The sequence below is a fragment of the Henckelia pumila genome, chromosome 4 (assembly GCF_033568475.1).
Source record: "Henckelia pumila isolate YLH828 chromosome 4, ASM3356847v2, whole genome shotgun sequence".
NCBI classification, from domain to species: Eukaryota; Viridiplantae; Streptophyta; class Magnoliopsida; order Lamiales; family Gesneriaceae; genus Henckelia; species Henckelia pumila.
In genome coordinates, this window is record NC_133123.1 from 140,153,324 (window position 1) to 140,213,984 (window position 60,661).

Genomic DNA, 60,661 nt, shown 5'->3' on the forward strand with positions numbered 1-60,661 from the left:
CACAAAAAACTGTTATGAAATCGTCTAATGGATTAATTTTATGAAACAAATTTTTTATTCAAAAATTAATAATAAATATGATCATATTAATTTTAATACAAATAAAAAAATATCATTTTTTTCCTACCCGAAAAAAGCATAAATGGATAGCTTTTGTTGGGTTAGACCCAAATAAAGTCCAACCAATCAATAGAGCCGGCTCGTCTGTCTAAACAAATGATATTCCCACTTGCGGGGCATGGGACCCGCCGACCCGCATCCGGCGTTCCTTTGTCTCATCCATCAACAAAAGAAATCCTCTCCATTGCGATCCCCTGCAGTTCCACTCGATACCCATCACTCTCATAACGACTCTTTTAAGTAGGGGAGGGGGGGGGGGAAGAGAGAATCACGGGCCTCTTCAAATAAATATCTTCCAGTTCCCTCTTATTGGTATCGCAACTCCTCCTCCCCCATTCGCTTCCTCCCCATCTCATTCGATAACCACCCACATTTTTCACCCCCGCCCTGAAGATGAGAGAAATCCTGCACATTCAGGGAGGCCAATGCGGGAACCAGATCGGTTCCAAGTTCTGGGAGGTTATCTGCGATGAGCACGGCGTGGATCAGACGGGAAAATCCAAGGGAGAAGCCTCCGCCGACATTCAGTTGGATAGGATCAATGTCTATTTCAACGAGGCGTCCGGTGGGAGGTACGTGCCTCGCGCGGTCTTGATGGATCTGGAGCCTGGGACCATGGATTCTATCAGATCCAGTCGCTTCGGCCAGATCTTTCGCCCCGACAATTTCGTTTTTGGCCAGTCCGGCGCTGGGAACAATTGGGCCAAGGGACACTACACAGAGGGCGCGGAGCTGATAGATTCCGTGCTCGATGTTGTCAGGAAAGAGGCAGAGAATTGTGATTGCTTGCAAGGTTTGAATCCTCTTCGCTCCTTCATTTTTATTTATTATTATGCAATATTTTGTAAATGTGGTGGATATTGTACTCTTGAGAATGCTGAATGATACGTCTTGATTTTGTTCATGGTTTGGTGGTTTTCTGATGTTGTGTGTTTGGGATTTAGATTTAGATTTATCATCGACTGATTCGAGCTTTTTGTTAGCATTGCTTGCGTGAAGATCTTGTTATTGACGCTTGGAGGAATATCATTTAGGTTTGAAATTATTATAATGCTTTTACCGTGTCCATGTATTGGTGATTTTCAGATCTACGTTCCACTTTGAGGACTCACTGACTCAGAATGATGGGATCTATTATCATGGAAACCAGTGCTCGATTCTTATACATCTGTCATTTTTAATGTGATAATTGATTAGTTCGGATTTATCATATCAAGTTTGCAGGGTGGCTGTTGATCCTTGTAAAACTACGAATTGTTTTGGTAACGGAGACTTTAATAAAATGTTTGTATGAAAAGAGGTCGTCAAGGTAGTTGAAATCCTAGTTGCTCGATTCTGATTCTCGTTTTGAAATTTGGTCTGGAAGTTTATGTTAAAAGACATTATACACAGTTGACAAGTCATGCAAATGGCTCTGCCTTTGTTCTTAATGGGACATGATGTATCTGAATCATGTATTTGCTAATATACATTATTTACTTTTCTCCTTGGCCAGGATTTCAGGTGTGCCATTCACTTGGTGGCGGCACAGGTTCTGGCATGGGTACCCTCTTGATTTCAAAGATCAGGGAGGAATATCCGGATAGAATGATGCTCACCTTCTCTGTTTTCCCATCACCAAAGGTTTCTGACACTGTCGTGGAACCCTATAATGCTACCCTTTCGGTGCACCAATTGGTGGAGAACGCTGATGAGTGCATGGTACTTGACAACGAAGCGCTCTACGACATCTGTTTCCGGACTTTGAAGCTCAGCACTCCAAGCTGTAAGCAACTTTTCATTTACTTCGACAATGCATAGAGGCTTGAATCTTTTGTGCCAGACTGTAAGCTAATACCTTGTCGTTCTTGATCATATATTGGCAGTTGGCGACTTGAACCATTTGATCTCCGCAACTATGAGTGGGGTTACCTGTTGTTTGCGATTCCCAGGTCAGCTGAATTCTGACCTCAGAAAACTGGCAGTGAACCTGATTCCTTTCCCTCGTCTTCATTTCTTTATGGTGGGATTCGCGCCACTCACCTCTCGTGGGTCGCAGCAATACATCTCTTTGACTGTACCAGAACTGACTCAACAAATGTGGGATTCAAAGAACATGATGTGTGCTGCTGATCCTCGCCATGGACGCTACCTGACAGCCTCTGCCATGTTCCGAGGTAAAATGAGCACAAAAGAGGTGGATGAACAGATGCTCAATGTCCAGAACAAAAACTCCTCGTACTTTGTCGAGTGGATCCCAAACAATGTGAAGTCGAGCGTGTGTGACGTTCCACCTACGGGTCTTAAGATGGCATCAACATTCATTGGAAATTCAACTTCGATTCAAGAAATGTTCAGGAGAGTGAGCGAACAATTTACAGCTATGTTCCGCCGCAAGGCCTTCTTGCATTGGTACACCGGGGAAGGCATGGATGAAATGGAGTTCACCGAAGCTGAAAGCAATATGAATGATCTGGTAGCAGAGTACCAGCAGTATCAAGACGCCACAGCTGAGGACGTCGAAGAAACTGATGATGAGGCCGCTGCAGACCATTATGATGGCTGAAAAAGTCTAGTAACGTGGAATCTTTAAACAACTATTTTGTTGTTTTCTCTGCTATCAATTCATGTAATTTTCTTTTCATGTTTTATTTTTTTTGTTGCCTACCTTCCGGAATACTGGTTTTCCCTGTAATGTCTGATGTTGTGCAACTGTTTTCTTATTGATGTTTGTTATTATTTCTGTGAATTCACATGTTTTGGCTCTTGCCGAGCCTAGTTTTGGGTAAAAGTATTAATTTTACTAATCCTGAATTTTACCGATTTAAACTTAATTACGGATCCTGTAAGATATTAATGTGTTATCAACATGCCTATTCTTCCATCAATTGAAGCTCGCTAAGCTAGCAAAATAAGATCCTAGAGCAGTAGTACCAACATAAATTGACCCACCTTATCTTTGAAGGGGCCAAAAAATGACCCACCAAACTTACTGTTACAAGTTGAATGCAATTAACAAAATAGAGTTGTTTTCAAGATCTGATTCGTGGTAATTTTATACCACAAGCACTCCTCATAGACTTGATCTTGATTATTCCTCTCCTCATCCTCCTAGCCTCAGCAAATCTGACCCGTTTATCAGCAAGTGCTATGTCCACATCCAAAGGCTGAGATGCATCCACACCAAATGCCTCTTCAGCAGACAGGTTCAGATCTGGAATTATAGCTGGGCCCACTCGGTTGACCGGCTCAAGCCCATTATAGAATGAACCGATTTTGGGGGCTGTAATTGGCCCAAAAGAATGCTTAAATTTCGGAGCCGTCGGATCCGCGATGAACGGCTGTCGATGAGTCAACATCGTCATTCGATAATGTTGGGTTGGTTCCACTACAAGATTTGTAAACCCGATTGTTTCCATTTGAGAGTCTTCCTTATTTGGGCAAGTCTTAAGAATCTGTAAGAAGATTTAAATGGTAACCAAATAAAGCAGGATTAATCTGTTACCTTTACTGTGGATAAAATCAAATGACCATATCAAAGGCTGAAATTTTCATACCTGAAGCTTCATTGCTTTTAATTCCGAATTGTAATTCCTCAACTCATTGTAATAACTCCTCACTTTTCCTAACTCCTGTTTCAGTGGCAAAAGACCATAAAACAAAATAGAAATTAGAAAAAAATGTATATAGAAAAGAAACTAATGTGTAAAGGATTCAAAAAAAAAAAAGCTACGATTTTTTTTCATAGCAACCAGAGTTTTACTACTCACCCCTCTGAGTAAATCCCCACATTCCATCAACCCTTCAATCATATTATTATACTTCTCTCTCGACTGCAAATTAACCAATGGTCAAACTTGTCAATTACTGAGCCCAAAAACGCTATATCTAAGAAAATAACAGGATAATTTTCAGCAGATAAAAAAAGAGCCAATAAACAGGGAATATAAAAAATTGAAAGAGCAAACAAACTCAAAGAAAAGAAAAAAAACAGAGAGAGAAAATAAAGGAAAAAAGGAAAACACTTACCCTTTTCTTGGAACTTTTCTTCGAAGAATGCTTGGACTTTTCATCAGAATCACTCGGCAAGAAAGATAGAGGCGTCGTGGGACTGGAGGTCTTGGCGGCGGCGCACTCCTCCGCTTTAACCGGAGGCGTACTCACCAGCTTCACCTCTCCGTCAACCGACGCTGGCCGTGAAGTGGGTTGTTCAGGAGAACATGATGAAGCCTCAGCTAAGCTAGATCTTATCTTCCTGCGACCCCATATGAAATTTTTGCCCAATTCGGATACCATGAACAGATTTTGGAGTTCGAGCAGAATCTGAGAGACAGAGAATTCATCTTCTGTCGCAGAAGCAACCAGAGAGCTGCGTTGTTTACAGCTTGATGTTGGTGTGCCGCAATCTTTCATCTTCTTTTTTGCTTCTTCTTCTGTTGTTCAAATCTGATTCAGCGAAATTATATTACTTGATTAACTTGGCGATAAGGAGAATGGCGATGGGGAATTTAGAGAGAGAGAGAAGGAAAGGAAACAAAGCAAACTTTGGAGTGGAGGGGTTCCTAATCAAGGCAACAAGGGAGTTGGCTTGTGCCACGTGTCTAGTAATTAGAGATTGAGGGGCGCCTAGGGTTGCATGTCCTTTTTTTATTTATTTATTTGTTGATTAATTTCTTATATTTAAAACTCTTTTCTATTATAAATTTATATTTCTTCTAATTGATTTTAAATATGACACATTACATTTTATACAGGTGTGAAAGAAAGATAAAAATGAATTTGGACAACTTACTTACTTCATATTTTCTAGATAGATTATTAAATTTGAATAATTATCATCGAAAGTCTTCGTCGTAAGTTTTCAGAGAGAATTACGTACATTTTTCTGTTGTTATTTATATTCTCTCACTTTTGATTATATATGTTAACAGTAGATTTGTATTTTTAATCATATAATTTGCATGTTTTTTTTTACTATTTTTGATCTTGTTATGATAATTTTCAATTTTAGTCATGTAACTTATAATCTTATATTTTCATTTTTTGATTGTTTAACTTGTATTTGTTTTTATTTTTGGTCTTATTAAGTGCAAATTGCTCAAAAATCCCCAATGCAAATATGCTTTGCTCTATACTTCCTAGCCACTTTTTTGTACCACGTTTTTTGTTAATTTGTACCACATTTTGTATGGTTTTGTACCACATATTGTATTGTTTTGTACCACATTTTATGACTAGGAACCCCAAAGCAAAACATGTTTGCATTTGGGGATTTTTAAGCAAATTGCCCTATTATTAATTTATGACCCCCAAACACAAGATTTTGATTTACAAAATATCAAAATGAAAATAACATACAACTTAAAAGGATAAAAAATGAAAATATTATATTAGTAACATGATTACGAATGAAAATTCATCGTATCAGGACCAAATGAAAAATAAATTCAAGTTACAAGATCGAAAATACAAATTTATCATTGTCCATTAACATGACCAAATGAAAAAAATGTAAATAACATGATTAAAAATGTTCACCCTTAATGTTTAAGCAAAATTTCCGATAGCTCGCGAATAGCTATAGGTTCGAACATTTTTTAAGTTGAACTCAAGCAACAAAATTTAAAGTTTTTGAGTAACGAGTTTGAAATTGAATGTACTTATTAAATATTCAGTTCGATTCGGTTCTTTTATACCCCTGAACAAAAATGAGTTAAATTTCACTCATGAGAAGAAAATATAACTTATAATAATAAATGACCAAAATAAAAATAAGGTTAATATTTATCCTTCATGTATTCATTATGCTATTTCGTTAAACATATTTAGAAACTAGAATTCAGTCAAATGAATTTGAAAGATTGTTTATACTAGTAATCTAGAAATAAAGCTACTGTAATCCAAAGATGAAAAACGCACAATGATGCTGAAATTTGAGAATATTTGCAAATAGTTTCTGAAAATATTGTTCGAACCCTCTCGTTTTTTCCCTTTCTTTTATTCAAACTTCGATCGTGGTTGGTCACTTGGTTGTTAGCAGGTGGGCTCAAATGGTAAGTTTCAATTCTCTTGTGGACTGGGCTTCAATTTTAATATTTTGGACCACCAATTAGGTACGGTGTGAGTATGCTGTAGTTTAGTATGTCTCATGTGGATGTATTTTGGACCATGTTTTTTTTTTAGAAAACATTTTGGACCATGTTTTTAAATGATACTTAACGTGTTTTTTTATATATATTTAAGATAATAACATTTAAAGAAAACAAATTCTTTAATGAATAACATGTTATTTTTATTACATACGATGTAAAAATAAATAGAAGTGATTCAAAAGTAGGGGTGGAAAAAAAAATTCGCTTACCGAGGTTGCCGTACCGAAAAAATATCAAATTTACCGAATTTTCGATATACCATTTTTTTTGGATACGGTACGGTAATGATACCAAATTTTTCGATACGGTAACGGTATGAAATTTAAAAATTTTGATATATACGGGTATATTGATATACCAAAATTTTATATAAAAATTTAAAAATATATAATATTTTTAAACAATAAATTTATAAATTATAAAATATATAAGGATTTTTTTGGGTATAAAATGGTATATACCGATACCGTACCGAAATCTCTGTATATCTTAAAATTTCGGTATAATCGGTATGCTAGTTATATGTATGGAAATTTTTGGTATATCAAAATGTTCGGTACGATATCGATATAAAAAAATTGTATATCATAATTTTCGGTATGATATACAAGACGATATATATTTTTCGATACGATACAGTATACCACCCATATTCAAAAGGACATGAAAAGGAATTGTGCATGTCTTAATTATGTTTTTGTGTATGTGTGTATTTTTTAAATGTCAAGTGACACAAGGGTAATTTATATTATGATATGTGTGCATCATTACAATATTTTGGAATTCGGGTTCATGTAAATGAGCTACTTTACGGAAGCAGTCAAGTCCAATCGAGGTATCATGCGAGTGTTTCTATGATATCTTTTATGTAGTTTTCGAAAGGTAACATCGAACAAGTTTATTATAACATTATATTTTGTTTGAAATTGAAAATGAAATAAAAATAAAAATATAGTAAAACTGAATTGAACCAAACCGACAAATAAATACGATACATTTTTATAAACGATCAACGCAACCTACAAAACACCTTAGATTATGCTGCAATTAGACTCCCATAGGTACAGCTAGCCCTTGGATCAGTGTGAGCCCCACGTAGGACTCAATCCAAGGGCTGTACGATTACGAACACTGGTTCGAGTCCGTACGATCCTTTCCCCAAATTCTGTATACGCCCGCCAGTAAGATCTGCCATCGAAGATATCGCTTGATGACGAAGCACGATCGTCACGCGCGCGTGTTTCTTACTCGCCAGCAGTAGGTGAAGCATTTCTCAAAATCCCCGCGAGAGTACAATTAACCGCACACACTCGCGGAAGGGACAGACATTATCCAATCTTATTTCGGAAAATTTAACGTAAAAGAGACAAGTCATCCGTGGATTTCCCGAAACACTGTTCGGAGCTCCCCATAAAACTAACCGGAGCATCCTGTTTACCGAAATTTATAACCGGGTTTAGCCGGTCACTCATGGATTCTCCATATTTATGTGTATACATACAACATGGTCTTCTCTTCCTCAATAGACTCGACTACCATTACAGTCTCCTCTCTGTAGAAAAGTGAAAGCTTTTGCCGGCCATTTCAAGGTTTGCTATTCTTCATTTCTTTTTTTCCTTTTTGTTCAAGCTTTTGTCTTTGAACTATTTTCCGTTTAAGATTAAGATATTTTGTTGTTTGATTTTGACTATTTTCTTGATTACCATGTTTGATTGTGTGCTCATGAGCTTTTGAATTTGGTGATGCTTTCAGTTAAAAAAAAAAAAAAAAAAAAAGGTTCATAGCTCAATTCGTCTTCCATAATTTCATGAGTTATGATCGAATCGATTTGGTAGACTTTGGTTGCCATTAATTTCGATGGTTTGAGAGTTGGGAGTTGACTTTGAGTTTATGACATTCTTGCTTAACATTTACATAAAAAGATATCCTCTGATGAATCGTAGGATGTCTCCCACTGCTAATGTTTCTCAAAATGGAACCTTAAAACACCAAGAATCCAATCCATCCATCTTGGACATCGGAGGCTCGGATTTGTCCAGACTACTGAACAGGCCGAGGCCGGTATCCATCGAAAGGAAGAGATCCTTCGACGAAAGGTCCTTCAGTGAAATGTCGATTTCGTCCCCACCAAGACAGTTTTACCGGAACAGCGAGAACTCTTCTCGTGTTTTCGATAGTTTTTCAGGCATAAGTTCCCCTAGATCATTTAGTTGTGTAGAGACACACCCTATAGTGTCCGAGGCGTGGGTGGCCTTGCAGCGTTCCATAGTCCATTTCCGGGGGCAGCCTGTGGGGACTATTGCGGCTTTGGATCATTCTGCCGAAGAGCTCAACTATGATCAGGTGAATCCTTGTGTAATTTTGAATCACGGATGGCAGCTGTATTTTTAGGTTCGAAGATTGTATTTTTTCTCAAGGAAAACAATGCCTGGCAGGTGTTTGTCCGAGACTTTGTTCCTAGTGCACTAGCATTCTTGATGAATGGCGAACCCGAAATTGTCAAGAATTTTCTTCTTAAAACACTGCGGCTCCAATCCTGGGAGAAAAAGGTGGACAATTTCACTCTAGGGGCAGGGGTTATGCCAGCAAGTTTCAAAGTACTGCATGATCCTGTTAGAGATTTTGAAACGCTGATAGCCGATTTTGGTGAATGTGCTATTGGGCGAGTGGCTCCTGTCGACTCTGGTTTCTGGTGGATTATTCTTCTTCGAGCATATACAAAGTCTACAGGTGATGCCTCTTTGGCTGAATTGCCCGAATGCCAGAGGGGAATCAGACTCATCCTGACTCTATGCCTTTCCGAAGGTTTTGATACATTCCCAACCCTTCTGTGTGCCGATGGTTGCTCCATGATTGATCGTCGAATGGTGAGTTTTATGAAATAGCCATCTTATTCAGATGATTCAGTCTATTCTTGAATACTTTGTCAACCCAGAAAACATTATGTTTTTTCAATTTCCAGGGTATTTACGGGTATCCTATCGAGATACAAGCTCTATTCTTCATGGCTCTGAGGTGTGCTTTACTTCTACTTAAAAACGATGAAGAGGGCAAGGATTGTACGGATAGAATTGTTAAGCGTCTCCATGCATTAAGCTATCACATGAGGAGTTACTTCTGGCTTGACATCAAACAGCTCAATGATATATACAGATATAAAACTGAAGAGTATTCACACACAGCAGTCAACAAGTTCAATGTCATGCCTGATTCGCTCCCTGATTGGGTTTTTGATTTCATGCCAAGCCGTGGCGGTTACTTCATAGGAAACGTTAGTCCAGCGAGAATGGATTTTCGTTGGTTTTGCCTAGGAAACTGCATTGCCATTCTGTCTTCATTGGCAACACCAGAGCAAGCTTCGGCTATAATGGATCTGATTGAATCGCGGTGGGAGGAGCTGGTTGGGGAAATGCCGTTGAAGATTTGTTATCCGGCAATGGAGAGTCATGAATGGAGGATAGTAACAGGCTGTGATCCAAAAAACACTAGCTGGAGTTACCATAATGGTGGTTCTTGGCCAGGTATGTGTAGGTTCTAGGAGTTGAAGGACCTTGTTTTCAGATATGGCGAATGGTGAGGTGCGGGTTCAGGTTGGTTTTATGCGAACCTTACTTGTGGCTAATGGGGAACTAGCCTGAACCTGAACTTAAGGGCTAATAAATACTTGAGACCGAGGCGAAAATAGATCAATAGCTTAGATTAGCTTTTTCTAAAATATATGAACAATAATATAACATTATGTATAATATGTTGCCATATCCTCACTTGTTCTCATATTGTACTGTGCAGTCCTCCTATGGCTTCTCACGGCAGCATGCATCAAATCAGGACGGCCCCAACTAGCAAGACGAGCAATCGAACTAGCCGAGACACGTCTGTTGAAGGATCATTGGCCCGAATATTATGATGGTAAGCTGGGACGTTACATGGGGAAGCAGGCTCGAAAGAATCAAACGTGGTCCATCGCGGGGTACTTGGTGGCTAAGATGATGCTGGAGGATCCCTCGAACTTAGGTATGATATCATTTGAGGAAGACAAACAGATGAAGCCACTCATGAAGAGATCTGCTTCTTGGACGTGTTGACAGTTTATTGTTTGTGTTTCTATAAAGTTCTTAATTTGAAAACTTGGCCACTGTTCCTATAAAAATGTCTGGAGTTTTGGAATCTGTAGGTTTTTGACAAAAATAATGAAGGTAGATTTATAGATATACGAATATGCGATGGGTCATGATATACTTGATATAATATAGATTTCACATTGTCTCAAAAATTGTTTTCCAGGAATTTAATTTAATTTGTTTTGATTTTGATTTACTTTGTCGATCACCAGAAAATTTTGTCAAATTCTATAAAATAAAATAATAAAAAAAAACTTTTGGCACATCACATTGAATGGTAATTTTTCAGAAAATGATGTTGGATGCTATGGTAAAATTGATATTTAATAATTTTTTAAGAATTTTATTTAATAATTTAGCTTCCGAACTCAATTATAATAAAACATCTCCCCAAACGAAAGAAATGATACGTTGGATTATTTTGAAAATCTCTCCATCAGTATTTCTAATAAGATTTAATATTTAAATTCCAAATATACATTTTTTTCTGAAAATTAATTTGAAAAATTATTACTGTGTAAAATTCATTTTATAGAATAGTTGTATTAATGAGAGAAATAGTTTGTTACAAGCTTAAACAACCATAAAAAATCTCTTCTTTCACTCAAACAAATAATGAATGAAAGAAAGAAGCAAAACGAGTTACAAATGAGTGAAATTATTAGCTAGTTAAGAACATGTTCAAGATCAACGTGTTTTCATTGTCGTTGAATCTCGGTACTCGGTAGGCAAAGAGCCCTCATGCGATATCGAACCGGTTACGAAAACATTGCTCGATAGGCAAAGAGCGCTCATGTGGCAAGATTTCCTTCTTGTCTCATCCGTACAAAACAGAGTACAAAACAGTTTTTTGAGATAAAAAATTATATGTGAATTGTCATTTAAACTAAATAACAATTATTTAAATAATCATTATAATTTTTTAATTTATTATTTTTGCACAGTGGTTACTCGTGGAATCTAAAAAAATACTATCTTTTTTCCAAAAAAAGAAAAAGAAAAAAACGAAGTATCATACTTTAAAATAAAAGATAAAGGAAAAAAAAATATACAGTAAGGCAATGCGAGAATGGAGGATCTTGTAAACCGAAGCTCTGTTCTGAGGGAGAGGGTAAAGGGCAGCACGAAGAAGCCAATCAACGCCGCCTCGACGTGGCTAAAGAGGCAGCCGCCGAATGCCAAGCTGTCATTGGCCGTGGCCGCCGCCGTCTCCACCATCTTCTTTCTCCGCCTCGTCGTCGAAGATCACGGCAATCTCTTCATCGCCGCCGAGGCTGTTCATTCCATTGGAATTTCCCTCCTCATCTACAAGCTCACCCAAGAGAAAACATGCGCCGGTATTTTTTCAATACATACTAATTAAACCCTTTTAGTTTCTGAATTAATTGAAGGAGACAACGAACAGACGAACTGTATATTCGATTATTTGCAGGCTTGCATTATGTATTTCTAGTGTTCATTATACTCCTGGGGTCTTGTTTAATATTCCATATAGACTATAGTATTATGTTGTGTGCAATTTAAAAACTGGGCTTTTGGATATTTGGCAAGACTGATTGGCCATACAGCCTCAAAGTAACACTGATCCATGTCTTGATATGTTTTTACAAGCATTTTGTGCTTTCTATGTTTTGTTTAGTTCTCAGATGGTGCATTTTTTTTTAACTTCAGGCCTTTCACTCAAGTCCCAAGAGCTGACTGCTATGTTTTTAGCTGCTAGACTCTACTGCAGTCTCGTAATGGAATACGATATACACACGCTGCTCGATCTTGCCACATTAGTAACAACCTTGTGGGTCATTTATGTGATGCGTTTTAAATTAAGTTCAAGTTACATGGACAGCAAAGATACGTTTGCCCTTTATTACGCCGTGAGTCTTGGACTAGCTTAATTGTTTCCTTCTTCCTTCTCAGAGTATTATACTTTGTGTTGCCCTGTTCTTGATGTATACAATGATGTTGTTTCATGTAGGTGATACCGTGTGCTTTACTATCAGTTGCTATTCATCCATCGACTCAGCATCTTGTCATAAACCGCGTTTTATGGGCTTTTTGCGTCTACTTGGAGGCGGTTTCGGTCCTTCCTCAGCTTCATCTCATGCAAAGCACAAAGGTTGAGAAGGCACTTGTCATCACATTCTTAATAGTCATCAAGATTCACGTTTTCGTTTCTTTGTGTAGATCGTTGAACCTTTCACTGCACATTATGTATTTGCCCTCGGAGTTGCCAGGTTCTTGAGCTGTGCACATTGGGTTCTTCAGGTTTGATCATACATAAACTCGAGCTTTTCGCCCTTTGGTATAGACGCAGAGTTAGCCCGACATAAAATACATGTAAGAATACGTTGTTATCATGTTTGGTGTAAGGTATTGGACACCCGAGGACGATTACTGACGGCGTTGGGATATGGACTATGGCCTTCCATGGTTCTGGTATCCGAGATTGTCCAGACTTTTATACTGGTTGATTTCTGCTACTACTACGTTAAGAGGTATGCACCAAGAATTTTGATCGAGGCTGGGAAAACAACTTGCTGTATATTTTCGCCATATTATATTAAATTATTACAAGTATTTCTCTTTGTTTCGATTGATTCAGTCTTCTTGGTGGACATCTAGTGCTGCGGCTCCCTTCCGGGGTGGTGTGAGTCTCCAATCTCCATTCTTTTTCACTGGAGGCTGAGGCTCTGTTATTTATTTATTTATTTTTGCTAACCCAGTTTTGTGATTTCATATACATTTCAAAGGACACTCGCAATTGTAGCGTCTAATCGCCTATCTCTATTTATTTATTTATTTATTTATCGAGTTAGTATATAATGAATGTTACAATATTATTACACGAATTACAAAATTATTCCACATGAATCATTGAAATGACTTTTTCATATGACGAATTTTATGACTCAAACGTGTAACCGAGTATGTAATCGGAGGTAGGTGTTACGGATGAGTAAGCCTAGTGGGCAGGAGGTTAAAACCGTAAATTTGATAGAGTTTGGTGCAAACGACCTTCACGCCAAACTGCAGGGATTTGGGAAGCAATGATTACATTACACTCTCAAATCTGGGTTTGGGACCACTCCACGAATTCACTTATTAGAGCTTACTAATACATTATTATTTATTTATGTTAAAAAACAAACCTTTATCCTTTAATATATTGCTCCCTAAAATGGATTGTTGGTTCATATTACGAAATTTATGTTGTGAAAACATAATTCTAAATCATATTATTATTAAATTAATGAATATTAAGAATTGGTTAAAAAAAAAGAAATTTTCCTACACTACATATGGAATTTTAGATTTATTTTTCCTGCCACGTGGAGTATCGTGTCATGTTTTGATCCAACGGCTCTCTGGAACGCTTTAACGTGGTCCGACCGATTTCACGATGACGTCATTTCGAGCAGTTAAAATCATGGCTGGCCGTTATTAATTACGATTTATTCTTTTTATTTATCCTCAAAAAATTGCATCAGTTTGTTTCGCATTCCTCCCGTCTGTTGAGATTTGAGGAAGAGTGCGGATTTTTTATTTGATTCGTCTCAGCTCTGCACACTCGCAGGGATGGCGACTCATGTGCAGAGATTTCCAATGATTTTGTGTTGATTCTTATTCTCAGCTGCGTGAGCTGATATGCAATTCAGGATCACTACATTTTTTCCTCACTCCATCTGTTGATTACTCTGAATATCTCATTGGATTGCGCTGTTGCCGGAGGAAAAAAGGTAGCTTGAAATTCTCTGGGTTACTTTTTTTTTTTTTCACTGTTTCGGATTCTTTCATGTTTTTGAATCAATGAGCGTGTCTGTGAATTCTGTTCGGTTGTTATTTATGGGTTTTAGAAAGGAAAAAAATTCTCCTCCATTTTCCCTTTTCTGTATCGTTATGATCGAGATCCTCTGCGTTTCGAAGTTCAAAGAATTTTCTACTCTGCATTCATTTTTGTAGAGTCCTGTGAACTCCTTGCATCTTCATTTCTCTGAGGGTGTGTGAATGTAGGAGACAGCGAACTGTGAGTGTGTGACAGAGAGAGTGTAAAAAGTGTGAGTGTGTGAGAGAGAGTCCTTTTATTGCGTGAAGAAGAACCCGATTCTCTGAACATCCCCCTAATAAAAAGGACTACATTCACATTTCTTTTTCCCCTAACTTTCCTAACAAACCTGCCCTCCCTTCTCTCTGAAGATTTCCGTCCCCTCACATTTTCTCCCTTTGTGTTTTGTCCATCTTTCATCACACCTTGGGCTAAACTCTACTGTGTAGATGCTTTTTTTCTGCGTAAAAAAGAGAGAGATTCTAAAGATCTGATGCATTTATTGAGTTGGGATGGACTCAAATTCCAACCTCGAGAGCGGCTTTCAAATAAATCCCGTGTGTGCATCATCTTTTTTGTCACTTTTTGTTAGAAATGGACAACACTAAATGACTGAGGGCCTGCGCGAGAAGATTGCTACCATCCACTAGCATTTAGTATTTTTCTAGGTATGATCGTCAAATTGGTTGAGGAAAGTACGATTAGATCCTCCATTTAGTGTTTAATTTACGGTTACTAAGCAACAAAAAGTCATAAATGGATTCTTGTCTTTATCTGCGTTATATTTTTGCTTGGTGTATATGTTTCTTGAGTCTACATTACTGAGGTTTTTAATAAGCTACGTGTCGCATTATATTCTTTTTTACAGCCCTTTCTTCTTTTGGGCAGTTGTTTAATGTTTTACGTGTTATCTTTTTCTTGTTAAAGTCATCTCCTTTTGTTCATTGCAGTGTTAGTTTTTGGTGGTTCAGATTAGGACAGGAAATTTTTTTGTTGATGTTCAAGTGAATTTGGATCGGAGAAGAACAAGAAGCGTGAAATGGGTTCTGTTGGATTTTGTGGTGAATCCGAATCTCAGCCTAGTACTAGTAATATCAAGAAATTCAAGTCACCCACAAAGGTAATGCCTTGGCTCATAATTAGATTTTATAAATGGTTTTGTATAATTCCTTATTTTTGTCAAATCTTGATTTTTGCAGCTTCTTGATGAATGCTGTGCAGTTAATCACGCTGCAATTCCTAGGAAGCTACGGTCTGGTGTGTGTCTTAATTTTGTGATTAATTTCGTTTTCGATTTCTTTTTATGATAGCCACTGACATGTTAATTGGTTTCATTCGAAAACCACTGATTTAATTTGGTTCTGCATGATGGGTCTTCTGAGAAGTTTCTTGTTTCTTTCTTAGTGATGCAATTTGAAGTTTCTTTTTATTTTCAATGGCTTTTTTCCATGGCATGTGTGATACAGTAGTTTTTTTATAACTAGTTTTTCCTTCTTTTTTTCCTTTTTTTTTTTCTGACCGTGTCCAACTATTGCACCCTTGTGAGTTGTGAGCAATGACGGACTAACTTATTATTTTTGGGGGAAAAAAAGTCGTACTTAATTTTCTTTAAAAAAAAAAAAAATCCCCTCAACCAAAGAGGTCGATCACACTCCTCCATAGTGGATCCGACCTTCTCATCAGTGAATGATCAATGCTTTAGTTTTCATATAACCCCGTTTGAGTTAATTATGTTTCCACGTTACAGCCATCAAGAAACGGGGCCTTGACTCTATGACACCACCTTTGCCAATTTCGAACAAACAAAATCGTGTGTATGATGGAGTTAAAACACTCCGGAAAAACGGGGCCAAGAAATCCAAACTGAAAATGGTTAGCCTTCGCCATATTTGAAACTTAACATTCATCGTACATACCACTTTTAATGATGAAAAATCGATTGAAAATCGATGCAATTACTTTCACAGAAACAAGGACACGTCACTGAGGATGAGAAAGAAGTGGCCGAGACCTTGTATTTGCTAGCCAACATGTTCTGTGATTCAATCAAGAACGACGAGCACGGATTGGATGTTCACCCTTCGGGAACAAATTCTTTAACTGTAGTAGAAATGGATAGCACCATGACTGCAGCTCAAGGTTTGAATTGTTTCTTAGTCGTGGTCCTTTGACTTTGGAATCTAGAAAAAAAGAGGCTCACAAATCCCATTTCAAATAATGGCACAACACCATCATTTACTCCAGTGTGTCAATGTCAATTTTTTAAAATCAGCAGCCTTTAGGATGTTTCACATGGGATTCCGTTCAATGTATCCCCTCAGCATTCTTGATTCCTTATTTGTTATGCCATTCTACATCCACGAAGCACAGATGCTGGGAAAATTACCGCAAGAGTAACCCTTGAAGCTATCTGTCAAACTACAAATTTGGAAGACTCGATATCAAAAAATGCTCAGTTAAAATCTTTTGATGATCCTCAGCTTTCCAAGCTCCCCATTAGCAAACAATATCCCATCACCTTTGTTTCTGGAGATGGATCAGATTTAGTCACTGGTTCCAGGTGCATAACCTGTTCTGTTATCCCATTATCCTTTATTTATATCCCCTCAGTTTTGGTCTAATCTGTTATCTGATCATATAGCAGAACAAAGATGTCTGCACTAATTTCAGTGACAGGTGATCGAGGAATCACCGTGGAACAGGTATGCCCAAAAATTTCCGATATTCAGATAATATTTCATTAATTAATAACATACAATGAGAAGATGCTCCGATATTTTCAGCTTGCAGCTCCTGGAACCCAAAATTGCCTCAGGGAGGACAAAAATAACGGTAAAATATTCAATTTCATAGGATTTTTCTCCTTTACGCACTTGACTACTGTTCAAACATGGCGGCCCATTTTGTATATTTATACTGAACCTGAATGTATGAACGAGTCACGTGACCTGCTGGTTTGCGCTGTAGATCTACTTCTGTGGCGTTCAAGCTTGCCTTCAACAGGAACTCAGGGCACTGAGAGACTGGAATCCTGCCCACGGTAATTGTTGTTTCTTTGAACATATGCCATCTTCTTCCTTGTCGAATAGCTGTCTTGATTCTTACTTTCTGATTTCAAGATCGTCCATTAACAAGCTTCCTGCATGGTTTGAGACGAGAAATCATGTCATCCAGCATCGTACACCCGGGGAAAGTTTTATCAAGAATAAGGTAAGCCAGTTGCCAGCTCTGTTTAAAGATTAACAAAAATATTAGTATGGGGACTCGACAAACTTATCTATGTATTCCTATGATCTTTAATAAAACAGTGCCGTTTAGTTGAGGCCGAACCAACGAGGTTGCAGAAGAGATGTTCTGCCCATGTTTACATCTGTAATTTTATTAAAGTCATGCAAGTATTAGACAAAAAGGAAGGATTACCAGAGACACTCGTTGAGCCAGGACCCCGTATAAATATTGACCTTCAAAAAAATGGGTTCGATTACACAAGTGGTGCTTTGTCTTCCACTGTTAGTTCAATCCGAGATACCATTCTTTTGCATAAGAGTCTCTCACAAGATCAGCAACAGGTCTCAAAAATGCCTGCCTCGTGTTCTCCACTTAAGCAGGTGAGTTCATTGGTGACAGTGTCTGATAGATTGTTTGCTCGTCACTTGTGTTTGACAATAAAATTTTTTGCAGGGTTCAGATTTCTTGTCTTTGGCCGGACACAGTGATGAGGTGCTGAAGCAATTTCGCTCATCATACATGCAGTCACAAAATAATTTGGCTATGCTTTTAGCACAGCCCCAGAATTGTTATTCAACGTTCCATGATCGATCTTCTTCTGTGGCCACACAGCAGGTGAATTGATTGCATCCTCCATCTCTTTAGTTTCGCTACCAAATTTCTTTTAAACATTTTTCATCCACACGTCTAGTTTGTCCTGACCTGTTTCTGCCTTCTAAACAAATATATAAAGCATAGCATGGATTACCATAACCATATGACGAAGTAAATACAATCTTGATGAATGTACTTGATACTGCCATCAAAAGTATCTTTAAATTTTGGTCAAACGATACATGTAACTTCCAAATAGATGGAACAAGAAAATCCAGAATGATGTTTCCATCTGCCTCAATCATGGTTACTCAGCAAGCAATAATTCTTGCCTCCGTTATTCCTCAAAACTCACTCTATTTATATCCATGGCATAGAGGTTAACTGATTCTCTGTTTTTTTGCTTGTTGAAACAGCTCCCTCCGTGTCATAGCAGCAGAGTCGGCAACAGAGTTGCGGCTCTATTTCCAGATCAATCTCATCCTACCGGACTTCCCACCTCATATTTACCAGACAGGAAAAATGGAGAAAGAGACTCATCTTTCTTTGTTAACTGTGCTCAGGCTCAGTCTCAGTCTCAGTCTCTTTTCCCGCACTTGCATTCTACACATGGCTTGAAACATCAACAGCAGTTTAACACAATCCATCCATCACCGCTCCCAAATGCGAAGGGCACAATCCATCCATCACCGCTCCCAAATGCAAAGGGACATAGCCTACACTACCTCCCTTCAGGATTTGATAGAAACAGAGCAACAAGCTATCCCGGTAATATGTCACAATTGCAGATATTCTTCAACCAGCAGCATCTTTGAAGTGAATAAACAGGCGTCGATCAGACTTTTCAGTGGAACGGCACATTATTTGTCATGCGTACACTGAGTGCGATCCTTCTACTCTGGCTCCGGTAAAATGGACCTCAGAGTTTCTTCGAGTATTATTACCATTTGGTAATTTTGCATCTTCTTTTGGATGTCCAATATTAAATGAAGCATCAACACCCACCTGATATGATCTTAGATTTACTGACTAATTTAGTTTCTGGTGGGCTTATTATTTTATATACAAACACATGTTAGCTGTGATGCCCATAAACATTCTATTATTACAGTCTTGGTCCTTTTATGCATATATAATATTTTAGTGTTCCGTCTCATATTTTCAGCACTTGAACGATACAGGTCTCCTAAAAACGTTTATCGAATGAGCTAACTGATACGCATCATTTGTCTACATTTATGAAACAAGAGCTGAAACATAAATGGCTCCAAACGATTGATTTACATTAACTAAAATTTTTTCGAGAAATTATCGTAACCAGTCACCCTTTTACAGTATAACATGATCAGACCATGCTTGAAATCTACACAAAGACGGGAAATCATACAAAGTTAATCAACTGAATTGCCGAGCATTCGACCAAGTGGCCCCATTAAAAAATACATGCCGAACAACATTCTTCACAAACAAAATACCAACGATTTCAGACTAGGTAAGGGATAGGAACACCAAAGGGGAGAATTACGTGCCATGCTGATTAAAAGAATCTTTACTCCTGCTTTTCCAATTCCCCCATTCTCTCTATGATTGCCTGAAGAATAAAGGGAAAGAGAAATTAGTTGCTATGTTCACAGATAATCTCAATCCCAAGAAATATTGTTTGGCAAAGCACAAACCATTATACAATTCGCGAGAGCATGTTTACCATTGTATTTAAGTACTTGTTTGTTTGGCTAGGGCAGTAGTTTCTATGACTGATTTGGAAGGCCCTTCGCCTTCTTTCATTTCTGATGTAATCTTGTTGGACTCAGTTTAATGAATTTCCTTTATCTTAAAAAAGAAAAAATACTTGTGCCTACTATGATTCATCTTATTATATAAAATCATGATGAGGGAAACAAAAATAACAATATTGCCCAAAACCAATTTTGAGTATTGGTTTAGGTAAAGTTTCCCCTTCGCCTTCTTTCATTTCTGATGTAATCTTGTTGGACTCGGTTTAATGAATTTCTTTTATCTTCAAAAAAATAAAAAGTAATTGCGCCTACTATGATTCATCTTATATAAAATCATGATGAGAGAAACAAATAACAATATTGCCCAAAACCATTTTAAAGCATTGGTTTAGGTAACACTGGGGGGGGGGGGGGGGGGGGGGGTGGGTGTGGTTGTTTATGTATTGTTCTTTAATCTACATCAATGAAGATATCAACATGTTCTCCAACTTTTAAAAGGTAAAGGGAAATTTTTTACCTTCTTGCTTGTTTCTTGGAGTTCCCCAGCGAGAATGAACTCGTCTAATATGAGGTAAACCTTTAAAAAAACATGACAACAAATCATCAGGTCATGCATACACAAATGTCAAATCATTATAGAAGTGATTTTCCTGAGTGATTCTCGGTTAGTCTTTCCCAGGTTTAAAAATGCAATCATTTTGAAACAAGTAGAAACAGTAGGCAGATACACACAAAAGCTGGATACTGAAACTAGATATAATAGCTGAACATGACTTGAACTTTTATCACCAGTTAGCATCATCGATCTAGAGTGCCAACAACCAACATCCTGTATAAAGATAACGCAATTTACAAACGAAATATAACAATTCTACATGGCTTGGGACATTAAAGATGTACACAGCGAGAAGATATACAAAGGAAAGGCACTGATGGGGTAGCTCCCAGTGATTCAAAATAGAAGCGATTTAAGTGAGCTAACACTGGGATATAATAGTTCTAGGTCATAAAAGATTGGTTGGGATTAAATATCAGTGATTTTGAGAAAATAAGCCTAAGTTGATCCTGAGCTAAAAGTCAGCACATACAACTAGCCTGCATCCCAACCAGTAAAGGAAGCAGCAAAAAATTTGAAAGAAACAAACACATAACTTGCACTGACGGTACTTACGAACAAAGCAGTCACATACAATAAGGGCTCATGCATGTGTTTTTAATCCGCTTTTAAACAAGTACATGTTAGAAACATAGGGGAGCTTTCAAGTTATATAAAATCAAGAAGTGAAGCATACCTTGTGGAAATTAAATACCAGATCCAGCTCGCAAACATTGCTGAAAAAATGATCAAGTATCTCCACAAATAAGTGAATGCACTCCAAGTAAGCTAGCTCATTGTCGGTCATATCCACACACAATGAGAAAAATAATCCAGCATATCGTCTGTAGATAACCTTGTGGGTTCGGAACTGCGAGAAAAAATATGTCGATAGTGTATCATCATGTGTTGTGATGCAGAGAAGAAGACAACCAAAACAATGCAAATAAAAGTATTGGAATGAAAAGCCATCCAGAAATCATTCAAACAACTTGATCTCATGCATGCTCTATTTCGGGAATAAGTTAGTGTCTGGGATTGCTTCCAAACGTTCAAAAGCAAGCACTTATTGGAAGCAATCCCAAATAATACCTGAACAACAGGACAACTGAATCAAAGCCCGTAAGCAGCTAAAAAAGGATAAATAACTCGGTAGCAATCCCAAACAATAGCTAAACAACAGGACAACAGAATCAAGGCCCGTTACAAGTTAAAAAGGATAAATAACTAGGAAGCAATCCCAAACAACAGGACAACAGAATCAAAGCCCGTAATCAGCTAAAAAAGGATAAACAACAATTGCAGAAATTGCTCACCTCCACAAAATTGGTATATTTGGGATCTCTATTGACAACCAATCGATGAACCTGCAATGCACAATGGGCACGGATTCAAGGATTTCGAAACTTGTGTCAGAAATTCGATATGCAGCCATAAAAGAATTACCTCGTATTCGACCTTATGCTTCTCGGATTCCTCGAGAGGTATGTAATATTTGGCCAGTCGAGTTTTTCCTTGCCTGTTCTGTAATAGCAGGAATCGGATCTGCAACATTCAATAGAAAAGACAACAAATTTCACAAAAGTGGACCCAAATTAGCAAACTTGAAACACGAAATCTGCAGAAATACAATAAAGCCGCTGATGCAAAAATAATGCAGTACCATTTCGAGAATGATTGAGCCCTCCAGATCGCAATGGAAAATTTTAGCAGAAGCAAAGAAAAACAAAAGTCCAAGAGACTCAACTCAATTTTCTTTTCGCACCCACCCCCCTGGGAATAATATTTATCTTTATATTTATTTCTTAAAAATTAACAACTTTTATTTAATTTTTAAAAAAAAATTTACTGTATTCTTTATTATTGTTGTTATCATATTATTACTACGAAGCCCAGCAAGCGATGCTGATTTCTCATGATAATTTCATCTTATTTTTATAGGCATTAACCAATGACGTAATTAAAGGTGAAGAACTAAACAAACGGCCAATTATATTTTTTTTAAAAAAAATAAACAATCTAGATTTTTTTCTTTTCTGTCATTTTAATTTTAAAGAAAAAGATTTCACAAGCAGCATTTCATGCAATCTAATTATTCGCACAAATTTATAAAAACTATAATAATTATGATATCACATATAGATATAACAATTCAAATACTAATAATATTTATAAAAAAAAAATTTCTAAAATTCATATTATAATGATATAATTAATAATAGCATTATAAAAATAATAATTTAAAACAAAATCGTTTATGAAATAATTATATTAGAGATAAGAAATTAAAAATATGAGATTTTAAATAAAACAAAAGCATGTAGAGAAAATTTGGTGCATAGTTTATCAAGAATTGTTAGAAAATCTAAAATGAGAATAGATAGTCGATAGGAATTAACAAAATTATGGTATTTTGAAAATTTCTATAATAATATTGATAACAATATTATATAACAGCAGCAACAAAACATTCATCTAAATATATTAACAACAATGAGAGTAATAGTTTGTTGATTTCAAAACATATATTCATACTCATTCAATAGACAAAACATTTTGTTCAAGAAATCAATGTTGATACATTGAGTTTGTAGCAGCCAAAAGTGCAGCCCCTATCCCAGAACCATCTTTTGAGTGCTCTATAACTATATTTTTCGACACTTGCACTCCTAAAAGCTCTGTCACTGCTTCTTCAAGGTAATTCCTATACTGAGGGTAATTCTCATACAACCCTCCATCCATCGCCACAACCGTCCTACTCCCAAAGACGAGCCCTTTCGTATCCCCCTCCATTTTCTGTAAAATTCCCACGATTCCTGCGCCTGCTAGACGCCCACCACGCTTTGTGATTGTATCACACACGTCTATCACAATCTTTCTTGAACTCGGGTTCAAATTTACCTGACATCGAGTCATATATTTCATCATGAATTCATGATAGAGCAAATGAACTCATGAATCAAATTTGAAAGTACTCGGAATTTACCCCTGACACTTAATGTAGAATGGATCCAACAACTTCAAAATCTTTGGAAGAATCTTGTTGTATTGCGCATATATCTGGTGTCCTAAAACAATGCAGTTTGCAGCATGTTAAGGGTGAGAGTGTAAATGAAATGAGCCTGTGTTTATACATACTTTTCTATGAAGTTTCATCTGTTACCTGAGAGAATAGGGGATCTGTAGCTTTTCGGGGACAGACTCACCGAATAATCTAGCTTCTTTAGCCATTTTAAGCAGCACCCGTCTGGCGATTTCACCAAGATACATACCAGAAATCGTTTTCTCAAATATCTGTTACCATTATAAATCGCCTCGCACTTTCAAATCCGAACAAGTACTTCAACAAAGAGTGGAATCAAGAACAAAATGTACTACCTGTTCCCCAGGGTTGATGCTCACAGCATCCATTTCTCTATCAAACTCAGTCAGAGGAATCCCATTTGCGAATGCTCCCCACTCCGTGTTCACAATCTAAACAGTTGGAATTTAAACATTCTATAGATCATAATGTGAGGAGTCCTTGTTATAAAGTGGTGAAAAAAATGCACCAACCATGCTTCCAGTTCCAGATTTTGAGTTAGGATCAAGCAGCAGCTTGGGAATAGCTTCCACACGCTCCACATAGCAAGCATTTGTTCCTGTCCCTAGAATCACTGCAACCATGACATCATCGTCCCAGTATCTAGCTCCAGCCAATGTCGCAACCGTATCATTAACCTAGCTTGACAACATTAACAAATCCGAAGGCACAAGAACAATGAGAATCAATCTGATAATTTTGATCCATAAGTAAAGGATGATGGTCAACAATCGAACAAGAATGTACCAAGGCGGATACTCGCATGTTCATACCCAATCTTTCCATTGCTTCGTTCAAGCATGAAACCACGTCTTTCCCTGCCTGTAAAACAGATTTTTACACGTTTAAGGCTGTAAATATAAATATGAACAAATATGCAAATATACACTTAACAGTTCCAGAAACGGCAAATCCCTTCGTCCATTTGATGAGGATGCCTGAATCGATTGAAGTCTGCTTCACTGGGAAAGAAAATGTGAATCCCACTTCTCTTGTTCTTCCCTTTTGAAGATGAAACTTTCCAGCTTCTTTATTAGCAAATTTCGCGAGCCCAGAAGCGATGAATTCGAAAAGCTCCTAATCAAAAGCAAAAAAAAATAAAAATAAAATGTAAATATGTATGATGGGTGTAGGCAAAAATTCATCAAGATTTGATCTTGGTTACCTCAGAGGTTCCGAACATTAATTCCGATGGAATAGAAACTTGCTCGAATTCAGTGGCGGCCACTCTTTCACTTTTTCCTCCTAATTGCACTCTTAGAACTCGAAAATTTGTACCGCCAAGATCCAATGCATAAAACAACCCCTTTTCATTCCTTCGAATGCATACCAACTAAACGAATCAACTCCAATTATTTTACCATATGACGACTATTATCATTAAGAATTTTATGAACAAATTATACGACTAAAAATCGATTGAAATCGCATATAGACTAGTTTAAATCGATATTCAACGTAGACATTCATATCTAACTCTATGAATTGCGTTGTCCATCTAATTATGATGGTTTTAAACAAGATCAATATTTAAAGTTAAAAATAATATTTTGACAGAAAAAGATAATATTTTTTTCTATGGATAGGATCAACTAATATGAGGTCTTTTACATTATAAATTTTTTAATTTTAAAAAATCCACCTTATATTAATTTTCGAATTGAGGATTGAATAATGTTACATTTTAACATGTCGGTCTTATTGGTGATCAGATCAAAAGCGAGAAAATGTACTAGCTAGCTAGCTATACCCAGTGGGCAGAGCATCAACGTAGCTGAGTATCATCTTGAGATCATTTCCGCCATCCGCCGCAAGCCCAGCCCGCATGTCCTCCGCCATGGCATCGGCCACGTGACGCAACACTGGCAATGGGGTGGCGCAGTCTCTCTGCAACTTGGTCAGAATGGGATCATGAGCTGAAACGGTACTGTTGGCTCGGACCGCGCTCATAGCGACTCTGGACCGCATGGGCGCCGGGGATCGCACGGGGCGGAGTGATCCGACGGGTGCTGTGGTGGCTGTGACCGACGACATTAATGTCGAAATGTGGGTGAGAATCAGATCAAGAAACTATGTAGCAACTAGGAAAAATGTGAAGCTTTATGGGGTTTAAGACCCACCACCTTAATAATTTCTCGATGCTAACTCAGAAAACAGTTAACCGTACGCTGTATTTATAATCTTTTTATATACAAGATAAAAAAGATAAATAGACTAAGAAATGAGGATTAAAGATTGAATGAACATGGGAAAGTGCGTGCTTGAAGTGTATCAAGATTTCTTGGCTTGATTTAATTTGTTGAATTATATTTATATCAGACGTGTGATTACTTTTATGGTTTGAAGATGTTAACTAACATTAATTTAAGCGGTGATTTTCAAGAAAGTATGAAATGAAATGCATCGTTAACAATTTTGGGATTATAAATGATTAATTGGTGATAATAGCGTTGTGTTTTGTATGATTTTCTTGCGTTTTTTAATTTGTCAAATCATCTTCCGTTCTTTATTAAGTAATTTATGAGTAGTGGATAAGATGATTAAATTTTCATTATTATATATTTTTTAAATATTTAATTTTGTCGGAATATTCAATTTGATGCCGTGGGAGAACAAGAACTTCGTAAGGTGGTGACAGGTCGGGTGGAGAAGACTATGTTCAGTGTTCACCAACACACATTTGCATTGTTTCCAGTATTTTAAATTTTTATTCTTTATTAAATTCAATAATAACACATTATATATGTATCAGTATATATTATGTTTTGGAATCATATTCAGAGAACTAATTGGGAAAATTTAACATATTTAAAATACTAAGGTACATATTAGGGGAAAAACTATTTTTTATTCGGACGAAGGATTCACAAGACACAAAGGACTGTTTGGGATAATGTTTTGTAAGTAATTGGACTGGGGACAACAATTATTGGGCCCATGTGTTATTCAAATTTGAAAGTGCGCAGATTTGAGTTTATTTAAACAAGAAATGGATCGGACTACTTTATTTTGTTTCATCCAGCCCACCATGGCGCCTATGGGGTCATCATGAGGAAAAAAAAAATTTTAAAGGAACGTGCCTCTCTGTATATTTTGTACATGTTCTTGTCGAGTTTGTGCAAGGCTGCTAATGGTGAGGAAAGTATGTTATACTTGACTTTTATACATTCAAAATCAAGTTTGCAAAGTATGTGATTGTAATTTATAACGATATTCGGACTTAAATGATTTAAATTGATCTGAGAATGAAACTTCTATGATGTTTATTTTATTTTATAACGTGAGAACTCGGAGCCGTAATCTTTCAGTGCGCCTTGGATAAACTAAACTCCGAACTAACACAATAGTTTGTAAACCACACTATTCAGGTGATAAATCGAACTGCATAAGTTCTGTGTAACATGCTAGTTAAGTGTTGGTATGGATAATCAAAAACTTGACCAGTAGTCAAGTGCTGAAGGCTTACTTGCTACCAACTTGAACATCCATTTGAGAGCTTTTCTGATTCTATTTTACCTTGAAAGCTAAGGAGCGTGTAAGTAATAAGATTATAACAAGTTCAATTTCTCCACTCTTCATACTCTCTAGTTGTAAATGCAAAAATATATCAACCCTTCATGAGATATTGTAACATTTAATCGACATTATCGAGAATCACTTCCTACTCATAACTTTAATCAGCTTTTTAAGTAATTTGAAAAATAATTTTTTGTATCGTATTTCGATTAATCGGGAAAAATCATTATTTTCTTTTAAAGGAAATTTTTTTTGACCCGATGAAAAGAACAAAATATTCAGTCCGAAGTAAGAAAAATTAATATAATACTCAGATCGATCGATTGTTTGTTTTATATCAATAATTAATTATATCAATGCAAAGGTAATTAATTAATATATTATATATACGTCCAAAGTAAAGTAATCATAATGACAAAGCCACTAAAGGTCAACGCCTTGCTAACGAATCTTAGTTACAACTAATTCAAGTGAAGATTAGCCTAGGCCAATCCAATGCAGGACATGAGATCAAATTAATTATTTTTTTTCTATATAATTTTATATTTAATCTAACACTCAATTATTTTTTATTTCGAGTCTTTTAAAATCATTTCATTGCTCCCGTGTTAATTAGCTGGACGAAAAATTATAAAAAGTTAGTAACTGTATTAATCATAATCAAACAATTGTTTTTCATCTCTAGATTGTAGGAGCTAGCAAATAATTCAACGTTACCATATCATATACTACGTACACAAGATAATAATTAGTTCAACATCTTAATTAATTATATTATATACTTGTGCATTGTATAATTATTAGCAATTAATGGGTCCAATTAAAGACAAGGAAAAATATATATATTACACAACATGTAAACATATTTTATTTGATCTTGTGTGTGTATGCAATGATGTCAGGACTTGGATAAATGCATGCATGAGCTGAGGCCAGCAAGAATCAAGATTCGTTTGTGTAATATAATTAACTTCCGTACAATTTTTGGTGACTGAATTGAGATTTGAGTCTTTTTTTTTTTTTTTCTTTTTAATTTCAACGTGATTTGATATGTCGAACTCCAACTTGGTTAATTATGTATGTGTTGCAACATATGAAACTTTTCAAAATAGTTAATTGTTATATTACCTGAAATTGATGTTTGATAGTATTGAAATCACAAGAAATTTATGGAGACCGATACAGTAAAAATAATGGTCTAATAAAGTAAACTAATAATTTATGATTTAATGTTTTAAGATAGATCAAATTAATTGTCTGAGACACAGTATCCCACTGGATACTGTGTAAAGAAGAAAGAAGAGACCCACAGCAAGGGCAATAAATGTAATTGCAGATTGACCTGATCAATTTCACCCACTGCCAGCCCATCAATTAAATATGAAGAGTACCCCTCCATTTTTTTTTTTTTTTTTTTAAATCTTGCATTTGAAAATTTTACTATATATAGTATATGGTAAATGTGGAGGACTGGAGGTTGGAACTTTTGAAATAGTTTGGTACAATTATTATTATATATAAAATTATCAATTTGTAATAATAGACGACTGTGTTAATCAGAAGTGCAGCTATAACATTTGAGTCAGGACACCGTTTTTTTCACCATATTACTAATACATGTATAACGCATCTCATTCTATCTCACGTTTTTTTTCATCATATTATTTATCTATATATTAACTATTTATTTTAAATTAATCAAATCATTAATTATTTATCTCACATCAATCAAATCATTGAATTCAAATTATTATATTAGCCCTTATAAATAATATAATTTTTATTTTATTTATTGTTAAAAGAATAAAATTCTCATTTAAAATTTTTATATAAAATTTAATCAATCAAATCAAATAAATCATAATCTATCAATCAAATCTAATACTATTTTAACTATCATTTCTTATTTATTTTTTATTACATTATATTACTTATCTATATATTACTTATACCATACCTCAAACCAAACGGTACCTAACTAGATAACAATAACGTGCAAATCTTTTGTGACAAGAAGCAAACTCTTGCATGCCGACCTATTTTACTAACTCGAGCACCTCGTGATGATACAATTAATAACTTTTTTAAAAACATAACCTGGTTGATTTTTGACCAAAAACAAGTCTGATATTAAGATTTTACATGGAAATATATTACAAGTTAAGCAATTTGGTTACCATAAGGTATACCATACCAGCTATATTAAGTTACAATTCAACACACAAAATTAAGGTGCATGCTTAGGAGTCGAGTGCTTTATAAATCACCACAAAACAAGACAAAATTGCCCTTGGATTAAACACATGCAGCTCCTCGAGATTCGAGTACATCCCGCCGTTGCCGGCTACAGAATCACAGGAGCCGGCAGCCACCGACGTTGCCCCATCCTCGTCAAGCGCCGCATCCTCCGCCACGCGCTTCACCCTCCCCGCGATCACACGACACACCAGCATCGCGCGGCGCGTGCCGGAGCCGCCGAGACCGTCGTGAGCCCTGCCGCTGCTCGCCGTGGTGCGGACGCCACCGACCTTGTTCCCTTGGAACCCATGTCGGACAATGGTACAGACCCCGCAACCTGGAATGGAGCCGCACAAGCTGGACGAGCCACGCGCGCCGAGCGAGCACGTGATCGTGGCACAGTGGAAACGCAGCAGCTCGTTTCCATCGGCGGCGCACCTGGCGTTTTTCTTGGAGGTGTTGGTGGCGCGTGTCTTCACCGTATCCCTGTAGTCTTCGAACCGTTGGATCGTACGTTTCGTGTTGTGGACCTTTAATATCCGTTCGATCTTGAAGATAGGATTGTTCTTTTTAAGCCAGCTGGATTTGAATATTATCTCCACTATGTTGCGGCTCGAATCATCTGGCCCGAGCTCGGACACTGTAAAAACACACATAATTATATCTGTAACAAACCAAGAATTATATGCAAATTAATTAAACCATATATTATACAGTTCCGATATTGCCAATTGCAGACCAAGCAAATAATTTAAGAAACAAGATTTAAAAAGTAGAATGCATGCATCACAATATCGTACGTTTCTCATACATATATATTACCGAGATCCCTCATCTTAAATATATATATTCCAAGGATAAAATGCATTTACGTACCCATGAGATCATATATATCAAAGTACATACATACATACATAATTGAAGAAAACGAAAATTAGTTAAAGGATATTCTCTGATAATATTGAATTGCATCAAAATATATTACATGGAAAGGAAAAGGGTACTAAAAGATGATGACTCACCCGCATGCCTGATGGCTTGGTGATGTTCCAAACTCTCAATTTTTGGGAAGACTTCCCCACATTCAGAGCAAGCACATATTGTTGTCCTTGCCAATGGGTACCTGTGGATATGTTGGATCAGAGTTTTAATAGTTCTACATTTGAGTTTCGATCAATATAATATATTTCTTATAATAACCTGCTAGGGTCAACGGAGTGACACTCATAGCACCCGGAGAGCTTCCTCAACTGCATGCCTCTGCCCGCAGCACCGCAGCCTCCGCCGGATCTGACCGACCCATGTCCAGCAGTACTTTTCTTGCTCATAGACCTGATTTCGGAGCTGCCCTCCGGAGAGTGATCAGATCGGTGCGCCACCCTGGTGTTGCCGTGTACAACATCCCTGAAAGTGCAAGTGGAGCTGCAGTAGGAGTAAATTGGATTATTAACGGCGCCGGCGTTAGTATTGTTCCTGGAGGGATCGTGGATTAATTTGGAATCCTGGATTTGCTTGCAGGTGAGCAGGTTCTTGATTTGGTCCCATGAAGAAGCTGGGGGGACGTGGTTGCTTATTATTTGTTGTATTTTCTTGGCCTTTGTGGGTCGTTGGTGCTTTTTTTTGGATTCAGGTTCCGGTATGGAACTGAGGACTGCCATGAAAATAAGTGAGAGGAATTTGGAAGAGAAATTAAAGGGTGCTTCAATATGGCAATGAATTGTTAATTTCTCTCTTTCATGGAACAAAAAAGTTGAAACACACGCACATTTAATAATAAGTGAGATGAGATATGGTCTTCAAATTTTTTTTTTTTTAATAAAATAATTGAAGTGGAAAGTTTTAGTTTAGTGGGAATGACCAAATTAAAATAGCATGGCCCATGGGTCAAACATTCAAATTTAAGAATATAAAATATTTTTCCATTTTTAATTTTATATTGTAATTTTATAAATTTAATGCCTTTAAAATGACAATATAACCTATCTTAATAAGGATATTATTCTAACAAGAGATCTAACGATCAATGATTTATCATGTATATAAGTACCGTATAAATATTTATCATGGTTAATGAGATTCTGACATTTTGAAATACCACAGATTATATTCGGGTTACACCCCGTGCATTTGCCACGTTGCCCTAAAATTAATTAAAATTTTCATGTGATAATTAATTGCAGGGCGGCTAACATGACATGTATGTGGGCATGAGCGCTTAGATATACTTTCCACTTGGAGTTTAATGCATAATAATTTTCATTCAGAATTAAAGTTTAAAGTTGATAAGGCACAATTAATTAAATTAAATTAAATTAAATTAAATTAAACCCTCATACAAAAATGAATAAAAATTCTCAGTCACCACTTGACAGAGTCAGAATACTAGTTAATTATAAATTTAGCGTATATGTATGTATTGACTGCCTCTCACATGATGCAGTTGGGTTGGCCACTTTCTATGCATGCATGTAAGATATTTTAATTTGATATTGCTTTTAAAAAAAAGGTCTCATATTTTTTAGGCAAGCTGGATGCATGTTTCGTGATTAATTTTTTTTATACGATCGATATATTTGAGATATATAAAAATGATTTGAATGCGAAATTTTGATTTAATAATCCTGCCATCAACCAATAATTAGTTGCCCAACCTTTTGCATGAGATGGAAGTCGCTAATTCTTTAATTAATAAGGTTTTCAATTGTTTTAATTAAATTTCTCGAGGTGGTTCTCCAATCGCCTTCTTATTCTAACCTAAATTATTAATTTGATTGAGACTGAAAACTAATTAATCAAATATTTGCTTTGAGTTCGAGTAAATTAGCTATACATGCATGTATGAAATTGATTTCTGGACATCCGATCCGTACAAAACCCAACTGTGAAATTAAAAGCCTCGATCGAACAAAAGCAATAAATAAAAAAGATTTGAAATATTAATTCAAGATCTTGTGATGATGATGACATGTTGGGTACGTTTGCATGTGAAATAGTCACGATGGCTAGTGGCCCTATTGATCACAAACTAGTTGCCAATTGTTCCTTCTTCAGACTTCAACCATAATCTCCTTTACTGGGTTTCTTTCACATTTTTGGAAGCTATCGATTGTTCATATTCACGCATTAATAGATACCAGACGGGATGGATATTCTAATTCTATCATGGCCTTCTCGTATATATAGTTGTCTTTTGCATCTTAATTCGTGACATTTTGTCATTACAAAAATAATTGATTCTCACACACACACACACACAAACACATATTCATCTTATTTCATTATTCCTCTCGGTGAACTTGGAATTAACACAATCACTTTTGCACAGTACTCATATATAGTCACTAAAATTGGAGGGTCTTTATCCAAGATTTGAATCTAATTCGAGCCTAAAGTTTCAAGTTCAGACTTCAGAGTGCACCCGAAATCAAACAAAGAGTATTGGAAGGAATCAGGATGGTGTTTCATCGTAGTCACTCCAATTAATACTAGCCGGAAAATAACTGAAGAGAGGAGCTAGCTGGTACCCCTCCAAATGAAAGTAAATAAAATGCAAAAGAAATCAGCAAACACGATGTTTGTAACAAGAAATGTAAGGGTTTAACTTATTGAGGTTGAGTTTCGTATTTTGGAAGCTAACGTGGCTTGTTATCAAAAGTATCACGAACAACCTCAGTACGCAATCAACGGCACAAAAACAGCGAGCCGAGAGTTTAACTCTCTATCTTTAAGACAGATTTGCCCCGCCTAGGTGTTTACGGGTTTAGCGCAAAATGTCTCCCAAGATAGAACGCTGACAGCTTTGAGTAGTAACACTACAAACTCAAAGAACTTCGAACACAAAGTGTTTTGAAGAAACTTTTTAACGAAAAAAAATGAGAGAGATCAGAACTCTCTATGCAAGACAAGAGAAGAAAAGAATGAGTGAATTGGTGAGAATGAATGCAAGTGGGGCTGTCTATTTATAGACGTTGGACAATTGCATGCGGACGGATGTATCAGTTGGATGCACACTCAGCCGAGGATTGCGTACTGAGGCGGACGGACGGACGGATGGCGGCGGCGGCGGCGCGCGTGTGGCTAATGGTTCGAACCTAGCCTAGACTAGGTTCGCTCCCCTTAACAAACATGGGTACCCCTTGGGGCCCCAACCCATTGTCTCAATTTAGGCTATATATTTAGACATATATTCCCACATTTTACTAATGTGGGACAATGAGCATTTATCTTATTCACCACCAATTTCCCAACATTTGTTCAAACAAATTTTCCAACAATCCCCCACATGAATGTGATTTATGCGAATATGTATGCATATGTTAAAACAGAATTTCTTACGAAAAATTATTGCATGGGGAGAGGTAGCTTGCTGCTTTGAACCTTCCTTAGTGAATTACTATCGGATTTATTAGGCTACCTAGTGAACGTGATGTCTTGAACTATTCAGTCGTTGATGTAAACCAAGACAACAGTATTCACACAATAATTTTTTTCACACTTTATTTGTTCTCATGGTTATGTCCATTTTGGCCTGGACAACATCTTGGATTCTTAAGTGTTTCATTGAAGCGGCCCGTCTTCACACTTAAATAGGTGACCTCCTATTATATGAGTATCCTGTCATACTCTATTTCTTATAGAAATATATGAATCATTAAAAGTTTGTTAAAACTTAACCTCACTACTTGCACAGGTTGCACTTTAACCTAGGAATGAGAATAGAACGAAGTTCTAAGTGCACACGAACATTCATAACTTGATTTTCCCATTGAACCAATATCTTGGGATCTCCAATCTACAAGGTTGGGTTTCCGCTATGAATTATCTTTTAATTTTGTAGGCTTTAATCTCATTCCTTTTGATAAGCAGTTTACTTGATCTCTCCCTAAACCTTTTGTCAATGGATCCGCTAAGTTATCTTTTGATTTTACATAATCAACTGCGATAAAACCATTTGAGATCAACTGTCTAATGGTATTATGTTTTCGACGTATGTGTCTTGACTTAGCATTATACATACTACTTTGTGTCCTACCTATAGCCGACTGACTATCGCAATGTAACATTATTGCTGGCACTGGTTTCGTCCAACACGGAATATCTTCTAGGAAATTACGGAGCCATTCCGCTTCTTCTTTCGCTTTGTCTAAAGCTACGAATTCCGATTCCATTGTTGAACGAGCTATACACGTTTGTTTAGAGGATTTCCATGACACAGCTCCTCCATCGATGGTGAATACATATCCACTTGTGGACTTCGAGCCTTTTGTGTCTGAAATCCAATTTGCATCACAATATCCTTCAAGTACAAAAGGATATGTTGCATAATATAATCCATAGTCCATTGAATACTTTAAGTATTTAAATACTCTTTCCAACGCTTTCCAATGATCATGACTAGAATTACTTGTAAATCTACTCAATTTATTTATTGAGTATGCAATATCAGGACGAGTACAATTTGTAATATACATTAGACTCCCAATTATCCTTGCATATTGTTGTTGAGATACGGGTTCACCTCGATTTTTGGATAAATATAAGCTTAAATCCACGGGTGATCTTAAGGGCGTAACATCATACGCGTTGAATTTCCTAAGTACTTTCTCAATATAATGAGATTGTGTTAGGATAATTCCTTCAGGTGCTTTTATAATCTTAATTCCTAAGATAACGTCTGCTTTTCCCATATCTTTCATATCAAAATGTTTTGTCAATATTTTCTTAGTTTTCATGATGATATCATGATTACTACCCATTATGAGCATGTCATCTACATATAGACAAACAATTACATACGAGTCATGTGTACCTTTTATATAAACACATTTATCACACTCATTAATCTTGAATCCATTTGACATTTTCATGCCATTGTTTAGGAGCTTGTTTTAGCCCATACAACGATTTAATGAGTCGACACACTTTTCTTTCTTGATCGGGAGCAATGAATCCTTCAGGTTGTGCCATATATATTTTTTCCTCTAACTCACCATTTAAAAATGTCGTTTTACATCCATTTGATGTATTTTGAGATTATTTAAAGCAGCTATTGCTATAAGTACTCGAATAGACGTTATTCTCGTAACAGGTGAATATGTGTCGAAGAAATCCAACCCTTCTTTTTGTCTAAATCCTTTGGCCACCAACCTTGCTTTGTATTTTTCCACCGTTCCATCAGCTTTGTATTTCCTTTTTAAGATCCATTTGCATCCTAAAGGTTTGCTTCCCGGTGGTAGATCTACTAATTCTCAAGTATGATTTTGCATGATGGAATCTATTTCACTGTTTATGGCCTCTTTCCAAAGCGGAGCATCAGGACTAGATAACGCTTCGCTTAAGGTCCTTGGATTATTTTCTATAGCATAACTAAGAAAATTAGGACCAAAAGTTTTAGCTATCTTAGCTCTCTTACTACGCCTTGGTTCTTCACTTTCATGAGTTTCCTCATTAGTGGATTCATGAACTCTTTTGGAAGAGCTCTTTTCTTTTCCTTCTTTACAAGGGAAGACGTTCTAAAAAAATGCAGCATTCCTTGATTCAATAATCATATTCTCATGTATATCAGGAATTACTGACTTGTGCACTGGGAATGTATATGCACTACTGTTGTTTGCATATCCAATGAAGATGCAATCCACAGTCTTAGGTCCAATCTTCACTTGTTTTGACTTTGATATTTCTACTTTCGCCAAACACCCCCACACTTTTAAGTATTTGTATGAGGGCTTATGTCCTTTCCACAATTCGTAAGGAGTTTCATTCTTCTTTTTATGTGGAATTTTGTTAAGAATATGATTTGCCAAAAGTATTGCTCCCCCCCACAAGTTTTGGGGTAGTCCAGAACTTATTAGCATGACATTCATCATTTCTTTCAGAGTACGGTTTTTCCTTTCCGCAACACCATTAGATTGTGGTGAATAAGGAGCAGTTGTTTGATGAATAATGCCAGATTCATTGCAAAATTCTTCAAACGGAGCAACATATTCACCTCCTCTATCACTTCGAATTTTCTTTATTCGTTTGCCTAATTGATTTTCAACTTCATTCTTATAGGTTTTAAATGCTTCAAGAGCTTCATCCTTGCTTCTTAAAAGAAACACGTAACAGAATCTTGTGCAATCATCTATGAATGTAATAAAGTACTTTTTCCCACCTCTAGTTTGTACAAACTTTAAATCACAAACATCGGTGTGAATTAGTTCTAGAGGTATTGTACTTCTTTCGACTGTGTGAAAAAGGTACTTTTGTTAATTTAGCTTCAACACATACTTCACATTTGTAGTTTGAATCAATCTTAGTCCTTGGAATAAGATTTAGTTTTCCAAGTTTTTTCAAAGTGTTGAAGTTAACATGTCCTAATCTAGTATGCCATAAATTAGAACATTCAACCAAGTAATTCAAAGCATTAACTTTATTACTTTCAAGATCACGAAGTACAGTCATTACATTTATTTTGAACAGTCCCTTTTCTATATATCCTTTCCCTAGGAACTATCCATTTTTCATGATTACAACTTTTCCAGCTTCAAAAACTATTCTAAATCCGGCCTTAACAAGCCTAGAATCGGATACAAGATTCTTCCTTATGTCTGGAACATGAAGGACATCAATAAGAGTAAGCTCTTTTCCCGAAGTCATCTTGATCACCACTTTGCCTAATCCAACGATCTTAGAAGTCGCATTGTTACCCATATAGAGCTCTCGTCCACTTATAGGAGTATACTTCGAGAATAGATCCTTTTCAGCGCAGACATGTCGCGTCGCTCCGGTATCGATAAACCATTCTTTGGGATGATCAACCATGTTAGCCTCGAAGATTACTGCTGACAGATCTATCTCAGACAAATCAATAGGCACAAATTTGTGTTGGACCATATTTGCCCGGTACTGATTGTCCTTCTTCGGTAAGCGACAATCCTTGGCTTTGTGGTTCGTTTTCCCACAGTTCCAACAGTTTCCTTTCCACTTCTTATTTTTCCCTTGCATCACATCTTTCCCAAACTTCTTCCTCTTCTTCATAGCATTCGGCTCTACCAAGTTTGTCTTTGCTTCCATCGGCATCTTACCAGCTTTGATCTCCACTTTGCGATTGTCTTCCTCAATTCGCAGCCTGACGATCAAGTTTTCGAGCCCCATTTCCTTGTGTTTGTGTTTAAAATAATTCTTGAACTCCTTTCATAAGGGTGGAAGTTTTTCGATTAATGCAGCCACTTGGAAGGACTCACTGATCATCATCCCTTCAGCCATTATATCATGGAGGATGAGTTGGAACTCTTGCACTTGGCTAATCACCGTCTTGGCATCAACCATTTTGAATTCGAGAAACTTACCGACTACAAACTTCTTCGTGCCAGCATCCTCTGTCTTGTACTTCTTCTCTAAGGATTCCCACAGTTTTTTAGCATTCTTGGTTGCAGAATATACACTATACAGCGTATTGTCCAACCCATTTAGCATGTAGTTTCGGCACAAGAAGTCGCTGTGACACCATGCATCGAAAGCAGACCTTGTTTGTGTGTCAGCATCCGGTGTCAGAACAGCAACAACTTCCTTCAAAAACCTCGCAAGATGAAGTGTTGTGAGGTAAAACAACATCTTCTGCTGCCATGTTTTGAAGTCAGTACGAGAGAACTTTTCAGGTCTCTCGGCATGCACATTAGAAGCAACAGGGGCCGTGATAACAGGCGGCGGCGTAACAGGGGGCGGTGGTGGGGGCGTAATAGAGGGCGGCGTGACTTTGGCAGAAGTATCAGTAGCCATCATACGAAATCTGTCTTAAACTTGTTATCAAAAGTATCACGAACAACCTCATTACGCAATCAACGACACAACAATAGCGAGCCAAGAGTTTAACTCTCTATCTTTAAGACAGATTTGCCCCGCCTGGGTGTTTACGGGTTTAGCGCAAAATGTCTCCCAAGATAGAACGCTGACAACTTTGAGTAGTAACACTACAAACTCAAAGAACTTCGAACACAAAGTGTTTTGAAGAAACACTTTAACGAAGAGAAATGAGAGAGATCAGAACTCTCTATGCAAGACAAGAGAAGAAAAAAATGAGTGAATTGGTGAGAATGAATGCAAGTGGGGCTGTCTTTTTATAGACGTTGGACATGCGGACGGATGCATCAGTTGGATGCACACTCAGCTGAGGAGACGTAATGGTTTGGCCTAAAGAGACGCACCGGTTCAGCCGAAATGACGCACTGGTTCGGACCAAAAGTCACGCCAGTTCAGACTAGATGGTTGGTTGCACTGATTCGGAAGCAAAATAAATATTTATTTGATTTTTGTCCAAAAAAGCTATATTATGTCCCAGCCCACACCGAGTTGGGCGGTCGGCGGCGGCGCGTGTGGCTAATGGTTTGAACCTAACCTAGACTAGGTCCGCTCCCCTTAACAAACATGGGTACCCCTTGGGACCCCAACCCATTGTCTCAATTTAGGCTATATATTTAGACATATGTTCTCACATTTTACCAATGTGGGACAATGAACATTTATCTCATTCACCACCAATTTCCCAACATTTGTCCAAACAAATTTTTCAACATGGCTTTCCTCCCTATTTCTCCTCATGGGTCAATCTTATCACTGGAATTGGATCCGACTTCAGTTCTTGGCTCGTGGGTTCGAATTGGAATTAAGCATGTGATAAACGTACTTGTGACATATCCTATGATCTTCAAAATTCTTGTGTTTGATTTCTTTCTTGAGTTTCATTTTTTTATCGTTTCTCGAGATTCATTGATCTTGTTATAGTAAAAATTAAAAGTATATATCACACAATTTTGAAATTTTTAATTTATATCTGATATAAAACAACAGTCTTTTTTTGTTGTTGTTGCTTTGATACAAGTTAAAAACAATTGTCTTTCTCGTTGCCTATTCAAAGAATTATGTTGGTGCCATGTGAATATAGAACATGAATACGCGGTGGGATTAATTAAAGAATCCAATTGCATACAAAAGGAGTAATAGAAGAGCCAAATAAATAGAGTTACTAACATTGACTGTATGCCCATTAAATTTTATTTTGTAGCGTTCAGCACCACGTGAATACGTGCTTCCTGCCAGCAACTTCACCACTCAAAACTATACATACTATACTAGTTTTCGGGAAAAGGAAAAAAAAGAAAAGAAAAACAGTACTAGCTACACTTGTTTAAGGCTATTTATTCTTAGTCTCTTCCTTGTTTCATCTAATTTTTGGCTCCATTTATATTATAATTCAAGAACATGTTTTTTTTTTTTGAATGAGAAATCATGTGAGCGGTGTACAAAATAAATTATACGGTGTTTTTGAATTATTTCGATATTTAATTATTAGAAAATAGTATAGTTTTTCATTTAAAAAATGTGTTAAGAAAATAATTGTGTTTTTAGTAATTATACCAGTAATTAAGTTAAAATATGAAATATATTTTTGTTATTAATTTTTTTGAATGATTTATATTACATGCATGATTTATATCTACATATCGAGTTTAATGTTTAATATCGATGAAGACCAAGAAATGTTTAGTGGATGGGCTTAAAGCGGACACAATAACCCAATATTGAGGTTGACAACTAAATTGGGCTTTAAATTTAGTGAGGCCCACTTTCGAAATAAAAAGGCTCACTATATAAGCGACGCCACCGCGCCTATAATTTCGAATCCCTTTGCGATTGGCTAGGGTTTTAAGATTCTATTTCTGCACTGGAATTTCAAATCCAAATTTTCAAGTAACCACACTGTAACTTCGGATACAAATTAATTTGCTAGAACGTTCGAAATTGAAGGTGATAAAGAGAAATAACCAATGACAATAAACAATTCGAAAGAAAGTTGGAGTCGGATTCAGAACACTCGAATCACTTGGGAAGGATGCAGTGTCTTGCTCGATATTAACGATGGTGATCGCGTTCTTTTCTCTCGCCTCACGGCGGGCTCGTAAGACTTCCACTTCAAGTCATTTATCTTTGGGTAACATGTATTAATATGGGATTTTTGTTTGGTTGAATTCTTATTTGTGAATTTGCAGGAAAATAAAAATCGGTAACAAGAATTGCTCACTGCAGCCTTTGATTGGGTGCCCTTTTGGGTCTTCGTTTCAAGTGGAGGTTGGGGATGATGGGCCCTTTCTGTCCCGCATATTTCCATCTTCAGAAGGTTTTTGTTAGTATGTTTTCAAGTCCTTAAAACTTAGTCAGATGCTTCTGAAACACTGTTTCAGAGCGATTGAGTACTAACAGTTCACTTATTCGGCTATCGGTTTTAATCCACATTCTCGTAGTTATCATATCTCTATATGGCTCGCGTGACTGTAAACGTATTCTTGAGGCATGGAGGCTTAGCAACACCAGTTTTTTTTTTTTTTTTTTTTTTTTTTTTTTTAATTTAAAATTAATCAACACAAGAATATTATATTATTGTGATACACTCGAAAAATTGGTATGAGGAAAAAAAATAGTAACTGGACTTGCATTTCTATTGCTGACGCTCTTATTTATTTATCTTTCGTAGGTGATATTATTCAAGAGAAAATTGTTTCTCAAATTACGGAGGAGAGCAGAGATAACCGAGCGATAGTTGATAATAACACAGCCCAGAGTCTCTCTGGTGAAGATATCGAGGAGATGCGGAGGTTTGTGTTTCTTATGTCTTGGTTAAAATTGAATTGTATGCATAGATTGGGACAGACACTTAGAAACTGCCTGTTTCCTCTTTGTCCATAGGACCTTTTTTCCACACATTACCTATCTTTGTATTGCCCTATGTCATATAATTGCATTTGACTATCTATTCAACATCACTTTCTAATTTTTGCAGAAAGGGAGCAACTGGTGATGACATTGTTGAAGCTCTTATTGCAAACAGTGCAACATTTGAGAAGAAAACTGCATTTTCACAGGTGCTTATCTCTCGTGCGATTCAGAATAATATAAACTAGAAGTGAAACCTAATCCATATCTTTTTGCAGGAAAAGTATAGGATTAAGAAGCAAAAAAAATACGCACCAAGGGTACTTCTCAGACGCCCTTTTGCACGAAGGTTAACTTCTGGACTCTATGTGTGTCTTTATTTTACAGTGATGCATAGTTTTTATTTTACTTATATTATATTAAACTATTATTATTTTGTTGATAAATTAATATTTTATATAATAATCCTATAGTTTTAGGGTCCGTTTGAAGTGACGTACTGTTAATCTATGTATAACTAATCTTATTCAATCTCACTTTTTTTTGTCATATTATTTATCTACTACTAAATATTTATCATACATCAATCAAATCATTAATTATTTATTTTACATCAATCAAATCATTGAATTTAAATTACTAAAATTACTATATTACTCTTAATAAATAATATTATTCAAATTTTATTAACTTTTAAAAGGACAAAATGGTAACATATCATTTTATCTAAAAATTAATCAATCAAATCAAACTAACTATTATTTATCAATCAAACCAAATACTATACAAACTATCATTTTTATTTATTTTTTTATCATATTAGATAGATTACTTTTCTCCATATTATTATCTTATCTTTAACTTCAAACGAACCCTTATTGTTTTACATAAACTATATTTTAATACTTGTAAAAAATATATATATTTGTAAATAAAGTAGGTTAGTTTTATGAATATATAAGTATATAGTTAGTTATAAAGTTTTTTGTATATATGGAATCTAATATCTATATATCTATTCATTCCTTTATTTTAAATGTCAAAATCTTCTGTTATATTTTTTATGAATAATTTTAATAATTTATTTGCTCATTTTGTTAGTAGTGTATATATTATTATTATTATTGTGTAACCATTAGAAATTTTATTTGACGCGTCAAAAATTTCGGGGTGTTGGATAGTTGGCATCGATGCTTTAAAAAGATTATTGAGATTCAAGCAAACCAAGAACCGTGGAAACTTTTTTTGAGCACTAGATTTCAATTAAAATAAAAACAAACTGTATTTTGGTTATGATGCATTTTCTGTTTAAAAGTTGCTCGCGAATTCTCTTGATCTCATGTAGTATTATTTTTTATTTTTGCCGTTTATTTCCTGATACCCTTACACTGTATCTTGTTCCTTACAGCATATGTGAAGCATACTTCAAGAAACATGCCGAGAAAATTGGGTAAATATCTTGTTGCAGACGTGGATTATTATAATGAAAGAGACCTTAATATTGTATTTCGATTTCCTAATGAAAATATGCAGCTTTTGCTTTTTGCACATTAATTCATTGAATTTTAAGCAGATAGAATATTAGCTCTTTCTTAAGATTATGTCCTCACACAATAAACACATCTTAAAGTTGCCCAACAAACGGTAATGGTTTTTGGCAATGTAAGAGATGGACTCTTGGATTGGTTGCGACTTCCTGTTGTGATATCTCCGCTTTATATTGTAAATGTTGAATACCTTCTTGAACAATGACATGTACCGATCACATTTGAATAGTTTTGTTCCGGAACTTCTTGTGTTTGTCCATATCCTTTCCAATCTCTTGTCCCATCACCAATCAATGATTACCTTTAATCTGCTCCTATTTTAGATTTGACCTTTTCCCAACATCAGCTGTGAGCTGTTAATGCTTCAAGTGCATAAGGACTGAGTTTTACTTTATAATATCCAGGTTTTTGCGGGTGGACACATTATCTCTTCTGCTTTCCTTGGCTAATGTTACTGCACATTCGGATGTTCTTGTAGTGGACATGCTTGGAGGAATCATTACTGGTGCTGTTGCAGAGCGCTTGGGAGGTATCTGATTTCTTTAGTTGAAGTGAATTTGTTCCTTCAATTTTTTGTAAAATTGTCCATAGAGATAATGTGCTGGACTGCTGGCCATATTTTACAATTTAGACAAACAAAAAAGTGTTGTTTCAAATGTAGCTTTCATGCTTCAAAAAATTTTCTCACGTTATAAAGATTGAGCACATAGTTGCTGCAACTAGTTTGGTACCTTTCAATGAGGGACCTGCGTCCGATGATGTTAACATGGTAGATGTAATGTTTTGAATCTGGTATGTGCTATATAGCTGGACAAGACTGGCTAACATGCTAATATGGACACTAACTGGGTTTTACTGCAGAAGATTTGATATAGTTGGGTAACTTTTGCTATTGTGTTTTGCGATAGCAGGAACAGGTTATGTTTGCAATACATATAGGGGAGTAAAGCCACATCCCATCGGTATTGTACAAATGTTCAATTTCTGTGATGATACATGCAGAAGGTAGATGTCTATAGTGTTGGGATATACTAATCATTTTGCACTATATCGAAGTATCTATTCTTTGTATCTGGAAATACTGTTGAAGCAGTTTTTTAACCATGGTTGATGGAAGGAAAATGAACCTGTCGTGTGCTTCCTTTGTCCAGGATTGTCCACTCTTCATTGGCTGAATTATGTTCATCAGATGGTGGAACTCCATTATCAACCGAGCAGCTTGAAGATGCCTGTGATGCCAGGAGTCAGCAAAATGTAGGCAACACATTTGATTGTTTGATTCTATCGGCTTGTAATTTTGATCTAACTACAAATGGTATTGATATGCAGGAACAATCTTTGTCTACTTCAGTAATAAATCTGGCCAGCATGGATGAAAGCTGTAATGGAAATATTGACACTGTGACAAATGTGGACCGTTCTCCAAAACTTTGTAAAAGTGTAAAGGCTGGTGAAAGAGCACCACTGGAGGCCATCAAGGCCTGGAAGGAAAATGGATTTTCCAGGTCTGTGCACATTTCCGTGACATGCTTTCTTTTCGATCATATGAAGTTATTTTGACATTTCTAAAGGTTTTAACTCTGTTACTTTTTGTCTTCTATTTTTAGTATGATAATTGCTGCTCCAGACTTGGATGCTTGGAGCATTGTGAAAGAACTCTTACCACTTTTATCCTATTCAGCTCCATTTGTGATTTATCACCAGTATCTCCAGGTACTTGTTTTAATCGGTTAGCTCTGCATCATTAATATATTTTCACTTTCATACGCTCGAAATGCTTCAGTGATTGTCCATACCTTCAAATATGTATGTTTCCTTCAACCCATGGCTTTTTTTAATGGACATTCTGTAATATACCTTGGTTTAAGCTACATGCTTGATCAAAGACCTGTATAGGGATTGGAGCATTATTTTGAGTTAGCTTTTTGAGGAGTTAGCTTTTTCGAAGTGTGTTGACATCTGGTTCACACTTGGAATTATCTTTCATATTATTATTTATAATATTCGAGTTTCTTACATAAAAAAAGACCTGAATAATTTCACAATTTTCTTTTTGCAGCCTCTAGCCACATGTCTGCACAATCTGCAGATCGAAAAAATGGCCATCAACTTGCAAATATCCGAACCTTGGCTACGTGAATACCAGGTTTATGCGATCTTCCATCGTTATTAATTTTTGGACTGTGTATCTGCAAAGTTGCCTTTTGCTTTCCGTTTATCATTTCTTTAAGAGATGTGTGACGAAAAGAATCCGTTATTTTTGTGGAAATGTCGTTGGGTTAATTTGTATAACATTCTACAATCTACACAATGCAATCGTCCAATACCATTAAATAAGAGTGAAGGAGAAGGCCTACTCTTGTACAGTTCACTGATGTTTACAAGCGAATAGCATCTCCTTTTTAATTTTGTTGTGTATCTGATGGTGGTGAGAAATCTTGATCAACCTTGTATCTCGTAGTTGGTTGTCAGCTCTTTGTTAGTCTCAGAACCTGTCTATATATATTTTTAAAATACTGTTATAGACACTACCCCTAGTTTCTGCTACTTTCTAACGTTGGTTTTTACTCCGCAGTACTGATTTCTAAACGCTGCTAAAATGCAGGTTCTTCCATCAAGAACTCATCCGCATATGCAGATGAGCTCCTTTGGAGGCTTTGTACTGAGTGGCACACGGATCACTGGTGTTGATGAACCCCAATCGCATTAACTTATTTCTATGCTAGATGACATCACTGAACGTGATTGATTGCTTTGTGGACCTTAAAATCACGACGCACAAGAATGGAACTCGTTTATTTGTGATCAATGAGTTCCTCGTAACAACGTGGATTGTTTTTGTTTTTGCTTTTGTTTTATTAGTATGTTTTATTAGTATATGAAACCCTGAGCAGGGGTCAAACTTGTAGATTCTACTTTTTTTTTTTGAATAGCGAACCAAATCAAATCATTAATATTTAAAAACAAAGTTTGTATTTCGGTATTGTATTGTTTGGCATTTTGATATCTTCCAGATGAAACATTTTTATTATTTAAAAACACGGTCCGAGTCAATTAAATTATTGTACGTCCAAATACATCTAAATAGTAAATATCATAAAATGTTGACTCAATAAAGAAAGTTTCATTATCATTAAGTAATTATTTCTGTAAAATAATTTTTATATATACAGGAGTCGGTTTATTTTAGTTCTAATCTAGTCTAGTGATATAAATTTTCTTTTCTTGTAAATGTAAAATAATTAGTGTATCGAAAAATAATCGCCAAAATAATCGTCGACAGCAGGGTTCGAACCTGCGCGGGCAGAGCCCAACAGATTTCAAGTCTGTCTCCTTAACCACTCGGACATATCGACCTTATTTGAGGTAGGCTAATGCTGTATTAAATTTATACATTATTTAAGCCTGTGGTTTATCTAGGGTTTAAAATTTCGCTCAATCAACTCTAAAATCCCGAAAGAGTTTTGAGAATCAGACCAGGATACAGAACGATAGGATGTTGTATATTATAGGATTAGGTTTAGGGGACGAGAAAGACATCACCTTGAGAGGGCTTGAAGCAATAAAGAAATGTAGCAAAGTGTACATTGAGGCATATACTTCTCTTCTCTCCTTTGGTCTCACATCCGACGGCCTCTCAAGTCTGGTGGGTCTCTTTTTTCTCGATTTGATTGAGTTTTTACGTAATAAATTTTGAATCTTGGAGTATCCGCAGGAAAATTGTTATGGGAGATCGATTATAGTCGCGGATAGGGAAATGGTCGAGGAAAAGGCGGATGTTATTCTGTTAGAAGCTCAGTCTTCCGATGTGGCGTTTTTGGTGGTCGGCGATCCTTTTGGGTAATTATGTTTTTTGAACTCGTTTTGATTACTTGACTTATTTATTTATTTTTTCAAATCGGAATGAATCCTATATATTTAAGATTTGGTTAATGCATGGTGAATTTTGTTTGTGTTGTGAACCTTTTCTGGATGACTGGAAATTTATTCTACATAAAAGTTGCATCTTGGTATCCTACATTGGCGGTGTTGAAATATGTTGGTGGTTGTGAAATTTCATGCAGTGCCACAACTCATACTGATCTTGTTGTTCGAGCCAAGAAGTTGGAGGTAGATGTTAAGGTGGTTCACAATGCTTCAGTGATGAATGCTATTGGAGTCTGTGGCCTACAGCTCTATCGGTATGGGGAGACAGTTTCCATACCCTTTTTCACTGATACCTGGAGGCCTGATAGTTTTTATGAGAAAATTAAAAGAAATCGAACACTTGGTTTGCATACGCTCTGCTTATTAGGTACACTTAATAGTCTTGTATTGCTGTTGTGCAGAAAGTTTATAGCTTATACAATTGCTCTGATGCTCTATTTTCCAGAAAAAAAGGATTCTGGTCTTGTGTTCTTAATTGTGAATAACTCAATACCATTCTCTTATTATTTGCAGACATTCGAGTGAAGGAACCATCCATAGAATCATTATGCAGGTTAGAGATAAATTTATGTTGTTCCATACTAAAAGAAGATACCTTTTTATTTATGTATATTTCATTGTTCTTTAATAGCACAATTTTGAATGCAATCATTATTCAGCTGGATTATCATATACTTCTATCTCTCGTTATATTTCAGAGGTAAAAAAGTGTACGAGCCACCAAGGTTTATGACTGTAAACACTGCAATTGAGCAGCTCTTGGAGGTGGGACAAAATCACCCAGAATCTGGTATGTTCCCGAACACTTGCCACGTGATCTTTTTACTTCCCGTGAAATTTGATGAATCACTACTTTGAATAATTTAATCTGGTAATGCTTCGGTCTCAAATTGCAGTGTACAATGAAGACACTTCTTGTGTTGGATTAGCACGAGTAGGCTGCGAAGATCAGGTTATAGTTGCAGGATCCATGAAACAACTTTTGACTCAAGATTTTGGGCCTCCTCTACATTGCCTTGTTATCGTAGGGGAAACTCATCCGTTGGAGGAAGAAATGCTCGAATTCTACAGATTCAACAAAAGTTTGAAACAAACATAATTTTTTGGCAGCAATGGTGGTACATTTTGTTTTGTTGTACACGTGATGATATTTTTCTTTTACTATCTGAATCGATTGTAATCCCCTTGCCCCCTTGTTATTTTGTTAGAAACAATAGTTTCGTTCCTTTTTTTGTGGTTGGAATTCTGAATCATATTAATTTTGTGAGTATCCGACCATAAGTTACAATTTTGAATTTTTTAATTGCCATATCACCATAATTCGTTCGGTTTATGTTATTGCCAGATGTGACTCCTTTAAAAAGGAAACATTACATGAACAACCATCCATGTCTCTCTAATTTTACGAAATAGCCAAGGTATAAGGGAACTAAATTGACAAAATCAGTTTCTTGCACCCTGAGCAAGGGCTTCTTTAGCAAGGTGAAGTCGAACTTACAACCTCCTTGATTCAATGGTCAAGTTCCGATCTTATGAGGCATAAACATTTTAAATTCTCATGCTTCATTAATGTAACAGACCATTTATATGACGCATAATAATTAACATATATAATGATTCATTATATAAATATCTGATCGGTATTAAAGGACAAAGGTAGTTGTAATAAGTTTATGATGGGTCTTGTATAGAATTCTACCTCAAGTTTCCAGAACCATTAAATTAAAATATGTGAGAAAAGACAGTGCTCCACCAAGGGCAACAACATTGGGCATTCTTGTCATTTGATGGATTTTCATGCATGAAATTGGGAGGAAGGAATTATCGTACATGTGTCGGTGCCCTGTTCTGTCCAGAAAACAATCCCATCTTTCTCTCAGACCTCAACGCCATCAGATCTTTCATGTTCACGTTTCGGTTTTTCTCATCTTATCCTGTCAAACCTTGTCAAGATTCCATTTTTTTTCCTCGAAAATTTCTTGAAGATTCCTCGTGATAAAACCCTCCTGTATTTTACCTCCCCGAAGGCAATGCTGGGCATTGCATGTGTTTCCTTGTAACTTTTGTTTACTGTATTTTCAAGAATTTGGTGCAAGATTAACCTGCTAATCCTCGCATGTTTGGATCCACTCAGCTGAAGCGGCATTCGTTATCAGATTCATGCGGGAGAAAGCTCCTCAAGCTTATATTTTTCCTTGATTTCTTCAAAAGGATGGAGGACAAAAGGCGTTCCGGAGGGTGGTGCGGTTGGTTTTTGGTACTCTTAGTTTTCGGGGCAATTGGGTTTGCGATTTTCGTAACCGTGACACAGAATATCTACGAATCAGAACCTGATGCCGCCCCTGTTCCCGGCCATCCTGGTGCTATTATAAAGAAATATGCTGATGCTCTAGGAATTGCTATGCAGTTTTTCGACGTTCAAAAATGTACGTTCCCATCGTTCCGTTTTGCTTTCGAATTTTTATATCACTGGACGTGTGTGTTTGCTTTCGAATTTTTATATCACTGGACGTGTGTTTGTATTGATGTTATGGTGACAAGGATCGAGCCCAAAATTAAGTTGAAGCAAGCTTCAGAAAGATTATATTATGCATGAGATTTGCTTTTTTACTGGTATGCTGATGTAATGTTTAGTTCTTGAATGTTGTTTTAGCTGTTAAGTTACATGTATTGTTTAAACATCGATCAAAAGTTGCTTTTATGTGGCTATTTTTTGTAATGTCTGCTGTAATTGTAAGGTTGGTGGAGTTTCCCGCTTAAAAATCTAGTTTATGGGTTTGGAATTTCCGAGGTCTTGTTTCTTGTTAATTATTTAATTTTTATTGATATTGGTACTTGCTTCACTACACATTACAGCCGGGAAATTGGAGAATAATAAGATACCTTGGAGAGGGGATTCGGGTTTGCAAGATGGAAGCGAGGCAAAGTTGGACCTTTCGAAGGGGATGTATGATGCTGGGGATCATATAAAGTTTGGATTCCCATTAGCTTTCACCGCAACAGTGTTGTCGTGGACGATTCTTGAATATGGTGACCACATGAAAGCCGTGAACCAATTGGAACCAGCTAGAGATTCACTCAAGTGGATCACAGACTACCTCGTAAATGCTCATCCATCTGATGATGTCCTCTACATTCAGGTTTGTTCGATCTATTCCTCAATCGGAGGGCTTAAATTTGTTGTAGGTTTAACACTTGCATATCCCCCAAGCCTGGTAAAGTGCTTGATTCGTGTTACACACCATAACTGTGGGAGAACTTGGTTAATATGAGGTTGTGTTTCAGTTAGAGGAAATGACGTACTTGGATGAACAAAGTTTTGGCGCAGTGTCGTGAAAGTTCATTTAACAGATAGCTATTCATTTTCCAACTCTATTTTGACAAAAAGCGAAGAGAAAACAAGTGTGGTTTACCTTGTGAAAGCTCAATTTTCACCCATCTTGGAAGCTGTTTTTTAAGTAGAGGGACGCCCAAGTAATATTTTTACTTGGTAACAATTTTTCAGGTTGGCAGTCCTACACTAGATCATAGGTGTTGGAATCGACCCGAAAACATGACAAAGAGACGACCTTTAACACAGGTGAACGCCTCTGTCCCTGGAACTGAGGTTGCCGCTGAAACAGCAGCAGCTCTGGCATCAGCATCTCTAGTGTTCAAGGACATCAACTCTTCATATTCCAGCCTACTTCTGAAGCATGCTAAACAATTGTTCACATTTGCCGACCGATATAGAGAATCTTACAGCATCAGCATTCCCAATGTGCAAAAGTTCTATAATTCTACCGGCTATGGGGATGAGCTCTTGTGGGCAGCTAGTTGGCTCTATCATGCGACTGGGGAGAGATTCTACTTTGAATATGTAACAGGGAAAAATGGCGATGATTTCGCTGATTGGGGAAGTATTACATGGTTTAGCTGGGATAACAAGCTGGCTGGTGCTCAGGTACTATCTCATGCGTCGGGTAATATCTAGTAATGTTGTAGAGTGAATAAAAAGGGTATTTTCTTTGCTTCTAAAATTAAAAAGAGCACATATGGGAAGATGTTCTTTTATACTGTGTTTCATTTGAGCTTTGTACAGGTTCTGCTATCGAGGGTTAATTTTTTTGGGTCCGAAGATATTTCAAATTCTAAAATCCTCCTCAAGTATAGGAAGTCTGCAGAGGCTGTCATGTGCAACCTTTTACCTGATTCACCCACAGCCACAGAAAGTAAAACTAGCAGTAATGTTTCTTCTTATCTGCTTCCTCGACTCACATTCTCATACGCGAAGTTGAAAGTTTCGAATTTCCTTACATCAAGTGTGTCAATGCAGAAGGTTTAATATGGATAACTGAATGGAACGCGCTTCAGCATCCTGTGGCATCGGCATTTCTAGCTGTCCTTTATAGCGATTACATGCTTACATCTCGAACTACAAAGATTTATTGCAGTGGAAGTTATTTTACGCCCTTGGATCTCCGGAAGTTTGCAATCTCACAGGTACACCCACATATTGTGCCAATGGTGGCAATCTTTTGTCAACTTGTACAAAAGATTTAGTGGAAATATATATCTTCACATCTTATGTGTTTTCACATTGCTCTGTTCTTGTATATATTTTCACATCTTATGTGTTTTCCACAGGTTGAATATGTCCTAGGAAAAAATCCTATGAACATGAGTTATCTCGTGGGATACGGGGACAAGTATCCACAATATGTCCACCATAGAGGAGCCTCGATTCCGGCAGATGCTACAACTGGCTGCAAAGACGGTTTCAAGTGGCTTGACTCGGAGGATCCGAATCCTAATGTTGCAATGGGAGCACTTGTTGGTGGTCCATTTCTTAATGACTCGTATATTGATTCGAGAAACAACTCGAAGCAGGGAGAACCGAGCACGTACAACAGTGCTGTCATTGTTGGGCTTCTTTCTGGTTTGGTCACCACATCATCTGTGGTTCTATCCTTCACTTGATGAAATTTGAGGGAGTTTATGTTTTGACAAAAATTATGTATAAAATTTGAATTTTTTTAACAACCATTTTAGCCTACTTATCGTATCGTAGGCTTCCTTTTAAATTTGACGTGTGTACAAAGGAAAATATGATGTGGTATTATGTTTCAATCATGGTCCATGGATGGTCTACTTAGAAGATTGGATTGTGCAAAATGCGCACTGACTAGCAATCGATGGTACTGTTTTATGTTCTTATCTATTTGGAAAGATGTACATGTATATGCATTTGTCTATTGAGAATGGCCCTATGATATATACCACTTTTATCTTTGTGAATTCGTCTACGTGCTTCTTCAATATTATTATTATTATTATTGATATAATGAATGGGAGAATTTTCAATCTAATCTAACTACTATCCATATTTGTGATATTTGAAATCAAGATCATATTAGTCTGGAATCTCACTCTTATCACTAGACTAAAAGATCCTTAACTTTCTTCCAACATTATCGTGTCTTGTCAATTTGTGTTTCTTCAACACTATTTCCTAAAAAAGAAATATATCGGAATAAGAATGTTGAGCTCGGATACATGAGTTCTTTCTACGATGTTATTATTACAATGATCTTGATCGACTCATCTCTACGTGTAAAATTATTTAAAGTTCACATTAGACAATTTTAGATGTGGAATGAGAAATAGTTATTGATCGATGGATAAGTTAAAATTTGAATTTTTAAAGTCACACTTGGTGAGTGGACAAGGGATGATGCATTATGTTTGTCAAAAAGTGTCCAATGCACAGCAATGCGCTGTGTGGAGAAAAGTCAAACGCCATTGGGTTCAAATGCGATTTCAACGGAAATGGATTTACAGTGGGATGTTACTGTAGCAGAGTTCCTACGATATTTACACTTATCATTATCGACTCGAGTTTTAATTAAGGGGAAATGTTTTTTTTTTTTTGGTCCAATAGGTTGTCTTTTTTTGTTTTGGTTTATTAAATTTTTAAAATTTGATTTTGATACACTAATTTTTAATTTTAAGTGATTTTTTTTGCAATTGCTGACGTGACAGCTAGACACGTCAGCATTTTTCGGTGTCACATCAGCAGTTGAACCAAAATATCCGAAAACTAAAAGTTAGTGTACTAAAACAAAAATTTTAAAAATTAATTGACCAAAACTAAAAAATGAACAAGTTAATGAACCAAAAAAATATTTTCCCTAATTAATAAAACCCTAGTGGGATCGAGATTCCTTTAGTTGAACAACAAATGATCCAAAAACCAGAAAAGAAAACATGCGCAAACAAAGTTCGCAGATGTACATTGCATATCTGCTATATCTAACAACATAAGAAGTTGTCGTGGATTCAAATGAATAGGTAAAAATGGACAAATCAATATAAAGTAACAATGGGCACAAACAAACTTTACGTAAAAATCCACAGCGGAAATAAAAGGGCTGCGGACATAATAATCAACCCCTACTCTAGCTTAGCTTTTACAATCTGATAATAATAAATTCCATTATATACGTTGCCTAAATATTTGAGTACGTTTTATGTAGTAGCTAAGGTCAACGAGCGAGTTCTGATTTTGTTGTATAGCCCAATTGTTGCTCTATCTCCCAAGTCAACTTCGGCGTAACACCGTCGTGGATCGGAGCATAATCCTTGTAATAAATTATATATATATATATATCATATTTTCACTCTCAACAATAGAAAAGAATGGATCAAAGAATTTGAAGACTAATGTTGTATATACCTCAAGCTTGGACATGAGTTCATGGGCAGTTGGGGCAGAGACAATGATATGACGGGCAGATGGGGTGATGAAGCCTTCATCCACTGCCTTGTCTATGAAAGACAACAGTGAGTTGTAGTACCCATCCACATTCAGCAAACCCACCTGCAAATTTCAAAATGAACCCATGAATCAATGACAATTATTCAATATATATTAATCATGCACATATATATATATATATATATGCCCATTTTACAAGTGGAGTCATGATTTAAGAATTGGAATTAAATCTAAAATGCAACATACTGGTTTGTCATGGATTCCAAGTTGAGCCCAAGTGATGACTTCCAAGAGTTCCTCCAATGTACCATACCCACCTATAATTCATTAGTTACAACAATCAAATTTTTATTTTATAAAAAAAAAAACCCAATTAAATAATCACCAAATTGCACATGCATGTGCATAAAATTCGTCCATATTACATTCACGTCTTATCAGGCTCCCGGGGGATTTCGATATAATATATCATATCATGTAACTAAAAGAATGACAATAATTCAGCAATCTTAAAATGGTATAAATTTAGGTTAAAGCATCCATCTGATTTAACGCCCATCGGGTGGAAAGTTATTTTTGACAATGCTACCAAGATATTATAGAATTATTACGAAAGCAACACAAAACCGGCAACAATAACAACACGATATATGCCGTAGTTAATTAGTATTCGCAAGCTATGACTAAAAATTACCAGGCAAGGCAATAAATGCATCAGCTTGCTTCGCCATTTCCGCCTTTCTTTGGTGCATACCCGACACCGCCCTCACTTCCCCCACCGGCTCGCCCGTTATCTGATCCACAAAAAAAAAATTTGAAGTCAATCGCCGCCACTTGCTACTTCAACACCAAATTCCGCATCAAATTGGACTAGTACTTAAATGGTACAATTTTAGTTACCTCTATTGGCATTAGAGTTCTAGGAATGACTCTGCAAAAAGGAAAAAAATTATTAGAACATTAAAAAAAGTTTGAAAAAAAACAAGAAAACTAAATTATATATTACCCTAACACATGGCGCCCCCCATCATACACAGCTTGGGAGACTAGACCCATTAATCCAATGCTTCCACCTCCATAAACCAAGTCTATGCTCCTTTCAACCTGTCCAATTATTAACCAAATTTTGTTTATATATATATAAATTGTGCGTTCATTTCTTGCACAAACACGCAATACAATTTCAACGTGGGCGCCATATTATTATATGATGATTAATCAACTGAAAAAAAAGAAAGATTGCACGTTAATCTTGCTGATCCCAACATTACAACACTTTCTCAACTCTGCAAATACATATTATACTATATAAATCCTACCAAACCCGAAATTATATAATTATTCATGTACCGGATCGATTTATTTAGTGATAAATTGAGATCATGTATATAAACAAACTATATAATTAATAATAACACTTGCAAGATATTTATAAGCCGAACGTTACTATATAAAGAAGTGAAAACGATATATATTGTCGGGCAACTTTTTCATCTCTCTGTTCTAGCCCCTGGTTTACTTAAGGCCATGTTTGGAACAAATTTTAACTCCAAGAAACAGTCTAATAAACCATAGAACCAAACAGAGCATTAACTTCTTCTATAGAATGGACCCTTCTTTAGTCTTTACATTTATCATAACTTAATTAAAAAAAATAACTAGAAAAGAGCAAACAATTTTTGCATTTGTAGGGATTAATCTGTGGAACGAATTTATTGAAACACAAAGTTGGAAAATGATGCAAATAAAAGAAGATATATATATAAAAAGTGAACATTAAGGTACCAATTCTTTGCCGAGTTGTATTGCTGCAAGTTGGTAGCTGGGATTTTTTCCTGGGCTGCTCCCACAAAAAACACATATCCTCTTGAATCTCGATGGCTTCAATGGCTGCTGCAAGTTGTTTTCCATTGCAAATTAAATTAAACACCTAAAAAAAGTTGTGTGAAATAAAGGAATAATATGTGGGAAAAGGGGTGGTGAAAAGATTGTGTGAATAGAGAGTAGATTAATGGGGTGTGGCTGTGTATGGAGCAAGTCAGCAAAATTTCTTGATTCTGTGTTTTGTTGTTTACAAGTGAGAAAGAATGAGAAAATGTGTAGAAAGGAATGAGGGGATGGTACTTTGTGTTAGTAATTTGGTCCCCTTTTATATCCAAATTTTGTCATGGGATTTCCAATCCTCTATGTACACTTGGCACCAACTGTCCTTTTTTATATATATATTTTTAATTTTTTGGGGATTATAAAGAATTTCTTTATTATTTATAGTTTCTCCAAACATTTTATTTTTTTTCTACTACTTTGAGTAATTTGTGTCCCTTTCAATCTAAAGTCTATGGAGATAGAGTTTCTAAGGACAGTACTCAGTGGGTGTGTCATCGCATTTGTTTTTCTTTTTATGGGGTATTTCTTGTTTTTGGATTTATAATTACTTTCGGAAGATTTTCTAAAAAAAAAAAAAGAATAATTATTTTTGGCAAGCTTTGTGAATCATGTTTTCGTATCACCAAGAAATTAGCATGAAATATATTGCTTAATTTGGAACATAGAAATTACAAAAATACATCATGTTTTTTTAAGTTGGGAAATACATAATAATTAACTTCAAATTTCGGACACTGATGTCAAATGAGCTACAAGTGAACAAGAAAATACATGTCAATGTGTTGCATACATATTCATTCATGAATTGTACGTATTAGTTAGTTTACGACCAAATTCTGAATTAAAACACGTAGCATCAATTTATTATACGTGAATATTCAAGTCAAAAATACTAAATGAAAACCGATATTTGAAACCAACGAAATAGTTATATGTAGCACATGACAATGTCTGCCCACTTGGACCCAAACTCCTTCAATTATATATGATCCAAGTACAAAACAAATAGGAGATGCATACATTCAAACACATTAATTGTGAAGAACATTTCATAACAAAGGGAACTTGTAACACAACTTTATTACAATTACTAAACTCACCAATTAATCAATCAATCAATTAAATTCTTCATAATCTTTTCGAAATTAAATTGCTTTTTCTTTTTTTTTTTTCCAAAAAAATAATAATAATCTTGAAACCATGATTTAATTCTAGAAATGGGCATATGCAAATGCAAGTGACTATAGTGTGATGGGATTAAGTGAGTGAATGTATCCGTGACGGTGCCGTATTGAGAGGTGCACGTGCGCTTCACCGAAGGCCATACATTTGCTGGACCAAAGCAACCTATTCAAAGTACATCTCCTTAACCACACAAATTTTCAGACCAAAATTCTTCTCCTACCACAACTGATATTGATTGAACATCAAATATCCTATATATAATTCTTTTTTTTCAATTTTATATATAGCTCTATTATTTATTTTATCATGTTCTTGATGTTACATCGTTTGCAATAATGAGTTTTTTCAACTCCTATCTCTAGCTCTAACTATACAAATTACAAGTCACAACAGTAAAATATTTATATCCCTTCAGTTTAAAGTTACAATTTAATATTAATTATTCTAATTTAAATTTAAATATGTGAAATATATATAGAGATATGCAGTGTTGCGTGTACATATGATCGGGTCCATCCCGCGGCAGAGGTCAAGTGGTGTTTAGACTATTGAAATAATCGTTGACATATCCATTAAATAGTAAACAAAAAAATTAGAGTGGGCTTCCTCCAATATAACTAACTGAACGCCACGATCAATAATAATATTAATAATAATATGCATTATTATTATTATTATTATAAAATTAACCAATCATACGTATCGTACATTTGAGCCATTAATTTTAAAAAAAGATTAGATGATTATTAGTTGGCTAAAGTATATCACGGGGTGATTTCCGAGAAGATTCTTCCCATTATAATGGAGACTAATTAATTAATTATAATGTTGCTCTTGATTTTTCGGGTGGATTTAATTAATATTTTAAGGTCGCGTTTCAATCATGCTTGGAAAGTTGAGTACAAAGAGTGTTCAAATGGAAATTTTCTTCTTCTTAAAATCATCTTCAGCTTTCAAAGGAGTACAAATTCTACAACCTGAGTAGGTGTCATAATTTATCTGGCTTCAACTTACAACACCAGAAAGTGACCTAACAGTAATATTGTTTTCTTCAAGTAAATTTTATTTTATTTTTTCTAGTTTTTATCATGTACTAATTGAATAATTCTAAATCTTTAGGATAATAATATTAGTTTAAACGATTTGAATTTCTAGACTTGAAATGAATCAGAAAATTGAGAATTTGCATTTCTTATATATGAAAATAGTTAACCGATCGAATTGTTTTCTATATGTTATGACGGATAAAATATTGGAGTTTTCGCCATATTTTCCGTGGGTTTTTTTTTAGTGAAATTTACCCTTTTCTTTGATTAGCTTGTCAAAATTTACTTAATCACTAATTATATTAGCATAACATTAGGTAACCATTCGGAGAATAAGTCTCTGTATATATATATTAATGCCTGATGCCTCAGTTTCCTGGAGCGTGCATATTATATATAATTACGTGGTCAAATTCCTAAAGCATAAGTTTTCGAAACTTTTTCTTTTCTAAATGAACATCTTTTTGGTAGTAAAGCCGTGTGAAACATTGATTTGGGAATAGGTTTGGTTTCGTTATTTTCTCATGCATGTCGTTTTATACGCCGATGTTACATATATATATTATGGAAAAGTTGCAATTTTGATATTTTAAGTTGACATTTTTTGGGTTTTACTAATGTAATTTGTCAATTTGGTTTTCATACAATAATTTAAAAGTAGGTCTCTTGTGAGACGGTCTCACGGATTTTATCCATGAGATGGGTCAACTCTACCCATATTTACAATAATAAGTAATACTTTTGACATGAAAGATAATATTTTTTAATAGATAATCTAAATAGAAAACTCGTCTCACAAAAATGATCCGTGAGACTGACTCATAAGAATTTTTGTCATAATTTAATATTATTTATTTGACATTAATGTTCTATTACGTACTTTCTGTAGGGAGTCCTGTATTATGCACATCAAAATAAACATATACAAAGATAAACGGGAAAAATTAATACAAAAACGATACCCAATATTTAAAACGAGAGAGAAGAACTTGTCATTTCCGTTTATTTTTATTCAAATAAATTTTATTTTGTACATTATACGTTTATTTCAACTTTAATGTCGGGATTCGTCGGTAGACAATACGATATAATATGTTGTGTCATTAGATCTTGATTCGCACAAGAATGTATTGGGGAGCATAATTTTATTTTGAAAAAATTACTTAAATAAATTTTGAAGTGTGCTACTAGTTATATTTAAAAGTTACTCATCGATCCTCTCTTACGAAAATAAAAGTTAACATGGGGAAAACTTAAAGACAAAGCTACCGATCGACTTTGACCTCAAACATCTCATCACACAAAGGGAATTAATTTTCAACACAAAATAGCGCGAACAAAGGAATCTGTCTTGTAATTACCAAGCCTACATTCTAGCTTAGACTATTCTTTTGAGGAATATTCCAACTGTAAAATAACTACTCCATATATATTTTTAAGAATGTAGTGTAAAAAACTAAAAAAGTCATGTTTCCGTTTTCTCTTTTCAAATGCAACAAAGGAGTACCCTTGCATCACCCCATGCTAGCTAGCTATATATATATATATATATATATATATATATATAGGGGTGTTCATTTCTTGCGAACATCTCGTGGAATATTATACCAATATTAAATATTTTTTCAGATGTTTGCTCAAACATATTATTGAATGTCACATTATTATTAAATGTTTTTCAGATGTTTGCTCGGTGTATTAATAATTAACCTAACGCTCTCCAAAATGGCTCGCAATCTCTCTCGATCATCCACCCCTACGCTCACGAAACAGCACGTTGGGAAGTGTTCCCATCGTATCCACTTATTTCTGTGTTTTTGTGTGTGTATATATATATATATATATGTATTCAAGTAATATTGCTCTAGAAAATAGGGTAGGTAGTCATGTGCTACTTTCAACATTACCCTCTACATTAATTTTATGGGAAAATAAGGCGTATTGTATGGGGGTTGAAGGCCTCTCTTGGAAAGTAGTCCGGAACTCTCGGAAGTGAACCATGCATGCATGCATGCTGCTGACAGAACATAGACTGATGTTTGGTCTGGTATGAGATGAACAAAAAAGAAGTAATTAAAAATATGGTACAAATTGTAGGAGACGGCGTCGGATCATGCAAATCAAAATTTGAAAATAATTATATTGAAGCCAAAATTTCAATTAAAGTTAGCTAGCGGTGGAGGTTACACGGTATTTGTGAAATACTAAAAAAGGTTTCATCACACTACCAAATCGATTAGTAAAAACTCTTTTAACAGTTAAACTTTAATAATAATAATAATAATAATAATAATAGATTCACAAATTGAGTAAGTTAAAAGTTAATTTTTCATGCCAATGAATCTCGATTTAACCACGGGATGGATCACGTATATTAGCATGAAATCGAACTATATTTCAATAATTAAAAAAATGTTCATTTCAAATGCCATTTCAATGTTTACACACATACATCCAGATTCCAGCCTGACTTATTGTTGGAAATTAATAACAAATATATATCCGAAGAAATGAAATGTGGTGCTAGGTTATTAAATGGTCAAAAGAATGTATGTCACGGTCTCCATCGGTTATAAATTATAAGAAAATGCTTAGGCTCGGTTTGGTTATAAATTATAAGAAAATGCTTAGGCTCGGTTTGGTTCTGGGGATATGATTGGGATATGATTGATACTATATGGATAAGTAATGTAATGTAATAAAAAATAAATTAGAAATAATAGTTAATATAATATTTGATTTGATTGATAGATTATAGTTTATTGATTTGATTGATTAATTATATATAAAAATAATAAATTACCATTTTGTCCTTTTAACAATAAATAAAATATAAATAATATTATTTATAAGGGGTAATATATTAATTTGAATTCGATGATTTGATTGATGTAAGATAAATAATTAATGATTTGATTGATGTAAAATAAATAATTAAGAGATGAATAAATAATATGTCAAGAAGAACGCAGGACTGTATAAGATAAGTTATGTCGGGATTAATAATACTCCAACCAAACACAGCCTAAAGGTACAACAAATATCGTGTACAACGATATTTACAACAATAATATTATGAGATTTTGTTATTTTATCGCGAGATTTTGTATTTAATGTATCGTGAGATTTTGATAGATTAAATTTTTGTATTAAATTTTTTGTGTTATAAAATTTGATGTATAAATTTCGCTGTACATGTAGGATCACTCTGAATTATAATGGTTATGACCTAATTCTAATTCTAATGTCCAAAAAGTAATAATAATAGTTAATAATAAAAATAAAGTGTGGTGGGGTAATTGGTATAAGATCAGTGTGCACGTGGTAGTATCTCTGTCTCTACCAAATGTTGCCTCCTTTAATCCAGCCGTGTCCCAAGATTTTAAAATCACCTTTTCTTTATTATATACTATAGTATATATAATATACACAAATTTTATTTT

General features: G+C 35.7%; 12 protein-coding genes and 1 non-coding gene across 22 annotated transcripts; 7 read left to right on the forward strand and 6 right to left on the reverse strand.

Moving 5' to 3' along the window:
• The first annotated feature begins 335 nt into the window (after positions 1–335).
• Positions 336–2,906, forward strand: LOC140867740 (tubulin beta-1 chain). Its single transcript, XM_073272785.1, has 3 exons — positions 336–913; positions 1,616–1,885; positions 1,986–2,906. The coding sequence occupies exons 1-3, from the start codon at positions 514–516 to the stop codon at positions 2,663–2,665; spliced, it is 1,350 nt and encodes a 449-aa protein (XP_073128886.1). The 5' UTR covers positions 336–513; the 3' UTR covers positions 2,666–2,906.
• Positions 2,907–3,001: 95 nt separating this feature from the next.
• On the reverse strand, positions 3,002–4,619 carry LOC140867788 (uncharacterized). Of its 2 annotated transcripts, none has more exons than XM_073272849.1 (4): positions 4,129–4,619; positions 3,852–3,932; positions 3,657–3,731; positions 3,002–3,554 (listed from the first exon to the last, which is right to left on the reverse strand). In XM_073272849.1, the coding sequence occupies exons 1-4, from the start codon at positions 4,510–4,512 to the stop codon at positions 3,132–3,134; spliced, it is 963 nt and encodes a 320-aa protein (XP_073128950.1). In that variant the 5' UTR covers positions 4,513–4,619; the 3' UTR covers positions 3,002–3,131. The 2 variants fall into 2 exon arrangements, with proteins under 2 accessions (XP_073128950.1, XP_073128951.1); XM_073272850.1 differs by having other exon boundaries at positions 3,003–3,554; positions 3,870–3,932.
• Positions 4,620–7,560: 2,941 nt separating this feature from the next.
• Positions 7,561–10,475, forward strand: LOC140867787 (probable alkaline/neutral invertase B). Its single transcript, XM_073272848.1, has 5 exons — positions 7,561–7,840; positions 8,195–8,594; positions 8,687–9,118; positions 9,214–9,772; positions 10,041–10,475. Exons 2-5 carry the CDS (start codon positions 8,196–8,198, stop codon positions 10,334–10,336), a joined length of 1,686 nt encoding a protein of 561 aa, XP_073128949.1. The 5' UTR covers positions 7,561–7,840; position 8,195; the 3' UTR covers positions 10,337–10,475.
• A 966-nt stretch (positions 10,476–11,441) lies between these two features.
• LOC140861896 (uncharacterized) lies at positions 11,442–14,020 on the forward strand. The gene is made up of 7 exons (XM_073264899.1): positions 11,442–11,709; positions 12,044–12,243; positions 12,345–12,485; positions 12,554–12,634; positions 12,740–12,864; positions 12,972–13,016; positions 14,001–14,020. The coding sequence occupies exons 1-7, from the start codon at positions 11,442–11,444 to the stop codon at positions 14,011–14,013; spliced, it is 873 nt and encodes a 290-aa protein (XP_073121000.1). The 3' UTR covers positions 14,014–14,020.
• Positions 13,667–19,166, forward strand: LOC140865551 (uncharacterized). 4 transcript variants are annotated; one of them, XM_073270228.1, is made up of 13 exons: positions 13,667–14,106; positions 15,164–15,312; positions 15,392–15,449; positions 15,940–16,064; positions 16,160–16,331; positions 16,563–16,752; positions 16,834–16,894; positions 16,976–17,024; positions 17,160–17,232; positions 17,312–17,402; positions 17,501–17,800; positions 17,874–18,035; positions 18,431–19,166. In XM_073270228.1, the coding sequence occupies exons 2-13, from the start codon at positions 15,232–15,234 to the stop codon at positions 18,827–18,829; spliced, it is 1,761 nt and encodes a 586-aa protein (XP_073126329.1). In that variant the 5' UTR covers positions 13,667–14,106; positions 15,164–15,231; the 3' UTR covers positions 18,830–19,166. The 4 variants fall into 4 exon arrangements, with proteins under 4 accessions (XP_073126329.1, XP_073126327.1, XP_073126330.1 ...); XM_073270226.1 differs by having other exon boundaries at positions 15,143–15,312; positions 18,431–19,165; XM_073270229.1 differs by having other exon boundaries at positions 13,668–14,106; positions 15,143–15,312; positions 16,837–16,894; positions 18,431–19,159.
• Positions 19,167–19,289: 123 nt separating this feature from the next.
• LOC140865554 (AP-2 complex subunit sigma) lies at positions 19,290–22,114 on the reverse strand. The gene is made up of 6 exons (XM_073270232.1): positions 22,009–22,114; positions 21,792–21,890; positions 21,662–21,712; positions 21,043–21,216; positions 20,268–20,327; positions 19,290–19,605 (listed from the first exon to the last, which is right to left on the reverse strand). Exons 1-6 carry the CDS (start codon positions 22,009–22,011, stop codon positions 19,564–19,566), a joined length of 429 nt encoding a protein of 142 aa, XP_073126333.1. The 5' UTR covers positions 22,012–22,114; the 3' UTR covers positions 19,290–19,563.
• Positions 22,115–22,913: 799 nt separating this feature from the next.
• On the reverse strand, positions 22,914–25,461 carry LOC140865552 (hexokinase-2, chloroplastic). The gene is given in 9 exon segments (XM_073270230.1): positions 22,914–23,246; positions 23,332–23,413; positions 23,509–23,639; positions 23,724–23,819; positions 23,901–24,065; positions 24,175–24,249; positions 24,322–24,504; positions 24,593–24,743; positions 25,178–25,461. Coding segments are annotated over 9 exon segments (1,500 nt in total).
• Positions 25,462–29,030: 3,569 nt separating this feature from the next.
• Positions 29,031–30,922, reverse strand: LOC140865553 (uncharacterized). The gene is made up of 3 exons (XM_073270231.1): positions 30,382–30,922; positions 30,204–30,304; positions 29,031–29,821 (listed from the first exon to the last, which is right to left on the reverse strand). The coding sequence occupies exons 1-3, from the start codon at positions 30,837–30,839 to the stop codon at positions 29,184–29,186; spliced, it is 1,197 nt and encodes a 398-aa protein (XP_073126332.1). The 5' UTR covers positions 30,840–30,922; the 3' UTR covers positions 29,031–29,183.
• Positions 30,923–39,863: 8,941 nt separating this feature from the next.
• On the forward strand, positions 39,864–45,391 carry LOC140864787 (uncharacterized). 4 transcript variants are annotated; one of them, XM_073269149.1, is made up of 13 exons: positions 39,864–40,117; positions 40,209–40,336; positions 40,691–40,811; positions 40,997–41,078; positions 41,148–41,218; positions 42,278–42,319; positions 42,821–42,945; positions 43,325–43,421; positions 43,568–43,670; positions 43,746–43,921; positions 44,024–44,129; positions 44,476–44,562; positions 45,022–45,391. In XM_073269149.1, exons 1-13 carry the CDS (start codon positions 39,987–39,989, stop codon positions 45,124–45,126), a joined length of 1,374 nt encoding a protein of 457 aa, XP_073125250.1. In that variant the 5' UTR covers positions 39,864–39,986; the 3' UTR covers positions 45,127–45,391. The 4 variants fall into 4 exon arrangements, with proteins under 4 accessions (XP_073125250.1, XP_073125251.1, XP_073125253.1 ...); XM_073269150.1 differs by having other exon boundaries at positions 43,328–43,421; XM_073269152.1 differs by having other exon boundaries at positions 39,971–40,080; positions 40,209–40,346.
• Positions 45,392–45,690: 299 nt separating this feature from the next.
• TRNAS-UGA (transfer RNA serine (anticodon UGA)) lies at positions 45,691–45,772 on the reverse strand. Its single transcript has one exon. It is a non-coding gene; the product is annotated as a tRNA-Ser (tRNA).
• A 74-nt stretch (positions 45,773–45,846) lies between these two features.
• Positions 45,847–47,598, forward strand: LOC140863224 (probable diphthine methyl ester synthase). The gene is made up of 6 exons (XM_073266506.1): positions 45,847–46,062; positions 46,132–46,256; positions 46,481–46,710; positions 46,857–46,896; positions 47,042–47,133; positions 47,240–47,598. The coding sequence occupies exons 1-6, from the start codon at positions 45,913–45,915 to the stop codon at positions 47,440–47,442; spliced, it is 840 nt and encodes a 279-aa protein (XP_073122607.1). The 5' UTR covers positions 45,847–45,912; the 3' UTR covers positions 47,443–47,598.
• Positions 47,599–47,771: 173 nt separating this feature from the next.
• LOC140863223 (endoglucanase 10-like) lies at positions 47,772–51,549 on the forward strand. 3 transcript variants are annotated; one of them, XM_073266505.1, is made up of 7 exons: positions 47,772–47,825; positions 48,478–48,769; positions 49,200–49,483; positions 49,849–50,286; positions 50,425–50,566; positions 50,659–50,825; positions 50,970–51,549. In XM_073266505.1, exons 2-7 carry the CDS (start codon positions 48,556–48,558, stop codon positions 51,300–51,302), a joined length of 1,578 nt encoding a protein of 525 aa, XP_073122606.1. In that variant the 5' UTR covers positions 47,772–47,825; positions 48,478–48,555; the 3' UTR covers positions 51,303–51,549. The 3 variants fall into 3 exon arrangements, with proteins under 3 accessions (XP_073122606.1, XP_073122604.1, XP_073122605.1); XM_073266503.1 differs by having other exon boundaries at positions 47,772–48,769; XM_073266504.1 differs by having other exon boundaries at positions 47,772–48,769; positions 50,425–50,554.
• A 1,073-nt stretch (positions 51,550–52,622) lies between these two features.
• Positions 52,623–55,217, reverse strand: LOC140894707 (probable cytokinin riboside 5'-monophosphate phosphoribohydrolase LOGL10). Its single transcript, XM_073303289.1, has 7 exons — positions 54,886–55,217; positions 54,107–54,204; positions 54,001–54,031; positions 53,795–53,894; positions 53,347–53,417; positions 53,059–53,202; positions 52,623–52,963 (listed from the first exon to the last, which is right to left on the reverse strand). The coding sequence occupies exons 1-7, from the start codon at positions 55,009–55,011 to the stop codon at positions 52,868–52,870; spliced, it is 666 nt and encodes a 221-aa protein (XP_073159390.1). The 5' UTR covers positions 55,012–55,217; the 3' UTR covers positions 52,623–52,867.
• Positions 55,218–60,661: the final 5,444 nt, after the last annotated feature.

What these genes read in the sequence shown, in the direction of transcription:
- LOC140867788 (XM_073272849.1), bottom strand. Translation starts at nt 4,512, where the DNA reads ATGAAAGATTGCGGCACACCAACATCAAGCTGTAAACAACGCAGCTCT. An exon ending in GGGTGAGTAGTAAAACTCTG is followed by an intron (nt 3,732 to 3,851) that starts GTTGCTATGAAA and finishes CCACTGAAACAG; the next exon opens with GAGTTAGGAAAAGTGAGGAG. An exon ending in TAAAAGCAATGAAGCTTCAG is followed by an intron (nt 3,555 to 3,656) that starts GTATGAAAATTT and finishes ATCTTCTTACAG; the next exon opens with ATTCTTAAGACTTGCCCAAA.
- LOC140865551 (XM_073270228.1), top strand. Translation starts at nt 15,232, where the DNA reads ATGGGTTCTGTTGGATTTTGTGGTGAATCCGAATCTCAGCCTAGTACT. An exon ending in AATTCAAGTCACCCACAAAG is followed by an intron (nt 15,313 to 15,391) that starts GTAATGCCTTGG and finishes TGATTTTTGCAG; the next exon opens with CTTCTTGATGAATGCTGTGC. An exon ending in CACCATGACTGCAGCTCAAG is followed by an intron (nt 16,332 to 16,562) that starts GTTTGAATTGTT and finishes CACGAAGCACAG; the next exon opens with ATGCTGGGAAAATTACCGCA.
- LOC140864787 (XM_073269149.1), top strand. Translation starts at nt 39,987, where the DNA reads ATGACAATAAACAATTCGAAAGAAAGTTGGAGTCGGATTCAGAACACT. An exon ending in GATATCGAGGAGATGCGGAG is followed by an intron (nt 40,812 to 40,996) that starts GTTTGTGTTTCT and finishes TAATTTTTGCAG; the next exon opens with AAAGGGAGCAACTGGTGATG. An exon ending in AGACGCCCTTTTGCACGAAG is followed by an intron (nt 41,219 to 42,277) that starts GTTAACTTCTGG and finishes TGTTCCTTACAG; the next exon opens with CATATGTGAAGCATACTTCA.
- LOC140863224 (XM_073266506.1), top strand. Translation starts at nt 45,913, where the DNA reads ATGTTGTATATTATAGGATTAGGTTTAGGGGACGAGAAAGACATCACC. An exon ending in CCGACGGCCTCTCAAGTCTG is followed by an intron (nt 46,063 to 46,131) that starts GTGGGTCTCTTT and finishes GAGTATCCGCAG; the next exon opens with GAAAATTGTTATGGGAGATC. An exon ending in TCCATAGAATCATTATGCAG is followed by an intron (nt 46,897 to 47,041) that starts GTTAGAGATAAA and finishes GTTATATTTCAG; the next exon opens with AGGTAAAAAAGTGTACGAGC.
- LOC140867740 (XM_073272785.1), top strand. Translation starts at nt 514, where the DNA reads ATGAGAGAAATCCTGCACATTCAGGGAGGCCAATGCGGGAACCAGATC. An exon ending in GAATTGTGATTGCTTGCAAG is followed by an intron (nt 914 to 1,615) that starts GTTTGAATCCTC and finishes CTCCTTGGCCAG; the next exon opens with GATTTCAGGTGTGCCATTCA. An exon ending in GAAGCTCAGCACTCCAAGCT is followed by an intron (nt 1,886 to 1,985) that starts GTAAGCAACTTT and finishes ATATATTGGCAG; the next exon opens with TTGGCGACTTGAACCATTTG.
- LOC140865553 (XM_073270231.1), bottom strand. Translation starts at nt 30,839, where the DNA reads ATGGCAGTCCTCAGTTCCATACCGGAACCTGAATCCAAAAAAAAGCAC. An exon ending in CACTCCGTTGACCCTAGCAG is followed by an intron (nt 30,305 to 30,381) that starts GTTATTATAAGA and finishes ACATATCCACAG; the next exon opens with GTACCCATTGGCAAGGACAA. An exon ending in CCAAGCCATCAGGCATGCGG is followed by an intron (nt 29,822 to 30,203) that starts GTGAGTCATCAT and finishes GTGTTTTTACAG; the next exon opens with TGTCCGAGCTCGGGCCAGAT.
- LOC140865554 (XM_073270232.1), bottom strand. An exon ending in AGCATAAGGTCGAATACGAG is followed by an intron (nt 21,713 to 21,791) that starts GTAATTCTTTTA and finishes TGTGCATTGCAG; the next exon opens with GTTCATCGATTGGTTGTCAA. An exon ending in TCCAAGAAACAAGCAAGAAG is followed by an intron (nt 19,606 to 20,267) that starts GTAAAAAATTTC and finishes TTTATTCTTCAG; the next exon opens with GCAATCATAGAGAGAATGGG.
- LOC140867787 (XM_073272848.1), top strand. Translation starts at nt 8,196, where the DNA reads ATGTCTCCCACTGCTAATGTTTCTCAAAATGGAACCTTAAAACACCAA. An exon ending in AAGAGCTCAACTATGATCAG is followed by an intron (nt 8,595 to 8,686) that starts GTGAATCCTTGT and finishes AATGCCTGGCAG; the next exon opens with GTGTTTGTCCGAGACTTTGT. An exon ending in CCATGATTGATCGTCGAATG is followed by an intron (nt 9,119 to 9,213) that starts GTGAGTTTTATG and finishes TTCAATTTCCAG; the next exon opens with GGTATTTACGGGTATCCTAT.
- LOC140894707 (XM_073303289.1), bottom strand. Translation starts at nt 55,011, where the DNA reads ATGGAAAACAACTTGCAGCAGCCATTGAAGCCATCGAGATTCAAGAGG. An exon ending in GAACTCTAATGCCAATAGAG is followed by an intron (nt 53,895 to 54,000) that starts GTAACTAAAATT and finishes TTTGTGGATCAG; the next exon opens with ATAACGGGCGAGCCGGTGGG. An exon ending in TGCATTTATTGCCTTGCCTG is followed by an intron (nt 53,418 to 53,794) that starts GTAATTTTTAGT and finishes AATGAATTATAG; the next exon opens with GTGGGTATGGTACATTGGAG.
- LOC140861896 (XM_073264899.1), top strand. Translation starts at nt 11,442, where the DNA reads ATGGAGGATCTTGTAAACCGAAGCTCTGTTCTGAGGGAGAGGGTAAAG. An exon ending in CGTTTGCCCTTTATTACGCC is followed by an intron (nt 12,244 to 12,344) that starts GTGAGTCTTGGA and finishes TGTTTCATGTAG; the next exon opens with GTGATACCGTGTGCTTTACT. An exon ending in ATCTCATGCAAAGCACAAAG is followed by an intron (nt 12,486 to 12,553) that starts GTTGAGAAGGCA and finishes TTCTTTGTGTAG; the next exon opens with ATCGTTGAACCTTTCACTGC.
- LOC140863223 (XM_073266503.1), top strand. Translation starts at nt 48,460, where the DNA reads ATGTTTGGATCCACTCAGCTGAAGCGGCATTCGTTATCAGATTCATGC. An exon ending in ATGATGTCCTCTACATTCAG is followed by an intron (nt 49,484 to 49,848) that starts GTTTGTTCGATC and finishes ACAATTTTTCAG; the next exon opens with GTTGGCAGTCCTACACTAGA. An exon ending in GGAAGTTTGCAATCTCACAG is followed by an intron (nt 50,826 to 50,969) that starts GTACACCCACAT and finishes TGTTTTCCACAG; the next exon opens with GTTGAATATGTCCTAGGAAA.